At 36.1% G+C, this 72,089-nt stretch overlaps 1 non-coding gene across 1 annotated transcript; it reads right to left on the minus strand.

Annotated features, from left to right (window-relative positions):
• Positions 1-20,457: 20,457 nt before the first annotated feature.
• Positions 20,458-20,564, minus strand: LOC141710213 (small nucleolar RNA R71). Its single transcript, XR_012570745.1, has one exon. It is a non-coding gene; the product is annotated as a small nucleolar RNA R71 (small nucleolar RNA).
• Positions 20,565-72,089: the final 51,525 nt, after the last annotated feature.

The following is a 72,089-nucleotide window of genomic DNA, read 5'->3' on the forward strand; positions in this document are numbered from 1 at the left end:
TTATGCTTGCACCGCAACCTTCCTCATATAGTAATATGACTCTATTTTCATAAGAGGGAATAAATATTCAATAGGTAGATACTCTACTTAATTAGTCTATCAATGATAACTTATACACTACCACGACCCGATTAGTAGTACTCAATCTCAACATCCATTCCAATACAACTCTCATGGTTGTAATCAGCTCATTACTCGCAGAATCATTGCTGCATTACTATGGTCCACCACTGACCTACTGTCGTCATTCACTTTCCATGAAATCTTAATATCTAACCATACGGAGTCCATACATGTCGTATAGAATTCTTCTAAGGAGTTAACATAATCACCATTCATAATTCATGAAGAACACTCCAAATTCTGACGTACTTTCATGACATGAAGCAGATAAAATTGCAGAAGAGTTTCAATCAAAGCAACGATAGCAGGTTAATACCATTCTTAATCATATGCCTTAAATAGAAGACTTAACTCAAAGGTTCGTCTAGTCCTTTTTGAAACATGGTCCTGGCTTATCTCAAGATAGTACCTTCTGAGATAGATAGCCCGCTCATGGCGATTACACGAATTAAACCTTTACCAACTACTATTACGGTTGGGTATTGCACCGTCATCAGAAGGAATGCCAATCTTCTAAACCATAATACAACCTTCACAGCTTTAACCATCATCACTGTATTCCTTTGGCACAAGCGCCTATAATTATTCTCTTACCTTTAAAGTGTCGGCCACCTCTTTGGCCTTTCCTGATAGTAAAATTTCCTTATAGTCAATGTCATTTTAACCACCTCCAAATAAATTTTCTACCTCATTTCAATCACTGCTTATGTGAAGATGTTTTCCTTAAAATTTGATGAGTAAAAAAATATCACCATTTTTCCATAAGTTATTGCCTCAGTCTTTAGAGGTTAATCACTCTCACGATTGACTCTCAATCATACTTAGAACATCTTTTATCTTAGGTCCTAATTGCCCTGAACAATTTCGACCTTTGCTGGTTCGATCCATACTTTCTCGTGGTTTAACACGTGCCCCACTTGGCATCATTATAATTACGTCATATTTCCTTTATCAACATTTCTATTCTTGAGAATTTTGAATATTACCTTTCTCCTTGTAAAACCTCTAAAGTTATCCTTGAATCGTTCCTCCTGTATTCCCTTGATAAAGGGCATATCAAGATACCATTTATTAATACCAGAATCATTGTCTATATACTTCTGAAAAATTTCTCCACTGATTCTTAAAGGTTGTTATTACCTTAATCCTTTCCAATTCATACTGTCAAAACTCATACTATCCCTATTAAGGGTGAAATGCCAACCTTTATGCATTCCCCTAGGATTCATTTTAAGTTACCGATGTTCTATCCTTAATTCCACCTTTAAAAAGGTACATGCATCCTTCCATGGATAAATCAAGTCATATATCCCTGATAAGGGTGTCTTATTCAATCATTCCCACCTCGATAGTATATGCCTAATTTCACAATAACATCTGTATTCAAAATGAGGTCAATCAATATGGCCTCCAAAAGATAACAATGGTTATCCGCTTTTCTTGCCTAAGTTGGTAACGATAACAAGGATGTTCTGGAAGATATTGGTCGTGTTCAACGTGAACTTCTTCTTAATAATTCATTATTTACTTTTGTTGTTTATCTCAACAGTCATCTCAATGTTGGGATATCTTTCATACCTGGCGTCTCCCTTTCTGGGTATCAAGCCACCGGTCTTACACTTCACATTCTTGAAGGTCACTTGCTTCATCCAATTTTTCCTAATTTCTTACTTCCTTGTCTCCTCAGTCTATCCGCGTCTCATTATTTATCCTTCGAACTATCTCAAGGTTTCCTGAAATCCTCCCAACTTATAGGGGATAAAATATATGTATCTCTTATTCCTTCAATCCATCAGCTTTAACTCATGGTGAATCACTCTTATCCTGATGATTACATACTTTTCTACTTCTGTTGCTACGAGTCTTTAGGGTTTCCTCATACCCAACTCCCATATTATTCCTCGAACTCTATTGCCTTTATAATCCTTTCTATTACAATCATTTCATGAACCCACTAATCATTGACTTCAAACATCACATCGTTCTGGGATTCTAGTCCTCAGAACAAATCTTGACAACTTTTACAACTTAGCTTCATAATTCATCATACCCGTCCACCTTTGCTCTGGCTCTAAAGCTTTTACACTATCTCCATAATCTTGGGAATTACTTTCTCGAAAACAATTGAATGAAATTTAATCAGTTTATCATAACCTCTGGCTCTGTGCCTTCCTTGGCCTTTTACCAGCGGGTGGCCTCTCTCTTAGGAGGGTAAGTGGCAAAAAAGACTTTTGTGATTCGTCCATCATTTAGAATCTCAAATGATTCCTATATTTCCTTTAGCCAGGCTCTCTCCTCTACTGGGTTTGCTTGTTCCTTGGAACTCTGAGAGCTTAGTGACTTAAAGGTCCTGAAAGAATTTCCCACCGCACTATCTCCTCAGGGTGGTGGTTGGGGATAATAGTCTAAGTTCTTTTTAGACAGGTCCATGAATTGCCGTATAGGAGTACCGTCTCGGGTCTCCTTTCCTTACTCGACTTCCGTTTCCTTAGTCTGAACATTCCCTCCTTCTCCCCATAATCGGGGTCATCCTACATGTTTTAAATCCTCATTTTTCACTCCATTATGTTATGGGTTCCTTCTATCTTGATGGCGACCTCCCTGACTATCACGTTCAGGGTTTGCTCTAAATCTTATTCCTCAAACTAGCTTTCATCTAAGATCTCATCTTTAAGCTCTTGAACATTTGGAACCCAAATTCTGTAGGAATACCTCATTTTCCCTTATCATCTTTCTCGGTATTAATCTCTTATCTATTTGTTGGCTCTCTGCCTTCATTCATCACTTTTTCTGGCATAATATGTTCTTTTCCAATAATTCGGGTTGTATTACAATCTCAACAGTTTTTCGGTACCGGCTCCGGTTACCTTCACTTCTATTTCCATTTTCTCAAAATCTCTTATCAACTCTCCCAATGACAGTTTCATCTTGAGTCTCTCTTTTATACTAAGGGCATTAGCCACCATTTTGGCTTTCCCTGGATGATAAAGAATCTCATAATCGTTATCCTCGATTAGCTCTATCCACCTCCTCTGGCGCATGTTGAGCTCTTTCTGCGTAAAAATGCACTAGAGCACTTATGGCTTGTGTAAATCTCGCACTTCTCTCCATACAAGTAGTGCCTCCAATCTTTAGGGCAAAACTATTGCCTCGAGCCCAAGCTCATGGGTGGGGACATCGAATTTTATATTCCCTTAATTGTCTTGACGCGTACGCGATTATCTTGCTGTGCTGTATAAGAAGCACCCTAATTCTTTATGCGAAGCGTCATTACACATCACAAAATCTTCTTTTCCATCCGGCAACGCCAACATAGTAGCCGTCACCAACCTTTGCTTTAGTTCTTAAAAGTTGTTCTCGCATTTCTCTGTCCATTCGAACTTTTGAGTCTTAAGAGTAAGTCATGTTAAAGGGGCTACTATCTTTACAAACTTTAACGAACCTCCGGTAGTGACCAGCCAATCCTACCTCTGGTAATTCCCCTAACCATGGTCATCAATTCCTCAGTAGTCCTTTTATTCATTCTTGTCAGGATCCTCCACGGGATTCTTCTCAGCAACAATCCCTTCTAGGATAACATCCTCAACCGCTACATCCTCAATATGAACATCATCCGGTCCCGCGTTAGGACGCTCTATCGGATCCATAATCTGATCTCCAATAAGTAATAAAACATCATCGCGTTGTTGCTCCTCAACCTCAGGGTTCGGAGTCCCGCTACCATATACGATAACGAACTACGCTTCTATCACGATATTTATAAGGGTTCCCATAAGGGTTTTAACTGTCAGTACTACGTTAGGTAGTCCGACTATGAACTTGGCAAGAGTTCTTATTATCTTAGTGAACTTATTATTTTAACGTCATATCATCTCTGAGGTTTATAACGCTTAGCTCTGATACCATTTCTGTAACACCCCCAAATCCGGGATCGGGGATCCGGGTTGTCACGAGTTCCATTTCCCTTAATAACACCCAATCTTAATAAACAATCAACTACTCCGTACTGTGACCCCACAATAAACACACACACCACAAGTTATAGTCTCAGAGATGAATATCCAAAAATAACACGAGTCATTTTATTCCACAATTATATGCCATTACACCTTAAAAGGGTTTCTAAATAAATTTACATTTCTTTGCCATTATTACAATTCATAAAGATACATAAGTTTGGTACATCAAAAGTTGAAAGCCTAGCCTATTGGTAGTTCCTACCTCAGCTACAGCGACATCAACCCCTATAGGAAACTGCGGAACATTTCCTATCCACTCGCGAATTGGGAGCTTGGTCCTGTTCATCTTGTCTATCTGATGTTGTGTGATGAAAGAAGAAAGCAAGGGTGAGCAACAAGCCCACCGAAATAGTATGTATAATAATTTACAATATATGAGCATTCTCATAGTACTCAAGAAAGTCTTGGTTAAGAAGAAATGAACCAAATTGATATTTTAACGCGATCAAGTCGCAAAATATTCAGTACATACATACTTATATACTTTTCACAATCTTTGAAATCCTCTGACATGTAAAATATACACAGAGTTCCAGTTTATAACTGTATAAAAATATCGTTGCAAGGTGATCTCATATATCTAACCTTGTCTCAACGTTTTTTTGAAAATCTTTGACATGCACAAGATAATCATTTACTAGATATAAGTTTAAAAGATGAAGTTACAAGATACTCCAATATACTTATATCTTTTCCGAATACTACTTGAACTACCACCGTTCAAGTTATAATTAGTTTCAAAAGTTCATCACACAGATGAGACTACAAGATAAGACTTGAATAGATTCAATCTTTGAAATATTATTGAATGAAATGAAGTTACGAGATACTTCATTAAGTCCCGATATATATATATATTCTTATATATCTCCCATACATTTCCTGAAAACCTCTGTCATGTAAAGTATGAACAGAGTTGCAATATCCAATGAATTTGGAAAGAAAAGAATTGTGGCATAAACCCGATATCTTGCTGATCAGGCAAAGATACCAATAAGTAACCTTTTCTACTGTAGATGGATGAATTCCTCGTCGGTCATCACCCTGGCCGCATTCAGACCTCATGCTAGACCGTTACCCGGCCACTCACGCGTGGATGGACTGTCACCCAGCCTCTTACAGCTTCATAGACCGTACCCCGGCCCGTCGCTTATGCCGACTCAATCAGATGGGCAAGTAATCAAATTGTTGTCTCAAAACAGCAACCACATTGCGAATATAAAATACACCACAGAGCCGGATCCCTCAGGTTTTGAGCGAGTATTTAAATCCCTTTGAAAGGAAGATCTTAAATATAAAAATGAGTTTTGGGATCCGCTCTAACTTTTAAAAATCATTTTGAAGACTCGAAAATATTTTTAAGAATGTTTAGAGTAATGCTGATTTAATAAAATAAATCAGTCCCAATATATTAGATAATATATGAATATTATTATTTAAATAATATTCACATAAGGATAATCTTTATAAAAATAATTGAAGTAAAAGTTTTAAAACTCATACATGAAATGGATATTAAATAACCAAAGATATACTTATACGAAAGTATGATCTTTATTTGAATAATCGAAAATAAGTTTGATTATCGAAACATTATTCTTTAATAAAATAAAGAATATTAATTAGTAAATAAACGGAGTCATAAGTCGTCGAATAAATATTCAACTAATATTCATTAAATAAAATAAGCGGAGTCATAAGTCCTCGAATGAATATTCAAAATAATATTCATTAAATAAAATAAGCGGAGTCATAAGTCCTCGAATGAATATTCAAAATAATATTCATTAAGTGAAATAAAGTTATCGAATAAACCTTATTCGAATAATAGTTTTGAAAACTATTTATATATATATATATATTTAATATACTCGGGAACATCGTCTCCCGGTTTAGAAAATATGTTCACCTTTGGGTCCCCTATACTAAGGGTATACGCAACTACTGCTTATCTCTAGCATAGGTATTATGCAACTTATAACCAATTGAATCAACATATATATATCAAGATTACGAAACAGACATGCATATATACCATATCACATGCTCCAATATATCGCAAGATTTGCTAATTAACCAGCATGCAACTATCACAAGATAATGCATATACATATGTATACATCACAACAACAGTATAGCGGATAGAAAACTTGCCTGAGTGCTCCCGGATAGACTTAAGCTTAGAGTGGGTCCGATAACCTATCAACAACAACATAAGTCGGAATTAAACCCCGATCGCTTAAGAAACTAGACTTTAACCAATTGAACCCTAACGTTTGCTTTAGCGCTTAATGATTCACTTAAGTCGCCCGTGTACCCTCGACTCCACCATTTTTAATAAATTAACCATTAAGAGTTTTAAGATTTGTGTGGCTTGAAATCAACCAACAATACCTTCTCATTTGGTCATGCTTATATCATCCACTTATGTCATCTTCCCACACTTATCTTCTTCTTGTTGGTGTGATGATATCATCATCATTAACCTCTTTGATTAACTCCTAATTACTTGGCTAATGATCTCTGATCTGTTATACGGTTCGCTTAACTTTCGTTCTCGTTTATCGTTTGAGGGATCATACCTGGGATCTTATTACTTGGGTTCCCTTAACCTTTCTCAATACATTATATTCCTTTTTATGATCCCCTCTTATAATCCTTGAATTTAAATCCCTTTTATCCTGTTACCTTATACTCAATTCTTTCAGTATCTGGTGGATTTTCGGTAAAAATCAAAGTTTTCGAATTTGGATTCTGACGATCTTTACATACACTTATATCCCATATAAAGTACTAATAAGATCTCAGAATAACAATAGAAGAACCCCTACATAGTGTGGCATGAAAGTTTTCTTATTCAGGATAATCAGCAAAATCACAATTCATAAGGGATTCAAAAAATTTCCAAAAATTGGGGTTATTACATATTGTATTTTAAAATAATTAATCCCTTACTTGATTAGATCAATTATTTAGAAATTATTATCACTTACTTGATTAGATCGATTATTTAGAAATAACCATTCAATACAACTAACTGATACGCTATTTATCGAATAAATAATTATTATTCGCATCATAATCTAACTCAACGGTCAACTACTCGTATAAATATGAGCTACTCGCATTCCTCGTATAATTATCGAACTATTATTACTATTATTATTATAACTTATACGATTAATTAATCATTTATAATTAATTATTTGTTACGAATAATTATTACGACATTCTTTGAATAAATAAATTATCGCTCGAATACTAATTCTAACTGATCGAAATATTACTCGTATTATTCGACTAATTATCGAATTATTAATCATATTATTTGATCTTATTATTTAATCTTAATTATTACTTAATTACTTAACTATTAAATAATAGATAATTAAACATATAATTAAATAATTAAATAAATAATCAATTTCGAATTTCTAAATTAATAAAATAATTTAGAAATTAATTATAATATAATTCAGATTTTAAATCTGATTTTTAATTGATTTTTAGAATTTTTAAAAACTAATTCTAATTTATACAAATAAAACAATTAATTAAAAAATTACAGAAACAACTTTTAGACACTGGAATTGGGATTTGAAGGATCAAAATCGGGTCTTAAAATCAGAAAATCGGGTCGGAATTCGGTTTAACGGGTCCTGAAGAACAGCCCCACCGGCAACGACGCCGGTGGGTTTTCCGACGAGGCAATTTGGCCAAAACACGGCGATTCCAGGACGCTGCAGAATCATTCCAATCCCTCTCCACAGTACAGCCGTCGAATCCCATGCAATCACTGACGTCCCCATCATCTTCTCCGGTGAAAACTGCCACGAACGCGGTCACTCCTCCAGTTTCCGATGAAGTCGGTTTCAGGCCGATTCGTGCATCGTTTGAACAGATTTTTACATAGTTTCGATTGCAAACATCGTCTTACACATAACCCAATCATCAATTACCTCTCCTCATCCGTACGACTAAAAATCCGATCAAACCAAGAACTATTTTGGCAAAACTCCGTTTTGCTTCATTCGTACACCAAAAATTACGATTTATAGCTTAGAATAAAGCTTAAAGCATACATAATCAAACCCCTAATAACAAACTAACCTCAGATTCTTGCGACTTCAAAAACGAATAAATAAAATTACATAAACTTGAAACTAAGAACTAACACTTAGAACCTTACTTTGATGAATTAAATAGCATAAATCAATTATAAACAAGTATATGAAACTATACCAAGCATCAATTCAACGCAGAACCCCACAATAAAAAATACCCAAATTCAGTTCATGAACCCTAAAATACGAATTGAAAATTAAATCAGCAACACATAAAATTGATGATATGAATAGAAAGTAGATATCAAGAGCTTTGTTTTGGTTACTCACATGATCAAATCGGTTAACAGAATCACTTCCAAATCTGGAGTTTAATTCTCTGCCTGTTCTTCACCAACACTAATTATTTCTTGATTTTCTGAATTTTTAATAATAATAACTAATTAATTAATAATAAAACAGCTATTTATAGTATGAAAAATAATACCCCTAAATAAAATTAAGGGGCTAATTACACTTCTAATAAAAATATTTGGCCCCAATTTTTATAATTTTGGGTATCAATAATAAATTTTTAAATATCCAATAAATACAAAATAAATGCTAAAAATTCCCAAAAATTTTGAATATTACAAAAATGCAAAGAAAAATGATGGATAATAATTTCATGATCATATAAAAATAAAAATGTGATTTTTATGGGGTTTTGGTACCCGAAGGGGTCCGAAAAAGTCATTTTTCGCGAAAAAGGTAAATTTGTAAAACGTCTAGGGGTTCATAATAACGATATGGTATGGGTCATTTTTGGTAAAATAGGTCCATTATTTTTGTTTGAAATACGGGCTTTTAAAACATTATTTGAGTTGTACGGGTTTTGATATAAAATATATAACTTACGATAAAATACTCAATAAATATCCAAATCACATTCGGATCGAAACAGACAACACGTAGTACATAACAATTAGGGTTTAACGACTCGACACATTTAATCACATAATAATACACATAATTTATCTTTATTATGATATAATACATATGTAATTTCTCGGTCGTTACATCAACTACCTAGCTGCCTGGTCTACACGGGTTTCAAAGAAAAAGGAATGCATGTAGTTGTTTGTTTATTAATTATGTAAACTAAGCCAAAGAAACCAGAGTTGGTAAACAAAGAAAATTGTAGGTACAAATTAGTTGATTCATTCGTGTATGCAAGTGACCGCGCGTGATATGCACAACGAGTGGACTGAACTCTCATGTTTCCTTTGGTTAATCAGCTGTGCGTGTATCACTCCAATAGAGCCGCCTTCATTTCCTGTAAATCCATCAAGTAAAGTTGCAAGTAAGCTCGTGACTTAAAAGAAAAAAAATAAAGGAGGAATGCAAGTGCAGTACTACTACCTTTCCAAGTCGCAACTAAATTTCTTATACTATAGTCGCTAGTCACGAGAGATGAAAATGCTTTATTTGCTCATGCAACAAGGTGAGGTCGCAAGTAAGGAGTTAAACAAAACAACCCCTCTTCTTTTTTTTGTTCAGGTCGAAAGTAAAATTCTCCAAGTGAAAGCAAGTCGCAACTAACTTAATTTTCTAAGCCAATGTCCTAGAAGTTATTTGATCGCAAGTAAAAGGAGTTGGAAAAATATTTCTAAGTACTAAACATTCTCATGGTCGCAAGTCAGCAATAGAAGGTTCAAGGGTCGCAATTAATAAACTTCAGGGTCGCAAGTAAATTATGCAAGCTATATCAATCAAAATACTTGGTCATGTTTAAGCCACGTTATCTTCTTCTCTCTCCAAGCTACCACTCTTTATAATCAATCAGCAGCAAATGGAATTAGAATCTCTCTATGTTTACAAAAGTGTGAAGCTCTTGCAAAATCGTTTTAGCATTTCTTAAAAGCTTGATTTGACAAGGAGAGGTCATGTCCAATTTATTACACCATTTAAAGTGTTACAAACTTGAAACACACATTATTTGAAACTCCTAAGAACACTAGATTTATAGCTTGTTGCTTTGGTTCTTTTTATATTTGTAGCTTCGAATCTTTGTATTTTGAGTTGTAAGAGAACCCTCCGGGTATTTATACTTTTGAATAAAAAAAATATTTACCCATAATCTTTTTGTTTGTTTATTTCATTTTAGTTTTGATTCCGCTACATTGATTTGATAAAAAAGAAAAACATACATTCACCCCCTTCTGTATGTACCTTTTGGACTCTAACAATTGGTATCAGAGCTTTTTGATCGATATACAAATCTGAACCTTACATTAACAATTTTTGTTATTAATTTTGGTTGTACGGAGTCTAGGAGTGATTCGGGTGTGTAGATCTGGTTTTGGGTTTGTTGGTTTTGACTTGACTGGTTTGGTATTATTGACTGACTGGGTTATCATATTTGGAGACTATATATTACGAATCTTTCTTAGATCTGAAAAGATGAGTTCTCATAAGATTAGTAGTATTAAGGTTCCACAGTTCGATAAATCGAGATACAATCTATGGAATAATAAAATGCTTTTATATATTCATGCGTCAAATCCATAGTATATGAAGGTATTTAGAGAAGGAAGATATGTGCCGATGAAGGATCATCCAGAATTGCCCTATATAAGGATGTCATGTCCTGAAGTAGAATGGAGTGCTCGTGACAAAGAACTGATAGCTCTGGATGAAGGCCTGCAGCTTATTTTGGGGGATTTGATGGATGATGATATGAGTCACCAAATTATGGTCTGTGAGAGTGCCAGGCATATGTGGGAGACCATAGAACTGCTTATAGAAGGAACTTAAGATGTCAGGAAGAATTGAATAGATATCTTGACTTCACAATATGAGGCATTTAAGTCCTTTCCTGGAGAAAATATATCTTAGGTCTTTGAAAGAATGAACAAATTGTTAAATGAACTAAGTTATCATGGAAAGACCTATCCTCAGAGAGAAGTCAGCAGGAAGTTGATGCTAGTCCTACATCACCACTTGGAGAATAAGGATTCGTCTGTTCGTGAACGAGTTGATTTTGAGACCATGACACTTGAGAAGTTGTATGGTAAATTGAAGACACATGAAATGGAGCAGGAACAAAGGAAGATCATCTATGGTGGTGGTACAGTTGATAGCAAGAATGCTGAACTACTCAAGACAACTGCTTTTGTAGCTAGTGGAATCAAAGAGCTTGACATTACTGCTGAAAAGCCTAAGTCTAAAGCTGAAACGCTCGTCGAAGCTGAGATGGATGATGGAAGCCTCCCTGGTAATCCTGGTGACTACTATACCATTGGGGAGTTGCAAGGTATGGAAGACCCTATTATGGACAACTTAGCTGGGATATTCATTAACATCGGGTTTAGAAAGAAGCAAGGCTTTATGGGTTCTGGAAGCAGCAATTATGGTGACAGGTCAAGTTCATCTTCTGGATCAAGTTACAAGACAGGGATGGTAGACAGAAGAAAGTTCAAATGCTATAATTGTGATGAGGTTGGACGCTTTGCCACTGAATGTAGGAAGTCCCAACAAGCAAGGGATAAAGGCAAAGCTTATCAGAAGAAGGACTCAGGCAGCTCAAGGGAGTATCCAGTGAAATCTTACATAGCTGAGGGGAAGAGCCGGGATGACACTGACGATGAAGAAGAACAATATGGAAATCTTGTATTGATGGCATAATCTTCATCTCAGGTAAAATTTCCAACTATTCGTGCTTTACCTCCAGATAACTTGTGTGAGAATGAACACTATATCAGCTTCAGGCAGACTATCCTAGTGTATGGAAATGTTGTTCCTCATCACTATCTTAAGGCACGATGTAATACAAAGGAATACATTGAACAACATGATGCCATAAAAGAAGTGTATTGAAATGTTAGTACTACACAAAGATGTACTCTGCTTGATATCGAAGACCTTAAAGTAGAACTAAAGAAAGTTAAAGATGAAAATGATAAGTTAGTTCTAGATAGGGTCAATATTGAGAATCTTAAGCAAACTAATAAATATTTAGAGCTTAAGATTACTAAGCACCTTGAGAAAGAGAAAGAGCTTAAGAACAAGAATACATAATTAGAAACTAAAATTGAATGCTTTTACTGATTCTGGAAATCTTGTTAAGATGCTCATAGCTGATTAAGTAGTAGGTGGAAAGGTTGGGATAGGCCTAGACTACTACGAATTTAGAATAGCTTCTAAGAAACGAGTAGTTGAAAATGAGCCTGTAGAGAAATTTGTTAATCCCCTATTACACCTCATGTTCTTAAGAAAGCTAACAAACCTCTATTTAAGAAAGCTACTGTTGAGCCCTTTGATGAAGATAATCTTTATAATCATCATGAGATGCTTGTTGAAGAGCTCGAGCTCTCTAGGAGACAAAAGGAAAAGAAACATATGTCTGTTGCTAGTGACTCTGACTTATCTTTTGTCGAACTAGGTTTTACTTCCAAGACTAAGAGAATTAGAAACAAGAATGGGAGGGCAGGAACTAATGGCCCTAGGAGGTTATGTAATAATTATAGTTCTGCTGGACATTTTACTCATGCTTGTAGAAAGGTTAAAGTTGACAATGTTAAGAAAGCTTATGTGTATAATATGCCTAACATGCTTAAAGTTTCTAAGTGTGACAAATCTATTTACATGCCTTGTGTCATATCTTTCATGAACACTTATTTTGATTCCACACACTCACATAATACATCTCATGATCATGATAAGCATACTAGTAAGAACACTGGTAGATAAGAGACTATAAGCCCTCATAAAGCTTGGAAAGTGGCACATGTCACAAGCCCAAGAGCAAGTCTGTTAGTGCTTTTAAAAGTGACAAGGAAACAGTCAATGATAAATCAAAACTATTAAGTATGTCAATTCTAAAGGAGACATGTCATATATTCAAACGCTTTTAAGTCTTCTAGACCCAACTTAGTTTAGGTACCAAAGAAAACTTAATCATCTTTATTTTCAGGGCATTAAGTAGAAGAAGGTTATAACACCCCCAAATCTGGGGTCGGGGATTCGGGTTGTCACGAGTTTCATTTCCCTTAAAAATACTTAATCTAAATAAACAACCAATTAATGCGTACTGTGACCCCACAATATACATACACACCACAAGTTGTAGTCTCAGAGATGAATACCAAAATAAAACAAGTAATTTTATTCCACAATTATAAGTCATTACACCTCAAAAGGGTTTCTGAATAAATTTACATATTCTTTGCCATTATTACAATTCATAAATATACATAAGTCTGGTACATCAAAAGTTGAAAGCCTAGCCTATTGGTAGTTTCTACCTCAGCTACAGCGGCATTAACGCCTACAGGAAACTGCGGAACATTTCCTATCCGCTCGCGAATTGGGAGCTTGGTCATGTTCATCTTGTCTAGCTGTTGTTGTGTGATGAAAGAAGAAAATAAGGGTGAGCAACAAGCCCACTAAAATAACATGTATAGTAATTAACAATATATGAGCATCCTCATAGTACTCATGAAAGTCTTGGTCAAGCAAACAAGAACCAAGTTTGATATCTTAACGCGACGAAGTCGTAAAATATTCAGTATATATATACTTTTCAAAATCTTTGCAATCCTCTGCCATGCATAATATACACAAAGTTCTAGTTTATAAATGTATAAAAATTTCGTTCCAAGGTGATCTCATATATCTAACCTTGTCTCAACATTTTTCTGTAAATCTTTGTCATGCATAAGATAATCATTTACTAGATATAAGTTGAAAATATGAAGTTACAAGATACTCCAATATACTTATATCTTTTTCGAATACTGCTTAAACTACCACCGCTCAAGGTAAAATCAGTTTCAAAAGTTCATCATATATCGATGAAGTTATAAGGTAAGACTTGTATATAACTCATTTTTGCAAATACTCTTGAGGGCTTTTATCCGCTCAAGGAAACTCAAATCTTTGATCATTGATAAAATATGAAGTTACGAGATACTTCAATTGATGGAAACATCATTTTGAAAACTCAACCTTGCCAACACTCAACAATCGCCCAGCCGTAGCCTTTCGATCGAAGTGCTCTGGGTAGTGTTGCAGAAATATGCAAAATGGATGATGAACTCATTACGGGAGTTTGCCGCGCCAGGAAGACCACTCACGCTGATCAGTTGCAGGGTATACGCAAGTACTGCTTATCTCTAGCATAGGTATTATGCAGTTTATAATCAATTGAATCAACAATGAGATATCAAGATTATGAAATAGGCATGCATATATATATATATATCAACATGCTCCAATATATCGCAAGACTTTGCTAATAATAACCATGCACTTATCTAAAGATAATGCATCAATATATTACATCACAACGACAGTATAACGGGTAGAAAACTTGCCTGAGTGTTCCGGGGTAGACTTAAGCTTAGAGCGGGTCCGGTAACCTATGAACAACAACATAAGCTGGAATTAAACCATGGTCGCTTAAGAAACTAGACTTTATCCACTTAGACCCTAACGTTCGCTTTTGCGCTTAACGATTTACATAAGTCGCTCGAGTACCCTCGGCTCCACCATTTTTATAAATAAACGTTTTTAGGCGACTCTTTCGCGAGTACTTTAACAACTTCCTAATACACCTTACATAATTGTTTCATGTTTCGATTAATCATCTAAGGGTCTCAATTATGGTCTCAAAGTTACTCGAGGTTTCGGGGCTCGCTCGCGAAACGTCGTAACTTAAAACGGTCGTTTCTCATCGCTCGTAACTTGGATTTAGGCGAACGACATATCAAAATGAGGCTCATAACATGAACTATCTAAAAATGGAAAAGGTTATAGATTGGACAGTGAGTTCTCTATTCTGAGAGTCATGCACAAACGACGGCTATGTTTACGAGTTTTCCAAGTTTCTCGCTACACCAAAACCTTACCAAACAACCCACAATCCTCAACATATCAAAACCTCAACTAAATAATACTATACCAGTCCTTATTCTCCATATTTCCACTTATCCAAACGTAATCAAGATCCATTAACCATAATCAAAGATTCATCAATCATAACCACTACAAAGCAACCAAAACTAACTAACATACATGGATCTTACTATATATACATGGATCTTAACATACAAATACTATCCATCCATAAAATCATCAAAACTCAAAGTTCAAACTATAATTAAAGGTGAGAGTTATTTATACCTCCTTGAAGCTTCCTAACACAACCCATGAGCTTTGAATGCCTAAAAGTACCTTGATCCTTGCTTGTATAACCTTATACTTCGATAAAAATCAAGAAAAATAAAGTTATTTCTTGAAAGATACTATTCATCATCACTTTTGATGATTTATACAAAAAAGATTGGCTTGGAATTAGAAGCTTAAACTTATAGGAAGTATGTAACTATCCATGGGGAAGCTTAGATAAATACCTTGAAAAATAGTAAGTGGTGGAGCTTGGATCTTTAATTTTGATAAAAGAAGCCGAGAGTTTGAAGTATAGAAATGAAAGATGAAATGATTTTTCTTGCCTTGGTGAATTTTTGTGGTGTTTTGATAGTTTGGTTAACAATTAACCTTGGTTTGACTATGGTTTAAAAAGCTTGGCTAGGATTTATTCTTGAAAAATATCTCTTTAACCTTGCTTACATCATTATCCCTATGTCACTTCCATGCCACATGTCTTTATCTTGTGGTTTGATGATGTCATAATCCCTGGATTCTTGTACAAGCTTGTCTCTTGGTCGCTTATTTATTTTACGGTTCGCTTATCTCTCATTTTCGTTAATCATTTAAGGGATCATATCCGGGATCTCATTACTTGGGCTTTCCTAACCCTTTCCTAATATTTTATATTCCTTTAATGATCCTCTCTTAAAATCCTTGAATTGAAATATTTTTCATCATGTTACCTTATAAATAATCCTGTCGGTATCTGGTGGATTTTCAAGAAAAAATCAAAGTGTCCGAATTCGAATTCTAACGACCTTTACGTATACTCATTTACTTTATGGAATACTAATACGATCTTAGAATTTCCATAACAGTACTCCTATATAGCGTGGTCTGATAATTTTCCTTAATCAGCATAGTCAGCAAAAGTTACTATTGATCAGGGTTTCAAAAATTTCCAAAAATTGGGGTTATTACGGTCTACCCTCCTTAAAAGGATTTCGTCCCGGAATCAGATAGAAAACAGGTGGGGGATACTTTCTTAGCATTGCAGTTTCTAACTCTCAAGTCAATTTTCCCGCATTGTGGTTCTACCACCAAACTCTAACTAGTTTGATAACCATGTTCCTAAGCACTTGTTCCTTTTTAATTCATAACCCTCACTGGTTGCTCCAAATAGGTTAAGTCTGGTCGCAGGTTTACGTGTTCATATCCCCCTATGTGTCTCGCCTCTGGATCATACTTTCTTAACATTGATACTTGGAACTCATTGCGAACTTATTACAGGTTCGGGGGTAGGGTTAGTTCATTTGATAACTTCCCCATACATCTTAATATATCCAAGGGTACAACAAATCGTGGACTTAGCTTTCCTTTCTTTCCGAACCTCATCAATCCTTTCCAAGGGAATACATTTAACAACACTAGGTCCCCTATTTCATACTCTTTGTCCTTTGGAGTCAAATCAGCATACCTCTTCTGTCCATCCTGGGGTTGCTACCATCCGTCCTCTGATTAGATCCACCATGTCTTTGGTCCTTTGGACCACTTCAGGTCCGAGCATCTTGCGCTCTCCAACTTCATTCCGCTACAAGGGAGATCGACATATTTTTCTGTACAGGGCCTCATAAGGCGACATTCCGACACTGTCATATCATCCATCGTCGTAAGAAAACTCAATATGTGCTAAGTGATCATTCCAAATTTCTTTCAACTCTATCGCACAGACTTTCATTATATCTTCTAGCTCTAAAGCTTTCACTTCTGAATACTCATTCTTTTCTAGTTCGTAAGCGTTACTATCTTCTGTACATAATACAATTCTGGATATACTTTTACTCGCTAGCATTCTATAACCTTTTAATAATTGCGTCAACCTTAGTATCACGAACGTGTTTTGATTTCGGAGACAAACGCACTTACAGTACTCCTTTTCTAGTTGCTTCTATCTTTGGAAGCTTGATCAATCATATAGAAGAAAATAATTTATTGAGAGATCACTATGATCATGAACACTTATTCTATTGCATAGTTAGTAGAGAAGGTGGTCAGCCTTTAGTACTTGACAAGCAATTAAACAACATGTGGTATCCTACTAGGCTTCTATCACACAGATAGATAGTCATTCGGCTATACCTCCCCTTTTGGAAGGGTTGTTCTTCTCAGTTTACATGAAAATGAAAAGAAGAGAAAAGAAAGAATTTAAGAGAATTATATAAAAATATTGCCACAAAACATTTGGCTTGGAGTCTACCTATGAACTATAGAGGTTTATCACAGGAGAACAAAACATATATATGTATATATCTCAAAATCAAATAGCATCACAAATCATGTTCCTGAATCTTTTACTATTCCGTCCATCATTCTATGAACCCATGCTCTTGCTAGAGCTTACAAACAATCACCATTGAAACTCCCTCGACAACAAAAATTGAATCTGGGATTTCATTCGAGACATCATCGTTACTAGAATTCTATGCTTACATTGCAACCTTCCTCGTATAGTAATACGACTCTCTATTGATAAGAAGGAATAAATATACAATAGGTAGATAATCGACTTAATTAGTCTATCAGTGATAACTTGTACATCACCACTACCCGATTAGTGGTACTCAATCTTAACATCCATTACAATACAACTCTCACGGTTGTTATCGTTTTTTATTCAAAGAATCATTGATGCATTACTATAGTCCACCACGGACCTATGGTAGTCATTTGTTTTCCTTGGAATCTTAATAGCTAACCATACGGAGTCCATACCTATCGTATCAAATTCTTCTAAGGATGTAACCTAATCACTATCCTTGAAGAGCATTTCTTGAACTTGACGTAGATACGACATAAAGCAGATAAAATTGTAGAAGAGTTGCAATCAAGAAACGATAGCAGGTTAATACCATTATTAATCATATGCCTTCAATAGTAGACCTGAAACTCAAGGGTTCATTTAGTCCTTTTTAGAGCATCGTCCTGGCTTATCTCAAGGTAGGACATTCTAAGATAGGTAGCCCGTTCGAAGCGATAACCTGAATTAAATCATTACCAAACTACTATTACGGTTGGGTATTTCTTAGTTGATAAGTGGATTTTATATCCACTTGGAACGCTTCATTATAAGCTTAAATTGGTGTTTTGGACTCAAGTTGTTGGTATTTTGATTTGTTATTGTGTTATTGCATTTCAGGTATCAATTATATGAAGAAATGAGCTTTTAAAGGAAATAAGATAAAAAGTGATCAGATTTGGAAGCCAAGGCCATTGTCAAAATGTAGAGAATCTCGTTAGCTTCGCGTGGGCAGTTGAATCGCCTAATTCTGACGAGTAGAACTCAAGTTATGGCCAAAACAAGATTCATCAGAATTTTTCCAGACAGGCTCCAGGCGTCCGCCTGGGATGTGGGGCGGCCGCTTGGGAGCTGAGGCGCCCGCCTGGAGAGCTGAGGCGCCCTCTCGGAGAGCTGAGGGGGCCGCCTGAGGCGCGGATGGTCGCTGATTTCACTGAAAAAGCTTTTTTTTAGTGGAATTTGACGATTTTAAGGGTCCAGGTCCACTAGGGGCGTATATATACTTAAAAAAAATGGTTTTCATCATTTGGGAAGATTGGGATACCAAGGAGAAGACCTAGAAGCACAAAACAACTCCGAAAATGAATATCTTGTTTCAACTTGTGATTCTTTGAAATAATTATAACTTTGGATGTTCGTTTTCATTCTTGTTGAACCTAGATCTCGTTTATTCATACTTTAATTATTATTCTGTTTATTAAGACCTTGTTTTATACCATGCTTTCATTGGAACCCATGGTGACGATGAGTTCAATTATGAGCTAATCGTTATCATGGGATTCTAGTGGATTTACTTATGGATTTCAATAGTTAATTGTTTTGATATCTTGGTGTGTAGTGATTGATTGATATCCTAGTATTGGTTGTGGTTATTCGTCTTATGTGCGTAGCTAACATATAAGATAGCGTGTTAATCTCTATTAAAGCGACAATGAATATAGAGGTTTAGAACTTGCCATGCTAGCATAGGTTCATGTATTGTATGCATGATTAGTGAGTAACTCTAACCGTTTTACTTGCCCTATGTAATCAAGATAGATAACTTATGCTTAAACCGTTATGTTGTCAAATTCAATAGACATATAGGGTCTCAATATAATTGGTGCCTATTCAGCTTCTATCTCTTTTGTGGATGTCTGGTAGAATGGTACTCGTGCAATGAAAGTTGGCGTTTTTCAGTTTTGTGTTATCTGATTAGTGTCATCACCATCACATGTTAAGGTTAAGAACAATGCCTTTGAATGAAGTAGTAATGAAGTTAGAATCCCATGTTTGTCATATATAGTAATTCAACCTCAATTCTCTTAGTTAATGTTATTTAGTATAATCTCTTAGTTAAATTAAAATCCCAATTTGTTATTTGTCTTAGCATTGAGCGATAACCATATATTGTTGCATAGGTGCATAAATTGAACTTAACCTAAACCAGTCTCTGTGGGAACAAATCTGATTTATATCTTATACTACTTGCGAACGCGTATACTTGCATGAATATTAGCGCGTATTTTCGCCCTAACAAGTTTTTGGCGTCGCTGACGGGTACTCGGTGTTAATTTTTAATTTATGTGCTTGTCATCAATGGTCGTTAAAGTTCACCGACTCAGATTCTTTTACTTTCACGGTGTATTTGTTTGTGTTTTAGGTACTCATTACAATGGGAGATCCAGCAGCACGAACGAGAGCCTTGATGGAGTTCTCTCAACCCAAGATTAATGACATTCAATCTAGCATTGTCCGGCCAGCTATCACAGCTAATACCTTTGAGATTAAGCCTGGCATAATTCAATGGGTACAGACTTCAGTCCAGTTTGGGGGTTCTCCAACGGAAGATCCCAATACGCACATTATGGATTTCATTGAGATCTGCGACACCTTCAAGTTCAATGGTGTTTCTGAAGATACTGTGAAGCTGAGACTGTTCCCATTCTCTCTGAGGGACAAGGCTAAGAGATGGTTACACTCTCTACCAGCTAGTTCAATTACTACTTGGGAAGATCTTGCTCAGAAGTTTCTTACTAAATTCTTCCCTATGGCGAGGACAGCTGCACTCAGGAATGTTATTACTCAATTTGCACAGCAAACGGGAGAATCACTATGTGAAGCTTGGGAGCACTACAAGGAGATGCTTAGGAAGTGTCCTCATCATGGAATTCCTGATTGGATGATCATCACTTGTTTTTACAATGGGTTGGGAGCAATGTCCAGACCCATGCCTGATGCAGCATCAGGTGGAGCATTATGGGCAAAGAGCTATGAGGAAGCTTATGATCTAATTGAACTGATGGCTGCTAATGAATATCAGTATCCAGCCCAGAGATTGCCACAGGGCAAGGTAGCAGGAGTTCTTGAAGTGGATACAACTACGGCTATCACTGCTCAACTAAAGGCGTTGTCTATGAAGATTGATTCTCTGGCTAACTATGGTATTAAGCATATATTTAGTGTTTGTGAGCTGTGTGCAGGTCCGCATGTGATGGAGTAATGCGCTATATCTAGTGACTCAGCTCAGTTTGTGAGCAACTTTCAGAGATCGCAACAACCAGTTCCAGACACTTATCATCCTGACAACTAGAATCATCCTAACTTCAGCTGAAGCAACAATCAGAATGCGATGTAACAGCCATTCCAGCAGTTTGGAAATAAGCTATTCAACCCTCCTGGTTTTCAGCAACAAATTACACCAAAACAACAAACTCATGGTGCATGTCTATCTTCGAATGAAAAATCTGAATTGGAGGAGTTGCGGCTTATGTGCAAAAACCAGGCTCTTATATGCCAAAGCCAGGCAGTTTCTATCAAGACTCTGGAGAACCAAATAGGGAAAATTGCTAATGCCTTATTGAATTGACCACCAGGAACGCTTCCTAGTGATACAGAAACAAATCCAGGGAAGAGGAAAGTTGAAGAATAGGTGAATGCCATCACCTTGAGGTCTGGAAAGGTCGCAAGCCCCAAAATTCAGCAAGATGAAGAGCCTGAAAAATCTCAAGTTTTGGAAAATGCAGTTGTGGCTGAAGAAGAAGTGCAGAAGGAAGAAGAGGTGGAACCAAGGAAGACTACTGTGGAACACACTTCTCCTGAGGGTAATACAGGGGAGAAACAGATCTATCCTCTACCTCCTTTTCCAAAGAGGCTGTAGAAGAAAAAGCTGGATAAGCAGTTTGAGAAGTTTTTAAAGCTGTTCAAGAAACTTCATATCAACATATATTTCCCTGAAGCTCTTGAACAGATGTCTGGCTATGCAAGGTTTATGAAAGGTATTCTCTCTTGGAAAGTGAAGCTCGATGACTTAGAGACCGTTGCTCTAACAGAGGAATGCAGTACTGTGCTACAACAGAGGTTGCCTCTGAAGCTTAAAGATTCTGGAAGCTTCACTATTCCTTGCACCATTGGAAACTTGTCGTTCGACAAGTGTTTATGTGATTTAGGAGCTAGCATTAATCTGATGTCGTTATCTATCTTCAAGAAGCTTGGTCTGCCTGATCCGAAACCAACATACATGTCATTGCAACTAGTTGACCGTTCCATCACTTATCCACGAGGTATAGTGGAGGATGTCTTGGTCAAGGTGGATAAACTCATCTTTCCTGCTGACTTTTTAATTCTTGATTTTGAGGAAGATAAGAAGATTCCCATTATCTTGGGAAGACCATTCTTGGCTACAGGCCGAACTATGATTGATGTGCAAAAAGGAGAGCTTTCGATGAAGGTTTACGATCCAAAGGTCATTTTTAATGTGTTCAAGGAAATAAAGTTACCCACAGCTAAAGAGGAGTGTTTTAAAGTAGAGAAAATGCAGGTTTTGAATGCACCTCCGTGGAAGAGGAAGTTGGATTTGCCATTCTATTCTCTTGGGTTAGCAGAGCTGAAAATTTCTCAGGAGCGTCTCGAGCCATCTATTGAAGATGTTTCCACACTTGAACTTCACCCACTACCAGATCACTTGAGTTATGTATTCTTAGGTGCACCCCATGATAAGGGGTTGAGATATATTTTTGATGATGTAAAGAGTGGCTGGACGGATATTCCAATGCCTATAGAGTGTTTTTCTCTTGTGCAGCAGGTAGTTGATAGGACTGGTGTTGGTGATGAGCAGTACAGGCGAGTAATTAGGCGTATGGAGGCCATGCACGACATTCACTGTCATTTTGCTGTAGATTTGACACAGGATTTGGGCACTATTTTCCGAGCCACTGGTGTCGAGGTTGATTGGCCACCTGATCCTCCACCCGACGTGGGTGACTCTCCCGCTAATTAGATATGCCTGAAATCCTTATTATTACCTTCAATGAGGACATTGAAAATTTTAAGTTTGGGGGTGATAATGTAAGGATTAGTAGTGTGTGTGTCCATATAGATTCATATAGATTCATACTGCATATTTAGTTGTAGTTCATTCATATTTTTGCATGATTGTTCATATAGGACATATTTTGTTTGTTTTTATGTGATTTCATATAGTTGCATTTGCATGCATATTTAGCATGATCCCTTAAGATGAACTATGATATTTGATAAGTTGATGTTGATTTGAGTATGGTGATGACGAATAGAGGGATTTTTAAGTCCTAATGAATTGATTTGCATGCCAGAAATAAATATTTTTACAAAGTCTTATAGGGTTGCTTTTGATCTAGATCATGATCATACTTGTTTGTTGTTGAGATTTAATCACTTGGTTATATTTAGAATTTTTGATATTCTCGTAATGACGTAAAAATACTATTTTTTTATCTGGACAAAAACTTGGATTTCATTGCTAGTTGTTGTAAGGCTAGGCGTCAAATGGCTAGTAGCCGACTCATATTTTAATGAGTAGTCTAGGGTTGAATGAGATGGAGCGAAACACACTCATTCAGAAAAGAAAAAAAAAGATAAAAGATAAAAGATAAAAGATAAAAGAAAGAAAAAAAGTATGTGTTTATGCATAATTGATCAAGAGTGAGCTCTTTAATACTCGAGTTATTAAGTTCTAGGGGACTTTGTGCCTAGTGACCTAAGGCTTTTATAGTCTGGGATCCGCTAACCTAACCGCTCGCTACATGGGTATTATTGCATAAGTCTTTTGGGACCTCATTCATTGCACAGTCAAATAAGCATCTTTGTTATGTATTCAATAATAGTGTGAATCCTTGTATAACTCTAGTAGAAAGGAGGTGTTGTGAGTCATAATGTGTTTATTGTCTATTTTGTTTATAAACTTTTGATTGTTTTGATGATAGATAAGTTATGGTTATTGATCTAGTATCGAGAGATATCTGTTAAGCATTCCACACACACACATTTCTGGTTTGTGGGATTTATTCGAACTCCGTTTTAAGTCATTGCATTCTTAGAAGCATTGTCTTATTCATTTCGTTATGGTTATTCTGAGGGGATCGATTGTATTATCATTTTGTTGCATTCACGTAGTTGCATTTATGCATTAGGTTTGTTTTGTAATTTTGAGTCTGTTTATGCTTGAGAAAAAACATCGATTCAAGTTTGGGGTGTGATAAGTGGATTTTATATCCACTTGAAACGCTTCATTACAAGCTTAAATTGGTGTTTTGGACTCATGTTGTTGGTATTTTAATGTGTTTTTGTGTTATTGCATTTCAGGTATCAATTATATGAAGAAATGAGCTTTTAAAGGAAATATGATAAAACTTTATCAGATTTGGAAGCCAAGGCCATTGTCAAGTTGTAGAGAATCTCGTTAGCTTCACGTGGGCAGTTGAATTACGTAATTCTGACGAGTAGAACTCAAGTTATGGCCAAAACAAGATTCATTAGAATTTTTCTAGACAGGCTCCAGGCGCCCGCCTTGGATGTGGGGCGGCCGCTTGGGAGCTGAGGTGCCCGCCCGAAGAGCTGAGGCGCCCGCCTGAGGCGCGGCTGGTCGCTGATTTGACTGAAAAAGCTTTTTTTGAGTGGAATTTGACGATTTTAAGGGTCCAGGTCCACTAGGGGCGTATATATACTTAAAAAAGGGTTTTCATCATCCGGGAAGATTGGGATACCAAGGAGAAGACCAAGAAGCACAAAACAACTTCGAAAAGAAGATCTTGTTTCCAACTTGTGATTCTTTGAAATAGTTGTAACTTTGGATGCTCGTTTTCGTTCTTGTTGAACCTAGGTCTCGTTTATTCGTACTTTAATTATTATTCAGTTTATTAAGACCTTGTTTTATACCATGCTTTCATTAAAACCCATGTGCCGATGAGTTCGATTATGAGCTAATCGTTATCATGGGATTCTAGCGGATTTACTTATGGATTTTAATAGTTAATTGTTTTCATATCTTGGTGTGTGGTGATTGATTGATATCCTAGTTTTGGTTGTGCTTATTCGTCTTATGTGCGTAGCTAATATATAAGATAGCGTGTTAATCTCTATTGAAGCGACAATGAATATAGAGGTTTAGAACTTGCCATGCTAGCATAGGTTCATGTATTGTATGCATGATTGGTGGGTAACTCTAACCATTTTACTTGCCCTATATAATCAAGATAGATAACTTATGCTTAAACCGTTATGTTGTCAAATTCTATAGACATATAGGTTCTCAATATAATTGGTGCCTATTCAGCTTCTATCTCTTTTGTGGATGTCTGGTAGAATGGTACTCGTGCAACGAAAGTTGGCATTTATCAGTTTTGTGTTATCTGATTAGTGTCATCACCATCACATGCTAAGGTTAAGAACAATGCCTTTGAATGAAGTAGTATTGATGTTAGAATCCCATGTTTGTCATATATAGTAATTCAACCTCAATTCTCTTAGTTAATGTTATTTAGTATAATCTCTTAATTTAATTAAAAACCCAATTTGTTATTTGTCTTAGCATTGAGTGATAACCATACATTGTTGCATAGGTGCATAAATTGAACTTAACCTAAACCAGTCTCTATGGGAACAAATATGATTTATATCTTATACTACTTGCGAACACGTATACTTGCGTGAATATTAGCGTGTGTTTTCGCCCTAACATCAGTCATCATAAGGAATTTGAATATTCCATACCACAATATAACCTTTATGGTTTCACCCAGTCATTACTATATTCCTTTGGCAGGAGTGCCTACAATTATTCTCTTACACTTAAAGTGTCGGCCACCTCATTGGCCTTTCTTGATAGTAATATTTCCTTACAATCAATGTCTTTTGAACCACCTTCAACTAAATTTTCTACCTCATTTCCAGTCACTACTTATGTGAAAATGCTCTTCTTAAGTTCTTGTGAGTAAAAAAAACACCATTTTTCCATAAGTCACTGCCTTAGTTTTTAAATGTGAACATTATCAAGGCTGACTCTCGATCATACTTAGGGTTAAGGGAAGGCACCAATTGGGAGAAAAAAACCCACAACCCCTTGGGGTTATCCTGCACTTGGAGAAGAAGTAGAAAAAGGAATAAATATAGTGATAATTTGATTCTTCGTCGCCGTAGTAAATAGGAGAGAAAATATAATTTATTTCTTCTTCTTTATAAAAAAAATAGGAGTAAGCTGTGACACGTTCACTAAAAAAAATCCTTTTGTAGCAAATCGTTTATTAAGAAAAATTGATAAGCTTAACACAAAAGCAGAAAAAGTACGTCTTTTATCTTGGGTCCTTCATGCTTTAACAATTCTGACCTCCATTGGTTCAATATATACTTCTCATGGTTTAACACGTGCCCCACGTGGTATCATTATTATTATATCATATTTCCTTTACCAAAACTTTCTCATTTAGAAAACTTAAATATTACCTCTCTTCTTGTAAAACCTCTAAGGTTATCCTTAAATACTTCATCATGTACACCCTAGGTACAGGGCATAAAGGTACCATTTAATAATACTAGAACCATTGTCTATGCAGTTCTAAAAACTTTCTCCACTAATCTTTAAAGGTTGTTGTTGCCTTAGTCCTTCATTCCGTACTATCCAAACTCATAATGTCCCTATTAAGGGTGAAATGCCAACCTTTATGCATTCCCCATGGTTCATCTCAAGTTATCGAGGTTTTATCCTTAATTCTACCCTTAAAAGGTACTTGCATCCTTCCATGGATAAATCAAGTCATATATCCCTAATAAGGGTATCTTATTCAATCATTCCCACCTCGATAGTCTATACCTAATTTCACAATAGCATCCTTATTCAAACTGAGGTCAATTCAAATGGCCTCCAAAAGAAAACAACGGTTATCCGCTTTTCTTGCCTGATTTAGTAATGATAACATGGATGTTCTGGAAGATATTGATCATGTTCAACGTGAACTTTTTAGTTCTAACTACTCATGTACCTCTTTTATTTATCTCAACAGTCATCTCAATGTTGGGATATCTTTTATACCCGGCGTCCCCCTTTTTGGGTATCAATTCGCATGCGTTACTTACACTTCACATTCTTGAAGGTCACTTCCTTCATCTAATTTCCTAATTTCTTACTTTCTTGTCTCCTCAGTCTATCCGCGTCTCATTATTTATCCTTCGAACTATCTCAAGGTTTCCTCAAATCCTCCCAACTTAAAGGAAATAAAATATATGAATCACTTATGCCTTCAAACATCAACCTTAATTCATGGTGAATCACCTTCATCCTGATGATTACAGACATTTTTAATCTATATTGCTACGAGTATTTAGGGTTTCCTCATACCCAACTCCCTTATCATTCCTCAAACTCTATTTCCTTTATATTCCTTTATACTCTTTCCCCTTTCAGTCTTTTATTTTCGTTTCTACTACAACTATTTTATGAACCAACACAACATAAGCATTGATTTCAAATATCCTGTCATTCTGGATTCGTGTCCTTCAGATGAACCTTGACGACTTTCACAACTTAGATTCATGATTCATCATAATTATATGCCTCTGGTCTGGTATCAAAACTTCTACACTACTTCTCTATCTTCCTTAGCCTTCCACCAACGGGTGGCCTCTCTCTTATGAAGGTAAGTGGCAAAATAGTCTTTTGCACTTCATCAATCATTTAGAATCTCAAATGATTCCTCTATTTCCTTTAGCTAGGCTCTTGCCTCGACTGGGTCAGCTTGTTCCTTGAAACTTTGAGAGCTTAGCGAATTAAAGGTCCTGAAAAAATTTCCCACCACATTGTTTCCTCATGATGGTGGTTGGGGACAAAAGTATAAGTTTTGTTTAAGCAGGTCCATGAATTACCCCATAGGAGTACCATCCTGGTTCTCCCTATCTTGCTCGACTTCTGTTTTCTCGGTATGAAATGTTTCATCCTTCTCCCATAATCAGGGTTATCTTATACGCTAAAATCGTTATTTTCCACTTCATTATGTTATGGGTTCCTTCTTTCTTGATGGAGACCTCCCTGACTATCAAATTCAGAGTTTGCCCTAAATCTTATTCCTCGAACTATGGCTTTCATCTATGATCCCGTCCTTAAGCTCTTGAACGTTTGGAACCCAAATTCTGTAGGAACACCTCATTATTCCCTTATCATCTTTCTCGATATTAATCTCTTCTCCAATCATTGGCTCTCTGCCTTCATTCATCACTTTTTCTTGGCGCAATATGATCTTTTTCAATAATTTGGGCTGCATTGCAATCTCAAACAACTTTTTGGTACCGGCTCCGTTTACCTTCACTTCTATTTCCATTTTCTCGAAATCTCTTATCAACTCTTCCGAAGACATTATCATCTTGAGTATCTCCTTTCTACTAAGGGCGTCAGCCATCATATTGGATTTCCCTGGATGTAAAGAATTTCATAATCGTAATCCTTGATTAGCTCTAACCACCTTCTCTGGTGCATGTTGAGCTCTTTCTGCGTGAAAATATACTTGAGTTCTTATGGTTTGTGTAAATCTCGCACTTCTCTCCATACAAGTAGTGCTTCCAATCTTTAGGGCAAAACTATTTCCGTGAGCCCAATATTATGGGCGGGATATCGAATTTCATATTCTCTTAATTATCTTGACACATACGCGATTACCTTGCCGTACTGTATAATAACGCCCCCTAATTCCTTGTGTGAAGCATCACTACAAATTACAAAATCTCTTTTTCCATCCGGTAACACCAACATAGGGGCCATCACCAATCTTTTCTTCAGTTCTTGGAAGCTGTTCTCGCATTTCTCTGTCCATTCGAACTTCTCAGTCTTACGAGTAAGCTGCGTTAAAGTGGCTGCGATCTTGCAAACTTGAACGAGCCTACGGTAGTAACCGGCCAATCCTATCTCTGGGAGTCACCCTTACTACGGTCATTAATTCCTTAGCGATCATCTCTTCACCCTTGTTAGGATCCTTTACGGGATCCTTCTCAGCAACAATCCCTTCTGGGATAACATCCTTAATCGCTACATCCTTAATATGAACATCATCTGGTCCCTTGTTAGGGTGATCCATTGGATCCATAATTCGATCCCCAATATTTAATAAAACATCATTGTATTATTGCTCTTGAACTTCAGGGTTCGGAGTCCCGCTACCATATACGATAACGAACTACGCTTCTATCATAATATTCATAAGTTTTCCCATAGGGTTTTAACTGTCAGTACTACATTAGGTAGTCCGACTATGAACTTGGCAAGAGTTCTTATTATCTTAGTGAACTTATTATTTTAACGTCACAATCATCTCTGAGGTTTATAACGCTTAGTTTTTATACCATTTCTGTAACACCCCCAAATCCGGGGTCGGGGATTTGGGTTGTCACGAGTTCCATTTCCCTTAACAACACTTAATCTAAATAAACAACCAATTACTGCGTACTGTGACCCCACAATATACATACACACCACAAGTTATAGTCTCAGAGATGAATACCAAAATAACACAAGTCATTTTATTCCACAATTATAAGTCATAACACCTCAAAAGGGTTTCTGAATAAATTTACATATTTTTTGCCATTATTACAATTCATAAATATACATAAGTCTGGTACATCAAAAGTTGAAAGCCTAACCTATTGGTAGTTTCTACCTCAGCTACAACGGCATCAACGCCTATAGGAAATTGCGGAACATTTCCTATCCGCTCGCGAATTGGGAGCTTGGTCATGTTCATCTTTTCTAGCTGTTGTTGTGTGATGAAAGAAAAAAGTAAGGGTAAGCCCACCAAAATAATATGTATAGTAATTAACAATATATGAGCATCCTCATAGTACTCATGAAAGTCTTGGTCAAGCAAACAAGAACCAAGTTTGATATCTTAACGCGACGAAGTCACAAAATATTCAGTATATATATATACTTTTCAAAATCTTTGAAATCCTCTGCCATGCATAATATACACAGAGTTCCAGTTTATAACTGTATAAAAATTTCATTGCAAGGTGATCTCATATATCTAACCTTGTCTCAACATTTTTCTGAAAATCTTGTCATGCATAAGATAATCATTTACTAGATATAAGTTGAAAAGATGAAGTTACAAGATACTTCAATATAGTTATATCTTTTCCGAATACTTCTTGAACTACCACCGTTCAAGGTTAAATCAGTTTCAAAAGTTCATCATATATCGATGAAGTTACAAGGTAAGACTTGTATATAAGTCATTTTCGCAAATACTCTTGAGGGCTTTTATCCGCTCAAGGAAACTCAAATCTTTGATCATTGATAAAATATTAAGTTATGAGATACTTCAATTGATGGAAACATCATTTTGAAAATTCGACCCTACCAACACTCAATAGTCGCCCAGTCGTAGCCTTTCGATCGAAGTGCTCTGGGTAGTGCTGCAGAATATCCAAAATGGATGATGAACTCATTACGGGAGTTTGCCGTGCCAGGAAAACCATCACAATGATCAGTCGCAGTAGTGCAACCCCACAATTTTCTACATGTAGAGGAGAACAGTCGGATTTACTTGTCAGCCGAACGCTGGACTCCTAAGGATTGGACCGTCTTAGCGGAACTTCCGGGCCATTTGGGCCAATAAATAAAGCTGGCCCGGCGCCACTCGACCATTTACGCCATTCCTAGTTCAGATGAAATCCATGACTCTGAAACGTAAAGCTCGTCTCCCCTTTCCCCAAGTAGAAACTTGTTGATACGACTCCACCAAGAAGTCACATCTAGTTGGAAAGAAAAACTCATTGATATTTCCCAGGCGATGCCTGTTAATGGATCAAACTCATTCCAAGAATTTTACTTCCCGAGTGTTGGGTAAGTAATTAAAAAACTCTTTTATTCAAAACAGCAACTTCATTGCGAATATAAAGGTACATCATGGAGCCGGATCCCTCAGATTTTTGAGCGAGTATTTAAATCCCCTTCAAAAGGAAGATCTTAAATTTGAAAACAAGTTTTAGGATCCGCTCTAACTTTTAAAAATAGGTAAAGTAAGAATGATTTGATAGTATCAATCATTTCCCAAATACTTGGCGAATATTGAAACATTATTCTTTAAGAAAATAAGGAATATTATTTAATAAAATAAGCGGAGTCATAAATCCTCGAATGAATATTTAACTAATATTCATTAAATAAAATAAGCGGAGTCATAAGTCCTCGAATGAATATTTAAACTAATATTCATTAAATAATATAAGCGGAGTCATAAGTCCTCGAATAAATATTCAAACTAATATTCATTTATAAAATAAAAATATCGAATAAACATTATTCGATTAATAGTTTTGAAAACTATTTATATATATATAATATACTTGGGAACATCGCCTAGCATATGTATTATGCAGTTTATAATCAATTGAATCAATAATGAGATATCAAGATTATGAAACAGGCATGCATATATATATATATATATCATATCAACATGCTCCAATATATCGGAAGACTTTGCTAATAATAACCATGCACTTATCTCAAGATAATGCATTAATATATTACATCACAACAACAGTATAACGGGTAGAAAACTTGCCTGAGTGTTCCGGGGTAGACTTAAGCTTAGAGTGGGTCCGATAACCTATGAACAACAACATAAGCCAGAATTAAACCACGTTCGCTTAAGAAACTTGACTTTATCCACTTAGACCCTAAAGTTCGATTTTACGCTTAACAATTTACATAAGTCGCTCGTGTACCCTCGGCTCCACCATTTTTATAAAATTAACCATTAAATGTTTTAAGGCGACTCTTTCGTGAGTACTTTACCAACTGCCTAATCCACCTTATATAATTGTTTCATGTTTCGATTAATCATTTAAGGGTCTCAATTATGGTCTCAAAGTTACTCGAGGTTTCGGGGTTCGCACGCGAAACGCTGTAACTTAAAACCGTCATTTCTCATTGTTCGTAACTCGGATTTAGGCTAACGACATATCAAAATGAAGCTCATAACATGAACTATATAAAAATGGCAAAGGTTATAGATTGGACAATGAGTTCTCTGGTCCGAGAGTCATGCACAAACAGTCTATGGAAAACGGGCATTATGACGGCTATGTTTACGAGTTTTCCGAGTTTCTCGTTACACCAAAACCTCACCAAACAACCCACAATCCTCAACACATCAAAACCTCAATAATAATAATACTATAGCAGTCCTTATTCTCCAGATTTCCACTTACCCAACCATAATCAATGTCACACCCCCAACTTAACAAACACAATATATAACTATTACAATATTTAAAAGAAAGTAAATATAACCGAATCCAAGATCTTACAGTTTAGTGTTTGGAACAGCCCAACACTACCATCTATTACAACTGATTTTAATATCGAATCCTCACACAAAACTATCTCTTATTCTACCTGAGCTCGGACATACGCATCGGCATCACAAGTCTTACGTGCTATCTGCTTGAATCTAACCATAGCTGCTAGCTGTAATATCAGGGTTAAAGCAAGGAGTGAGCCAAATGCTCAACAAGTGCTAAATAGTATGATACGAAACATAAATCGAGATATATATTAAAGAATGGCAATGCGAAGATATAACTAATAATAACAAGAGATGAAATTTTGGGTAATGGCATCATTTGCTTGAATCAAAACATTTTCAAAATCATAACTTAATCAAAATCATTTTATGACGCTACGGATTACAGCCGGTGATCAGCCGTGAAGTAATCCCGAACCTCGCTGGGTTCTAAAACATTAATGGGATCCCTAGGCAACTTTTAAGCCTACAATATAAGTGTGGAAAGGACTCTCGTCTCAGTCCAGATCCACTATTCAAAGAAAATATTTATCCCCCTTTGGGACTGAAAATCCACATTTTAATCATTTCAAAAACTGATGCCGATTTATAATATAATTTCTTAAGTAGTAAACATTTTTAGCAAGGGATTATAGATCAACTTTGAAACACTGGAAATATGTCACCAAATTTAAGGGCCATGATCCACTAGACTTTACTATATTAGGGTAATTGAAAGGTTTCCATATACAAGAACTTTGACAAGGAGATTTAGCAAGGCTATTGGATAATATGAAAGAGTAATGCCAAACTAGGCTTAAAGCAATGGTTTTCTACAAGGTACAAGTAGTAGAACATCAGTAAGGTAAGCTTCATGAATACTAGGGGTGTTAAGGTATGAAGAAAATGATCTTTAGCTCAAGGTATATCAAGATTGTTGAACTTTAGGGTAAGAAAAAGGGTTATCAATCAATTAAGAACAACTTTAAAGAATATCTGGCTTTTAGGTATCAAGGTAAAGTTTCTATTGGGGTTCAAGCATGAGGGTGAGATGTCAATATTTTAGGAATCAATAGCATGATAATTAGGAGGATCAATCAAGTATTATATCAAATCTTTATTTTATCATGGCATTCCAATTACTTTGATATACTAGCGTGATATGACTTTTGATCTACTTACAATATGTACTTGAGGGTTCATGGCATTTCTATATAATACAAAGATAGATTTAAGAATCGCTTGGTTCAAGTATATCAAGATAACTCAGGATACTCGCATCAATATATATGAACTAATTATCACACATTTGCAGTGTAAACGAAATACAGGTTGGACCACTTGCCTTGAGAAAGGCTGGACTGGTCTGTCTGGTAGGAGCAACTGGAAGCTTTACTCGACCTTTATGGCAAGTTTACCCTCGTCTCGAGATCCTACACAATTAATAATAACCTCATTATAATATACTCTCACCAACGCAATCTATATGCAACCCGAAATTAAACATAAATGGCACTTAGGCCTATATGCACGCAATTTATAATCACCTTATAAATACAATAGTACACATAGCCACATATACTCACATATAATATTTTAATACCAAATAATATCACATACACCATAATGCAACACTAGGCTTGGATGATCTCGATCCCCAACTAAGTCACTTGATCGCTAAACTAGACAAAGTCTCCAAATTTGGGCCTCCTAACTCGATGTGCCTTTACTAAACTATCCAAAACCTATTGACCCTTACTTGGGCCTTTTACTCTAATGGCTTTATAATATCTTGAAACCATAGTGGTCAACCTAGGTCTCACTCATAAGTGCTCTAAAACTATATGATAAGTGAAAGTGCTCACTAAGGAAAATTTCAGAATGACATCTATGGTTTCTTGAGTGCATTAGACACTCTTAAACTACAAGTTTACCTCCAAAACTTCTACAATAGACTCTTCTGAACATAAGGCATCTCCCAAACTCGATGTGGCTCAAGGGCCTAGCTTGGGGCTCCTTGGGCCTAAGCTTAAAGTCCATGGTTCCCCTGTTTTTCTGGGCAGAAAACGCCCTGACTTGAACTAACTTGTGACACATGGTTCTAACTCAAATCTTATGAACTATGGCTGGAAAAACACCTCTGATACTCCCTCTAACTAAGGCCCAACAGGGCCTAATGAGGGCCTACTCATGACATGGTCAAAACTTCCTACTTCTAAGTTGCAACAAAACTGTCCCCTGCTGGACAGATTTTGTGATTCCACTCGTGCACCTAACCAAACAACTTATAAACCTCCAACTAACACCTAAAACCTTTTATATACTCCTAGTGATATCTTATGGTGGCTTGGGCTTTAAATTGCACAACAAATGCTCATTCAAAACTTCCCCATAAACTAGTGCATCAAATCTGGAAAAAATTCAAACACTAACTAATCTCCTTCCACCTTGACTCCCGCTTAATAACCAAGCATCCAACCCTTACCAAAGCAAACCTAGTGCATTAATGTCCTAAATAGTGCCTCCATAGGAGGGGAGATCATCCATGCCCAAGAACAACAACATGCAACTCATGGAAACACTTAACAAGATTTCGGCTAAAGCATAAAGTTTAAATGCTTGCAAATTCGACTTGTACCTATTACTCATCCTTAATATTCATGAAATATATCTTCTCTTAATTATTAATAAGAAATTTATCATGAAAACAATCTATTTTAAGCACACATATTTCGAATTTATAGATTTTTAGACATATCAACATGATTTCGAAAAGAGTAGCATGCAAAACATGGTTGATCATCATTTTAATATCTTAAAACTAGCATGCATGGCTAAACATGAATATATAATGAAATTTCAGTAGCATGCAAAGGATTTTAAAGTATGGTTTCTCTATAAAACACTTAGTTAACACATATATAAAATGTATCTCATAGAGAGCTCTTGAATTCACAAGAATCAAGAGTTTCTCTTTGGAGATCACACAAGAACTACACATGCAACCATGAAACTTCATCTCCCAAGTCACAAAACTCTTGGGAAGTATATAAAATGAATGTAGGTAGAAGATTTACACTAGGAAAGATGAGAAATGGAATGAAAAATGGAAGGGAGTGGGGGATGGGGGGCTTCGGCCGAGAGCAACAAGGGAGGGAGGGGATGAGAGAAAAATGAGGTGTGTTGGAGTGTGGAGTGAGTGAAAATGACTTCTCCCACTTGGTTTTTGGTTTTATGCTTTTGGGTTGACAAAATAATGAGTGGAAGTGAGAATGTACAAAAATGACCTCTAGCTAAAGTTAGGCCATTTTGCATGCAAGGTTAGTGTGGTAATTTGGTAATCAACAAATGAGTTAGTGGGGTTGGAAAGGTCTTCTTTGCCCTTTGAGAGAATAGAAGGGTGATTTGCATGCAAGGGCTTCTATGTAATTTGCTAATTATAACAAATAAAATTTGTAAAGATTTATTTTTATAAAATAAAATACAAGTTCAAAAATTATAAAATTTATACCATAAAATAACTTGGATTTTTAGAAATTTTATAAAATCACTTTTGAAATTTGTGAACAAAATAACTTTTAAAAGAAAATTTTCCAAGATTTAGAATATTCCTTATAAATAAAAAATAAGGGAAATAAATAAACTCTTGCTTTGAAAAATCATATACTACATAAAACAAATTTAAAATGCAGAAATTTTCATTCACACAACGTACAACCATTAAGTATATTTACATTCGGCTCTAATATTATACCAAGTCCAAAATTAATATTACACAAAATGCTGGTCGTAACAATCAAGATCCATTAACCATAATCAAAGATTCATCAATCATAACCACTGCAAAGCAACCAAAACTAACTAACATACATGGATCTTACTATACATACATGGATCTTAATATACATATACTAATCCATCCATAAAATCATCAAAACTCAAAGTTCAAACTATAGTTAAAGGTGAGAGTTGTTTATACCTCCTTGAAGCTTCCTAACACAACCCAAGAGCTTTGAATGCCTAAAAGAACCTTGATCCTTTCTTGTATAACCTTATACTTCCATAAAATCAAGAAAACTAAAGTTATTTCTTGAAAGATACTATTCATCATCACTTTTGATGATTTATACAAAAAATATTGGCTTGGAATTAGAAGCTTAAACTTATAGGAAGTATGTAACTATCCATGAGGTAGCTTAGATAAATACCTTGCCAAATAGTAAGTGGTGGAGCTTGGATCTTCAATTTTGATAAAAGAGGCCGAGAGTTTGAAGTATAGAAATGAAAGATGAAATGCTTTTTCTTGCCTGGGTGAATTTGTGTGGTAATTTGGTAGTTTGGTTAACAATTAACCTTGGTTTGACTATGGTTTAAAATTTTTGGCTAGGATTCATTCTTGAAAAATATTTCTTTAACCTTGCTTACCTCATCATCCCTATGTCACTTCCATGCCATATGTCTTTATCTTGTGGTTTGATGATGTCATAACCCCTGGATTCTTGTATAAGCTTGTCTCTTGGTCGCTTATTTATTTTACGGTTCGCTTATCTCTCGTTTTCGTTAATCATTTGAGGGATCATATCCAGGATCTCATTAGTTGGGCTTTCCTAACCCTTTCCTAATATTTTATATTCCTTTAATGATCCTCTCTTAAAATCCTTGAATTGAAATCTTTTTCATCATGTTACCTTAAACTTTATCCTATAGGTATCTGGTGGATTTTCAGGGGAAAAATCAAAGTGTCCGAATTCGAATTCTAACAACCTCTACACACACTCATTTACTTTATGGAATACTAATACGATCTTAGAATTTCCATAACAGTACTACTATATAGCGTGGTCTGATAATTTTCCTTAATCAACATAGTCAGCAAAAGTTACTATTCATCAGGGTTTTAAAAATTTCCGAAAATTGGGGTTATTACAAAGGTCATGTGGATTCTGGACAGTGGATGTTCAAGGCATATGACTAGAGATAGAGCCCTGATATCAAAGGTGGTTGAGAAAGCTGGCCCAGTGGTTACTTTTGGAGATGACAGCAAAGGTTACACTACGGGATATGGCTGTTTGGAAATTAGCAATGTCATCATTCAAGAAATCTCTCTGGTTGAAGGTCTTATGCATAATCTCCTGAGTATCAGTCAATTTTGTTACAAAGGATGTGAAGTTTTGTTCAAGAAGGAGAAGTGTTTGATCTCTGATCAGAAAAATGAGAAGCTGACTCTCAATGGAGTTAGAAAGGGTGATTTGTTTGTAGCTGACTAGAATTCTGCATATGGTAAAGTAATGTGTTTCAACTGTAAAGCTTCTCCTGATGAAAGTTGGTTATGGCATAGGAAGCTCTCCCACTTGAACTTAAAGACCATGAATTCTTTGGTTCAAAGGGAATTGGTGAGAGGATTTCCCGAGATGGAATTCAGTCCTGATGGACTTTGTGAAGAATGTGAGAAGGGAAAGTCAAAGAGGGCATCACACAAGAAGAAGACAATTACTGACATCACTGAACCACTACAACTCCTTCATATGGATTTGTTTGGCCCTGTCAATGTCATGTCTATGTCAAGAAAGAAATATGGCTTAGTGATTACTGATGACTATTCCAGATACACGTGGGTTTTATTCATATATTCAAAGGATGAAGTAGCTGATATGATAATTGATCACATTAACAAGATTGAGTTAGAAGATGGAGTGCCTGTATGAACAATCAGATCAGATAATGGAATAGAATCAGAAATGCAAAGTTGAATGATTTCTGTACCGAGAAGGGCATCTCAAGACATTTTTCAGCATCGAGGACACCATAAAAAATGGAGTGGTTAAGAGGAAGAATCAAACATTGGTTGAAGCTGCAAGGACTATGCTTAATGAAGCCAATCTTCCTACCTACTTCTGGGCTGAAGCAAGTAATACTCCATGCTATACTCAAAATAAAACCCTAATCAACAAAATTTATGGAAAGACCCCTGATAAAAAATAGAAAATACATCATAAAGACACATTAAAGATCGCATTAATTACACTTGGGCTTCTTGTATAAAGTCCAAAACAGACCTGTCTGGTCCAAGCTCGTAACAGTGCAAGACGGTCCATGTAGTTAAGGCCCACCAGCAGAGGTCATCAAGGTCCACTAACATGATCTGTTCACGGACTAGGCCCAATACGGATGGAAGAGTAGAGACATGTGTCCTAAACGGACTCAAAGTCCTACACAAAAGGTTCAGGAGTTCTTTCCCTTGTGGGAACCCTAATTCTCATCTAAGTTAGAGACTTGTCCACCGAGTCTCCTAACACAAGTCTAACCCTAGACTCATTGCTATATAAAGGGCCCTATCCCTCAACCTAGGAATTCATTTTTGGATTGATTCTCTACTACATAGAGATACGTAGGCATCTTGCAAGGACCGATAGTCCCGAACGCAAGAGAAGCCATTAAAGCTCGAAGCTCAAAAACCCTATCATTAAATACTAACGCACTCTAGTTTTTATTCCATAACAACCCCTTATGAGTTAAAGGCCAACAAGAAACCATAAGTGAAATAATTTCACGTGTTTAGAGGAAAGTGCTTTGTGCTTAAGAACGATAAGCATCTTGGCAAATTGATGCTAAAGCTGAAGAAGGTATCTTTCTGGGCTATTATCTCGAGTCAAAGGATTACATGGTATATATGAAAGTGATCAAAAGGTTGTGGAAAGCCTTAATGTAACATTTGATGATGCCAATCTCTCAAGTATTCAGAAGGAAGATGATGGTGATAATCTTGATGTTGAAGATGATGGAGAAGCTGAACCTGAAGCTATTCCAGACAATAACAATGGCAATGGTAATGATCCTGATGATCATAATTCTAATTCTGATGGGAATGGTCTTGGAATAAGTAATGATAGTCACACTATCTCTGGGACTAGTCCTCAAGCTTCAGATTCTAGAGATCAAGATGGCAACAACTCAAGGGGAGCAGAACAAGGAGAAGAACAAGGATCCAGTAGTCACACTCAACATAATGATGTTCAGTACTCGAGAACCAAACATATTGATATAAGGTATCATTTCATAAGAGAGCATATAATGAATGGTATTATGGAACTTCATTATGTTCCCACAATGGATCAAATTGCAGATATTTTCACGAAGCCACTTGATGAAGTTACCTTCAATAAGTTGGTTAGTGAACTTGGCATGTTGAGTTTTTCCAATTAATTGGAAATCAACAAATGTAATTTGGCGCGGGTAAACTTTACTACCCCAATGATGATGCTTTGAGGGGAAAGTAAGTTGAATATCTATTTATTATATATATCCATGTTTGTAAACTTGTATTGAAGCTATCTAATTACCATGCGTTACATGTTATATGCTAGTGGTAAGTAAGTTAAATTTTGATGCAATATATGAGTTATTTGAATGTTTACATGCTATATGTTTACGGTGATGTAAACACTCGTGATATTGATATTTATTTTAGCACACACACATCTCAATTTTATTGGCACTCTGATCTAAGATCTTGTAATCTAATTTGTGATCCCGTCATAACTCTGATTTATAGGTTTAGATCTTGTGCAAGTAGCATGAGTACTCTGATTAAATTCTGTGTGATTATATCATGTTTTCTGAGTAATTCTGTCTGAGTTTTTAGCTTTAGACACTAGATAACTCTGACAACAGATTCCTTGGTCACTCTGGTTCTCTGTTTATTATAGAATAACTCTGTTTATCTTGTGCTAGAAAAAATATGCAGCATGGTGAATGATAGTTGTGATATATTTATATTAGGAGTAGTTGTTAATTAGTTCAGTCTTGTGTTGACTAATCAATTGGTGCATACTTATTGAATGTACTCTTGGCATAAATGATTAAATTTTATGACTTATATGTTGATCCTATGTGTTACTCTTATGATCTTGCTATGCTTATACTATGTTCTGGATAGTAGATCCTGATATATTTCTTATTCTCTGATTACCTTATGCAAGTCTTATAAGTTTGAAAAAGAGTTCACTCCTTTCCTCAATGTTAATCTGTATTGGACTACCTTGAACTATTTTGAGCTAATGAGATTTGATCGAGTAGCATTGTCAAAAGAATCAGAAAGCATGGTCATCTTAGACATCCTTCATGAATCCATATTGTGGTAAGTAAAGGTAAAAGATCTATGGACCTAAAATCACTCTATTCTTGATCATTAAATTCTCTGATATTGTAATTCGAATGTTTGTGATCTTCAACACCCTCAGTGGTTTTAGGTATTGACTAAGAGTCTATCAAACCTCATAGGTTCTAACCCAAGTCATTAGAACCAAACACTTCCCAAACATCATCCTTACCTGGCTATGATATATTTACCATTTTATACTATCTTTTTTCTATGATACATCAAAAGTAACCATTGGTATCAGACATAAGTAATAGTTGGTACCAATACCACTTGGTATTGAAGTTGAGTTGAGAATGAGGGAGATAGTGCCAAGAGGCACCATATACGGAAGGAAAGGTCAATCCTACAACTCTGTCTCTCACCAAGAAGTGGAATATCTATAACTTGAGATATCTGTAACCTCATCTGTATTCTCTCAAAAGGATATTGAGATGAAAAAGGCATATAAACAGTTACTTGGTGCATTCTCCCAACAGAATGTTATCTATTGAAAATTCGCCTGTCAGCAAGGGTATCTGGATAAGAGTGACTAACCCTTGGTTAAAATATTTCCAATGCACATGTGAGATTCACACATACAAGGAAGGTATTGACGTATCAATCATTGTAATACCATATCAAGGTCATTAACAATGGTTGAATACTGGACCATACCTAGGCTCATTATCTCTGATTTTGAATTTAGGTTGAGATCCTAAGTTTTGAGGTACATTTATCCATGTTCTAATATTGAATCTGGGCTTATGATCCTAGATTAGAGACTCTGGTAAGTCTTCACATACTTTTAAAATAAATCTTGATCCTTAATGGCATATCATTGATCATTGGTTATCTTCCCAGAATTTAAATCTGGAAATGATTTTGACTTAGACAAAATAGCAACTTGTAAATGGGGACTCAGATATCAACTGAAGAGTTTATGAGGTATACTTCTTCATGGAAGTTGAGGGATATCAGGAATTCTACCACTTAAAAGAATCCTAATTTCCCCTCTCAGAAGGAACATGTGACGGCCTCAACACCGGGGTCAGGAGTTGACGTCATCAACAAACAGTAATAACAATTATAAATCAATCTAAAACATAACTACGACCCCTTTACCAAGACCTTTTCCAGGTTTAAGTATGACTCAGGTTACTCAACTAACACAACTCAAACTTACAACAATCATCTCGACGCAGCTAACTTAACACAACAACTCAACAGACCACCCTTGGTCTAGCACAACCATCTCAGAGGAGTCCGACACAAAAGGATCTGGAACTCTGCTCGACTATCACCGAAGAATCTCGTAGGCATATACAATATATATATAAAACATTTTGCAAGGGTGAGCAATCAATTACTCAGCAGTACCACTATATGAATAGTAATCAGAAACATTTTTATGATAAACAATTATAGGAACAGATATTATAACTTGCTAGAAAACAAGTAAAACATGTGTGAACTGGATATCAAAACTAGCATGCTCTGTAAAACCAAAATCAACAGTCGTGTGCTGTGTATAAATACCAGAGTTAAATTTTAGCATGCTATTTTCATTTTCAAACCTTCTGTTCCATTATAGGAACCATAAAACCACTTGTCCCGTTACGGGAACCATAAAACTTGTCCCATCACAGGACCTATAAAAACTTGTTCCTCTCCGGGAACCTCAAAACCACTTGTTCCATTACTGGAACCACAAATTCATCTGTTCCGTTACAGGAACCACTAAATCAAAATTAGATATATATTGGATTTTATCTAGGGATGGCTGATCAGGCCTCCGCACGAATTATCTAGGATAGTTGGTCGTGCTATCACACAAAATGTCTAGGAAAGCTGATCGGGCTTTCACACAAAATCACCGGATCCGCAGAGACTAGCTAGGTCTCTGATTAACTATGCTGGACTAATCGGTTATGTAATGCGCGCAACCGAATTAGCCACTTACGCAACGTTATCCAATATCTGATTCGTTTTATCCAGTTTCAAAATCACTTTTACCTATCCCTTGTTAAAATCAATTTTGTCACAGCACACTACTCAAAACCTCTTTTCCATTTTTAATCACACTTTAGAGATAGGTATTTTCAGAAGTTACTTTTCCCCAAAGACACATATTTAACAACATTTTCAAACAAAGGGGATACGTAACTTAAAACGTTTCTGTTCCATTACGAGAATAAAACAACAGCTATTCATATATACTGAACCATAAAAGAATGGTCAGGGGTACTTGCCTTGCAGAGCTTTACAAATATTATTGATTGACCTTGAGCTGACACGGACGCTCAGACTTTAACGTCTAACCACTAGATTACCCTGGATTCGACTCCAACACTCAGGTCCTTTGATTGGAACATTACTGAACTTGTCGATTGTCCACTAGGCTATCCAACGCCAACTCTGGGGCTTTCCGTCTAGAACCTACAAAGTTGAAACACCCTAACTTAGCCCTTCGATTATGCTTGACATATCCTCGCTAACCATATACCCAACGTTAACAAAATCCGACTCGTAATACTTCACATAATAATACACGTATCAATTAGGGTTCACGTCTTCAAAAGTCGGTTCGTTTTCAGAAAATAGATATATTTATCCTGTTATGAAAATAGGGTTATCGATTTTCGTAAAGTATTTCATCACAACACATAATCAGATTTCGTATAAGGTACGTACATTTAACCGATCGACGTCCCGATAGTCATTAGGTACGGCCCCGAATTTTTGTAATTAAATTTTCTCAGAAATCGGGCAGCACCTCCTTTGATTATCGGCTAACTCGTCGAACATCCCGACGTCCAAACAAACACAACTACAATCAATCACAATCCAGACCAAACCACCGATTTCAGCCATCAATATCAGTCCAAAATTCTCAATTACCAATTAAATACAAATATTAATTATTAGTCCCGTTTTATAATTTTAATCACATTTTATAGTTTTATTTTCAATTCGCATTTTAAATCGTATTTTGTATTTTAAATTGTAGGACTCAGAACAACGTCATCACCGTCCACCGTCGACTCGTTTTATAAACTCATCGTCGACGACGGTAAAATTTATCGGCACCCATATAATACGGGTTTCCAAATAAATTCTACCGATTAATAATTTCCGCAACTAAAAGCTTTTATTTCACGAATAATACTCAAATAATTTTCCTGCATATATAGTAAATAAAATGCATAACAGAAAATGTAAAGTCGAAGCCACAGATCACATAACCAACTGCACAGTAATACACAACCAACCTCAGCCAAACAACCCCAAAACATACACACACATTCACACACGCTAAAAACACACATATACACACACGGCTGCACAAAGTTAAGCACAAAACACACGAACAGGGCAAGGGAAAGGGAAGAAACGAAACAGGGAGAAAAAGAATGGAAAACAGAGGGGAAAACCAAGAGGTAGGTGGAGGATTTACTGGTGGCCGTAGGAATCGGCGACGGTGGGACGACGGCGAAAAACAGAGGAAGGAAAGGGGTGAGGAGAGGGAGAAGGAAACGCGGAGAGATGGGAGAAAAAAGAGACGGGGAGAGAGAGAAGAACAGGAGAGATTTGAGAGCGAGAGAGGAAGAGAGCGGAGGGAAAGATTAAACGAGAGAGATGAACAGGGAGGAGAATGATAAATTAGGGATTGAACTAATACCGGGAGAAGAAAACGGGTTGAACCCATTAAATCTGCCCCCCCCTTCGTTATTATTTAACAAATCACTGCGTAAACCCGAGACTAATGTACGTCTAACCCGCATTTTAGTTTTAATGAGCAAGTCACGGGTAATTAAAACCCGAACATTGACAAAATATTTTATAAAATATCACAAAAATTAAAAGTTAATAAAAATAGAATTTTCAAAATTTTAAAATAAATTTTTGAAACAAGAATGATACCCGTTTTTGACGAATAACTGAAATAACACGCAGATGATATTTATCCCGAAAATTACCAAAATAATTTTAAAATTCTCGGAATATTCCAAACTTAAATAAATACGAGTTTTATAATTTTTGAGGAATTTGGAATTAAATACGGATTTAACCATAATTGCAAATCAGAAAATCATATATGGCTAAATAATCAATAAAATATTGATTTCTCAATTTTATAAACTCCTAAAAATAATAAATAAAATGGTAAAGCAATCAAGATAATTTTAAATACAATCCAAATATTTATGAAAATAAATTTTGAGTAACATCACCTTTAACTATAAAACAATCAACACAGCGTCATAACTAAATAAACAAATGATTCTCGAACACCAATAATCGCACATAATTAATTAAAATATTAACAAAAATAATATCCAGCTGACTGAACCCATACACATACTTTATTTATGTAATTATTTATTAATTACACATTTAAACAGTATAAAAATATACGAGTCGTTATAATCTTCCCCCCTTAAAAAGATTATGTCCTCAGAATCTGAATTTTAACCAAACAAGTGAGGATATTTGTCAAGCATATCTGACTCTAACTCCCAAGTAGACACTCCTACTCGAGGATTCATTCAAAGCACATTCCCTAAGGATATATTCTCATTCCAAAGGAGTCACTCATAACGATCTAGGTTATGGGTCGATCATTCCACGCAGAACAATTTGGACAAGAGCCCATTGGCTCCTACTCAACGATTCGGTTCGAATCAAGAATATATCGCTTTAACAATTACATGCAGAACACATTATAAATGTCTGCAACTGTAATGACAATGCTAACTCATGAGCACTTCATATATCTTCCTCGATACCTCCAACAGGTACATATATTTAGGGCTCAACTTGCCCCTTCTAACTAAACCTAACCAATTTCATTCAAAGTGAACTGTTATCAATACCCACGATCCTGTTTTTACATCCATACTCTTTCGATGCAAACCCGTCTTTCTAATCTTCATAGGAAAGTCCTTAAGCGCTCTATACCGACTTTCTCATTCTTTAGATAGCTGAGGATGTTACCAATAAATACAATTTGCTTGTCCAACCACTCCTCATACACTATGTTCTTTAAATTCTTGGAGACGACTCATACATAGGTTACTTCACATAATATCATCAAATTTGCAACACTCATAACTCGTTTACACCGCATTATTTGACATGTTCTCAGGCTGGATCTCGAATAAATTTCCGCGAAATTACATATTCCTTAAACTGAGTTACATAAGTAATCAATTCCTGACAGAAGTTATTTATTCTTATTCATCGCTTTGAGAAACTTCCGATAATCGGTACACAATCTTGTAATTCCGTCCCTTTTCTTTTTTTCCAACACTATCCCTAACTTATTTCTTCTTTTCTCGCATGATTGCAAGAACTTCGTATATTGCTTCTATACACTTACAATTCGCTTCCTCTAAAAACCACTCATTACCTTACCATAGGACAACCAGTCCAATCCTAAAATCACATCAAACTTTACTAGCTTGAAGGGTATTAAATCAGGTGCAACTACATCCGAATTCTAAATGCTCGATCTTTTAGTCCTTTTAAAATTTCTGCCTCTAGCTATGCTGGATATTGGCCCTTGAAATATAGTATCTTGAGTAACCGTTCTACAACTCCTTGCAATATGCCCCACTTTTCCATAATTATAACACGCAACTCCTGGATTTTCTGGATTACATTCCGATGTATAATGACCCTTATGTCCACACTTGAAACATTGTACATTCTTTTTACATGAACCACTATGTCTCCTATCGCGGGACTTACAATCCACTGCTGACTTGACTGATGGAGCTGGAGTGGAAGCAATTGAAGTAGCATTTGACCTAGCCTGAAATAAACTCTGTCTCCGGAATCCCTTACTCTTGTTTCGGCCAAACCGATTCTCAAACTCCTGACTGGATCCTCCTTGGTCTGCCTTATTCATAACACCTTCCGACTTCCTTTTCTTATCACTTTCTTCCTTAACAACCAGCTTCTGATCACTTTCCACTACCAGGGTGGCCTGAACCATAGAGGAGTATGTCTTAAGTTGCAATGCCACGACTCCTCTGCGAATCTCAGGCTTCAACCCTTGATGAAACCTCCTTGCTTTCTGAATCTCCGTACTTACATACTCAGGTACTAATCGGGCCAATTCTGTAAACTTGGCCTCGTACTCCAACACACTTCTTTCACCTAGTTTCAGTTCCAGAAACTCAACTTCCAACTGATTCCTTAAACCATCGGGAAAATACTTCTCCAAGAATAATTCTGTAAATCTTGTCCAAGAAACAGGGCCTTCTCCTTCCAACGCTCGAGTTGACTCCCACCAATAATTTGCTTCATTCTTGAGAAAGTAACTCGCATAATCAGTCTTAAGATCATCATTTACTTGCAGGAGGGTAAATGCCATTTCCATTTCCTTTAGCCAATTCCTGGCAACAACAAGATTTACTTCACCCTTGAATTCTGGGGGTTTAACAGACTGAAAGGATTTGAAACGGGTAATTTGGTTTAGCTCTCCTTGTTGATGTTGTTGCTGCTGAACCTGTTGGATTAACTGCAACTATTGTTGCTGTTACTGGCGCAACAAATCTAGAATTTCATTTATAACTGGACCCTCCGCCAAACAACTACTATCTTCTTTAGACTGGGTAGCTTTCTTGGGTGACATTTTCCTGAAATATAACAGGGAATTTATTCAAAATCATAACAAGATTGTATATCAAAATGTCACCGTTCAAACGGTGCACTTATGTCAGGAAAATGCTGCCCAATCAAAGCACCCATGTTTTTATTCTTAGGATCCATTTGTAAAAGATATCTAGATTAACAACACTAGCAATATTAGCAATGATAACAGTAGCAAAATCAACAACAGCGCAGAAAACTGGAATATAAAGGTACTAAACATTATGATATGCCCTCTCAATACAACCACCCAGCACCCTTCTAGCACTAATAAGTTACAACACTAACAGGTTTCTTATACCGCAAGGCTAGACGGGTTATACTAGGCATAACCCCATAAAAGGGTAAACTGATAACTCAAATTAATCTTAAGAATCACAGGCTTGGCTATCGCACTAGTTTGAGCTTCAATCAATCATCCTTCCCAAGGCGATTTCTTATCTCTTACAATTGATCCATCTTCCACGGAATCAGCTTTTCTAAAGCTGCAACCTTTAATAACGAAGCACGAATCCTCTCTTTTAATTGATTAATTAGAGTATCAATAGAAACATCAGTAACACATCATAGTATATGTTGTATTTTTAAAAGTAGGGTACTTTCAAAAAATTTGGACGGTATTTCCGCTACATTATTGACTACCATTCGGACTCAAGCCGACAACAACAATCAACCAACAACCCTATCAACCCATCCATACCAACCACACCACTAACAAATACACCAACCATCTAATAAAATGGGGTTGGCTATTTCAGCTACAATTACCAACATGCAACCTCAAAAACTAGGTCAACTTAAGAACCTTTGCGAGGCCTACTAGTCCAAGTTTCAGCCAACCACTCTTCTAAAGGTAGTTCCCTATCATTTTCCATGGGCTCGACAATCACTGAATTAACTTTTCTAATACAACAATCCTTTCCAATGGATCACAAATCCTTACTGTTGCCATCATTCCAAAATAGCAACTGGATACAAACTCTTTGTTTACTTCCCACAACTAGGATGATCTAATCACAGTGGTTACCGAAGGAAATTTATTGTCATAAAATACCAAATAAAATTTCGAGATCAGGATAATTCATTCTAAAAGAAACCTGAAGGAAATCCGGATATGACTGGGAGCAACCATACAAGTACGTAAGATGGCCAATCTTAGTACCATACAGTTTACAACACATAATTCAGTGGCGTCCCACCAGACCCTTTGTCACAGAGATAAATAGTCACATCATATGTATTGTATACCCCAATCAACTAATAGAACCTCCGAGGAAATAAATATAAGGGCTCAAGGTATAAACCTCAGTACTAATCCATATTCACTATAAGAATCGGCTGTCATGGCAGCCGTTGACTATTACCCTTCTACAAGAACTTTCACGATCAGATTCACTCACTCAAGAAAAAAAACTAGAAACCTCAACTAGACATTGCCAATGATACCTATATATAAGGGAGACTTACTAAAATCTAGGGCAGTTTCAGCCAATCCTCAACAGACATCAGGATTACGCCTTCAAATCCTTGACTAAACTCACAGACTCGCTCATTTGGTTGAGTTGCTAACTCATATCTATATAGAATAAACCTTCTTACACTCTTCTGACTCTATTCCTAACCTAAATCAGGGACTCAAACCTGTAGCTCTGATACCAACAGTGACGGCCTCAACCCTGGGGTCAGGAGTTGACGTCATCAACAAACAGTAATAACAATTATAAATCAATCTAAAACATAACTACGACCCCTTTACCAAGACCTTTTCCAGGTTTAAGCATGACTCAGGTTACTCAACTAACACAACTCAAACTTACAATAATCATCTCGACGCAGCTAACTTAACACAGCAACTCAACAGACCACCCTTGGTATAACACAACCATCTCAGAGGAGTCCGACACGAAAGGATCTGGAACTCTGCTCGACTATCACCGAAGAATCTCCTAGGCATCTGTAATATATATATATATATAAAACATTTTGCAAGGGTGAGCAATCAATTGCTCAGCAGTACCACTATATGAATAGTAATCAGAAATAGTTTATGATAAACAATTATAGGAACAGAAATTATAACTTGCTAGAAAACAAGTAAAACATGTGTGAACTGGATATCAAAACTAGCATACTTTGTAAAACCAAAATCAACAGTCGTGTGCTGTGTATAAATACCAGAGTTAAATTTTAGCATGCTATTTTCATTTTCAAACCTTTTGTTCCATTATAGGAACCATAAAACCACTTGTCCCGTTACGGGGACCCAAAACCATTTGTTCCGTTATGGGAACCATAAAACTTATCCCATCACAGGACCTATAAAAAATTGTTCCTCTCCGGGAACCTCAAAACCACTTGTTCCATTACTGGAACCACAAATTCATCTGTTCAATTACGGGAACCACTAAATCAAAATCAGATATATATTGGATGTTATCTAGGGATGGCTGATCAGTCCTCCGCACGAATTATCTAGGATAGTTGGTCGGGCTATCACACAAAATGTCTAGGAAAGCTGATCGGGCTTTCACACAAAATCACCAGATCCGCAGAGACTAGTTAGGTCTCTGATTAACTGCGCGCAACCGAATTAGCCACTTACGCAATGTTATCCAATATCTGATTCGTTTTATCCAGTTTCAAAATCACTTTTACCTATCCCTTGTTAAAATCAATTTTGTCACAACACACTACTCAAAACCTCTTTTCCATTTTTAATCACACTTTAGAGATAGGTATTTTCGGAAGTTACTTTTCCCCAAAGACACATATTTAACAACATTTTCAAACAAAGGGGATACGTAACTTAAAACATTTATGTTCCATTAGGAGAATAAAACAACAACTATTCATATATATACTGAACCATAAAAGAATGGTCAGGGGTACTTGCCTTGTAGAGCTTTACAAATATTATTGATTGACCTTGAGCCGACACGGATGCTCAGACTTTAACGTCTAACCACTAGATTACCCTGGATTCGACTCCAACACTCAGGTCCTTTGATTGGAACATTACTGAACTTGTCGATTGTCCATTAGGCTATCAAACGCCAACTCTTGGGCTTTCCGTCTAGCACCTACGAAGTCGAAACACCCTAACTTAGACCTTCGATTATGCTTGACATATCCTCGCTAACCATATACCCAACGTTAACAAAATCCGACTCGTAATACTTCACATAATAATACACGTAACAATTAGGGTTCACGTCTTCGAAAGTCGGTTCGTTTTCAGAAAATAGATATATTTATCCTGTTATGAAAATAGGGTTATCGATTTTCGTAAAGTATTTCATCACAACACATAATCAGATTTCGTATAAGGTACGTACATATAACCGATCGACGTCCTGATAGTCATTGGGTACGACCCCGTATTTTCGTAATTAAATTTTCTCGGAAATCGGGTAGCACCTCCTTTGATTATCGGCTAACCCGTCGAACATCCCGATGTCCAAACAAACACAACTACAATTAATCACAATCCAAACCAAACCACAGATTTCAGCCATCAATATCAGTCCAAAATTCTCAATTACCAATTAAATACAATTATTAATTATTAGTCCCCTTTATAATTTTAATCACATTGTATAGTTTTATTTGCAATTCGCATTTTAAATCGTATTTTGTATTTTAAATTGTAGGACTCAGAACAACGTCATCACCGTCCACCGTCGACTCATTTTATAAACTCATCGTCGACGGCGGCAAAATTTATCGGTACCCTTATAATACGGGTTTCCAAATAAATTCTACCGATTAATAATTTCCGCAACTAAAACCTTTTATTTCACGAATAATACTCAAATAATTTTCCTGCATACATAGTAAAAAAAATGCATAACAGAAAATGTAAAGTCGAAGCCACAGATCACATAACCAACTGCCCAACCAACTGCACAGTAATACACAACCAACCTCAGCCAAACAACCCCAAAACACACACACACATTCACACACCCTAAAAACACACATATACACACACGACTGCACAAAGTTAAGCACAAAACACACGAACAGGGCAAGGGAAAGGGAAGAAACGAAACAGGGAGAAAAAGAATGGAAAATAGAGGGGAAAACCAAGAGGTAGGTGGAGGATTTACTGGTGGCGGTAGGAATCGGTGACGGTGGGAGGGCGGCGAAAAATAGAGGAAGGAAAGGGGTGAGGAGAGGGAGAAGGAAACACGGAGAGATGGGAGGAAAAAGAGACGGGGAGAGAGAGAAGAACAGGAGAGATTTGAGAGCGAGAGAGGAAGAGAGCGGAGGGAGAGATTAAATGAGAGAGATGAACAGGGAGGAGAATGATAAATTAGGGATTGAACTAATACCGGGAGAAGAAAATGGGTTGAATGAAAGGAATATGTCCTAAGTCCAATCATGTATTAGGATTTAGGAATAACTTTTATGTAATATGTTTTGATTTCATTGATATTAATAAAGACTTGTTTTGTTTTTATTACGGGCTTTATCTATTTAAGTTGTTTAAATAAGATATACCATAGTTTAGAGTAAAGCTTTTTATGGATTATGATGAGATCATAATAGTGAGACCTAAAAAGATGATAACTCTAAACTTAAATAGTTCCTGGTCATAGGATTAATAACTGGTAATTAATAATCCGCAAAGATCGGTACGTACTATGCTTGCTTCATTATGAAGGATGTCTGTTCTTATAGACATTTGTGTGGTGACACTATAGCTAGTATGTAGGTGCTTATTATAGAATAACTTCACTGAACATGACTCGCCTAGCTGAACAACTGATGGAGTTCACTCACGTGTCAGCAGTTATTCACTTAGTGATAGTTGTACAAGTATCCTTGGACTTGAGGTCATCATAGTCATCTTGTGTACACTGAACTATGCTTTGGTTTAGTTCTTAGTCTCTAGGGACAATTATTAGGGCTCTTCTGGGTATAGGAATTTGTACACGAAGATAGTGTATGATCAATAAAGGATCTACCCCTTCCAGTGAAGGAAGCGAATGTTCAAGGCTGATCCACTTATGCTAGTTCAGGAATCTCTGGCCAGAGTGAATAAAATTAGAAAGGAGTTTCTAATTTGCATAGAACTACGCATAGTAAATGGTAAGCAAGTGATTGAATTAGATAGGCTTGACACGAGATCCATGCCTTGTATTTAATCAGGACATTGTAGGGTAGAAGGAGTTTATTGTACGGTAACTATTCACTGACAGGTTCTTGGTATTCTAAGCAGTGAATTCATATTATCCGGATAGTCGCGATATGTTGAGAAGCATCACTCACGATGTAGAATAAATGTGATTAATTAATTAATCATATTTAATAAATTAGAGAATTTATATAAATAATGATAAAATAGTTTTATTATTATTTATTTCTACTACCGGCTTAATATTGAACCTACAGGGTCACACCATAAAAAGAGAATGATTTATTGGTGAAAGAATTTATTTGTGAAATAAATAATTATTTGGAAAATTTAATAATTGATTAAATGAGATTTAATTGATTATAAATTAATTAAGAAAAGTTCTTAATATTATTAATTAAGGATTTAATTTTTGGAAATTAAATCAAGAGAGAGAATTATTTCTAAAGTGTTTAGAAAAAGGATTAATGATTAAAAGGTGTTTTAATTATTAATGAGAATAATAAATGGGATAATAATAATAATAATATTTATGGGAAAATTTCAGCTGAAAATTTTGCCTATAAATACACTATTATAGACCCTAATTTTATTCTAACATCGAAACCCGAAAACCCAGAAAGTTTGGAAAACCCAATTCTCTCCACCTCCTTCCTCCTCCTTAACATCGTTTTCTTGGTGGATACCGGTGGAGTGCTTCACACTTGAGGAGCAACTGCTAAGGATCTCTGATCGTTGTCTCCGAATTATTTTAAAAGGTTAGATTCGATCCCTTGAATTTTTATTCACGATTTATATGCTTTTATTTGGATTTTATATGTGTAAAAGTGTTTTGCCATTCCCCCGCTGCATTTAAAAATCCAACATTGGTATCAGAGCATAGGTTGTATGCATATAGAACTGTGGTAAAAATTTCAGAATTTTATGTGCTTGTATGAATTAATTATGATTTTTACAAGTTATATTATGGTTTAATTTTGTCTGATGAGAAATCGTTTCTCAGAATAATTTTGAATGTTGAGCTGGGTTCTACAAGTGTTGTAGATCGTCTGGGTATTTTTTTTCATAATTTTATGATGTATAGATTTTTTATTATGAATTTTTGAACTTCTTATAATTAAAATTCAAAATTAAATAAGTAAATATATGTATATAAAGTATATATATATATATGTTTATATCTGTACTGCTATATATCTATTGCATCTGTTGAATGCTGTCTGTGTTGGCACGGAAAGAACGAGAAGTCAGGTACGACTGCGCGTTGTTCGAGAAGAAAAGAAAAGGCGGCTGCTGAGAAAAAAAAATAAAAAATAAGGAGGTGTAACGCATTCCGGGAATGCGTTACACACCTGTGGCGCATTCACGGAATGCGTTACACCCTTTAATGGCTTAAAAGGGGTGTAACGCATCACCAGAATGCGTTACAGGGCTTGTAACGCGTTCTTGTAATGCGTTACAGCCCGTCTGTTGATATTAAAATTGATTTTCTGGGAGTTTCGTAACTCCGTTTTGGGCGTGCATTATACCGTTGGATTCGTTTTTTCGAGACGGATCTAATGGTGTGATCAATTTTAGTTTATATAAAAGTTTTGAACTGTTTATATTCCATGAAGTGTTTTAAAGCTGTTTTTGATCGTTTAAATTGATTTTAAATGCTTCATGTGATACATAGAGATGTATAATGCTTAGACTAATATGCTAGATGATGTAACATGCCTACCTTGATGTTTATTCATGTTGATATATGCTTAGTTTATCATGCGATGATAGATTTAGGTGAACTTAAATGAACATAACGCGTTTGTTAGACAACCTAGTATAGTGAAATTGTTTCATAACCTTAAGAACAATATTATGTATACAATCATGAGATTCTTGTGTTTGTGAAACACGTAATTGAATATGAATTTTCGATATGAGAGAAAGGATGATTCTGTCAACAACAGATTTCTATCTGTAAGAAAGGGTTATTAAGTGATGCCTCTTGACAATGCTCCACCCGATCTGGGAATCATCTGATTATTGATTATTGATTTGAAATATTTAATTTAAAAGGAAGAATCTCTTTATAATATGATTATGATTGTAACGTAATATAATCCCTCTAAAATTAAATAATATCAAGTAGTAATTGGCCAATGACACAACGGGCTTGTGTCGGTCATAGCCTTCCAACATGATAGAAAAGTAGTTCTTATTTTTGAATCATTGTCGGTTCGTGCTACAGCCGAGGGCTTTGATTTCGAAATAAGAAATACTTGTCTATTACATAGAGATGTGTACATTGAATAAGAATCTAAAGGTCGGTACGTGCTACAGCCGTGGGCCTTTGGGGACTGATTCAACTGTACGGAATGTTGGGTTAGACTTGACTTAGAATATTGAGTTTGTCATGCTACAGCCGAGACTCAATTATTCAAGAGGCTAAAGTTTGATTAGGGAATAATATGAGATGTAATTGACAAGAGTTGTCTGCCTATTGAACATTACATGGCGGTTCGTGCTACAGCCGGGATCGTGTAATAGAATGTAGGATCCGTATTCCCACTAGCATTATGAATGCTTAATTTTTCACGTAGGGGGTTGAATAAATTAGATAAACTAGTGGGAGCCACTTATGAATAAAGACCCGATTCATATAGTGTTTTGAAATGAAATCGAATATTTGCTAAGTGTTGTTATGTGGTTATCATTTACAGATTTACTTTGTACGTTATGTCTTCTGCACTATCACTCAGGAGCATACTGGATGCTCACAAATTGACTGGTCCTAATTATGCTGACTGGCTTCGAAACTTGAGAATTGTTCTCAGGATTGAGAAGCTGGAATACGTGATTGACTCACCTAGGCCTACTGAACCTGCTAGTGATGCACATAATGATGAACATGTTGTGTATCGTAGGTGGATAGATGATGCAAATGTTGTTCAATGCATCATGCTAGCTTCCATGAACATTGAGCTACAGAAGCAACATGAGCATATGGATGCTCACACTATCCTCATGCATTTACAAGAGTTGTATGATGTGGCAGGGAGGACAGCTCGATATGAGATATCGAAGGAGTTGTTCGGTTGTAGGATGTCTGAGGGATCATCTGTGAATGACCATGTACTTAAGATGATCAATTTGATTGAACGTCTTGGATAACTTGGTTTTGCCATGGATGGGGAGCTGAGCCAAGACTTGGTCTTGCAATCGATTCCGAGTTCGTTCTCGCAGTTTTTTGTGAACTTTCACATGAATAAGTTGGATGTCAGCCTACCTGAACTCCACAACATGTTGAAGACTGCGGAATCGAATTTTTCCCCTAAGAAGAGTTCTATTCTTCTAATTGGTGAAGGTTCCAATCCTAAGAAAAGGAAGAGGAACTCTTCCAAGAAGAAAAAAGTAGGTGAGAAAATGCCGGTTCCACCAAAAGCTGAAGACCCCAAGAGCAAAGTTATTTGCTTTCATTGTAACAAGGTGGGGCACTGGAAGAGGAACTGCAAGGTTTACCTTGCAGAATTGAAGAAGAAGGGTAGCGAGACTACCGCTTCTGATTCAGGTATGTTCATGATAGAAGTGAATATGTCATTTCTACTTGGGTATTAGATACCGCCTGTGGTTCTAATATCTGCAATTTATTGCAGGGACCAAGGAGAAGTAGGACTCTTGAGGAAGAGGAGGTGATTCTACTGATGGAAATGGAGCAAGAGTTGCTGGTGAAGATGTAGAATCATTTTATTTACATATGCCTACGGGCAAGACTATTGTTTGAAATAATTGTTATTTTGTTCCCTCGATTGTGAGGAATATTATTCCCATGTTAGACTTGGCTGGATTTTCATTTATTATTGAGAATAATGAATGTTCTATTCTTAGAGATAATATTCTTTATGGACGTGGTGCTTTAAATAATGGTCTGTATGTATGTGACATAATTTATTTCAGATTGAACAAACTAATAAAAGAAAAGGGATGATGAAAATCTCACTTTATAGTGGCATTGCAGTCTCCATTTAGTAGACATGGAGAGAGGGCTGCAAATTTGCTAGGAATGGTACACACAGATGTATATGGACCAACGTCTACGCAAGCCATGGGTGGATTTTCATACTTCATTACTTTCATAGATGATAGATCTGGATTCGGATATGTGTTTGATGAAACACAAGTCTGAGGCCTTTGAAAAGTTCAAAGAGTATAAGTATGAAGTGGAGAAACAACCAAACATAGTATTATAACTCTTCGATCAGATCGAGGTGGTGAATACTTTAATGGAGTGTTTCTAGATTATCTCAAAGTAAATGGTATAGTCTCCCAGTGGACTCCTCCAGATTAGTATCTGAAAAGAGAAATCGAACTTTGTTAGACATAGTTCGGTCCATGATGAGCTATGCAAATCTTCCAGTATTCCTATGGGGTTATGCATTGGAAACCTCAGTATATTTACTGAATAAGGTGATTTCCAAAATCTGTTCCTCAAACTTCGTATGAGATATGAAAAGAAAGGAAACCGAGTCTTAAACACGTTAAGATTTGGGGATGTCCAGCTTATGTCAAGAAAGTTGACCCAGATAAGATGGAATATCGATCCGTAAAATGTGGTGTTGTGGGATATCCTAAAGAGACTTTAGGGTATTACTTTTACACCGATCATCGGGTGTTTGTATCCAGACATGCTACCTTCTTGGAAAAGGAGTTTATCCTTGAAGGAAACAGTGGGAGCAAAATTAAACTTGATGAAGTTCAAGAAGCACAAACTACTACAGATCGAGTGGAAACACCTGTTCTGACTGAACAACCTTTTGTGGAACAGCCCATTCATAGGTCAGGGAGAGTGTCTCGCCAACCTAAGAGGAAATATGGCCTTGTCATTGAGAATGACAATGAGTTGTCGATCATTGATGATGACGACCCTGTGACCTATAATGAGGCTATGAGTAGTGTTGACTCAGAGAAATGGCATAGTGCCATGAAATCCGGAATGGAATCTATGTATATGGTATACGTAAGAATGATTAGAGCAGATGGCCAGGTGGAGACCTTTAAGGCCAGGCTTGTGGCAAAAGAATTCAAACAAAGGCAATGGATTGATTTTGATGAAACCTTTTACCTATAGCCCTGTTAAAATTAGTTCGGATTTTGCTTGCGAATGCTGCTTATTACGACTATGAGATCTGGCAATTAGCCAGATGGTTTTCTTTCCAAGAGAAATGAAAACCTAGTGTGTAAGTTGCTGCAAACCATATGTGGTTTAAAGCAGGCTTCTCGAAAGATGGAACATTCATTTTGATGAGACAATCAAAGAGTTTGATTTTATCAAAAACGAAGATGAACCATGCGTCTACAAAAGGGTTAGTGGGAGCGCGGTAACATTTCTTGTATTGTATTGAATTAGAGTTGACACACATAACAACATAGCAGACCCACTCACAAAGCTACTTTATGAAAGTCACTTTGATCATCATAAAGACAAGATGGGTATTAGATACCAGAGTGATTGGATTCAGTACAAGTGGGAGATTGAAAGGAATATGTCCTAAGTCCAATCATGTATTAGGATTTAGGAATAACTTTTATGTAATCTGTTTTGATTTCATTCATATTAATAAAGACTTGTTTTGTTTTTATTACGGGCTTTATCTATTTAAGTGTTTAAATAAGATATACCATAGTTTAGAGTAAAGCTTTTTATGGATTATGATGAGATCATAATAGTGAGACCTAAAAAGATGATAACTCTAAACTTAAATAGTTCCTGATCATAGGATTACTAATTGGAAATTAATAATCCGCAAAGATCGGTACATACTATGCTTGCTTCATTATGAAGGATGTCTGTTCTCATAGACATTTGTGTGGTGACACTATAGCTAGTATGTAGGTGCTTATTATAGAATAAGTTCACTGAACATGACTCGCCTAGCTGAACAACTGATGGAGTTCACTCACGTGTCAGCAGTTGTTCGCTTAGTGATAGTTGTACAAGTATTCTTGGACTTGAGGTCATCATAGTCATCTTGTGTACACTGAACTATGCTTTGGTTTAGTTCTTAGTCTCCAGGGACAATTATTAGGGCTCTTCTGGGTATAGGAATTTGTACACGAAGATAGTGTATGATCAATAAAGGATCTACCCCTTCCAGTGAAGGAAGCGAATGTTCAAGGCTGATCCACTTATGCTAGTTCAGGAATCTCTGACCAGAGTGAATGAAATTAGAAAGGAGTTTCTAATTTGCATAGAACTACGTATAGTAAATGGTAAGCAGGTGATTGAATTAGATAGGCTTGACACGAGATCCATGCCTTGTATTTAATCAGGACATTGTAGGGTAGAAGGAGTTTATTGTACGGTAACTATTCACTGATAGGTTCTTGGTATTCTAAGCAGTGAATTCATATTATCCGGATAGTCGCGATATGTTGAGAAGCATCACTCACGATGTAGAATAAATGTGATTAATTAATTATTCATATTTAATAAATTAGAGAATTTATATAAATAATGATAAAATAGTTTTATTATTATTTATTTCTACTACCGGCTTAATATTGAACCTACAGGGTCACACCATAAAAAGAGAATGATTTATTGGTGGAGGAATTAATTAATAATGGCTAATAATTATTTATTTGTAAAATAAATAATTATTTGGCAAATTTAATATTTGATTAAATGAGATTTAATTGATTATAAATTAATTAAGAAAAGTTCTTAATATTATTAATTAAGGATTTAATTTTAGGAAATTAAATCAAGAGAGAGAATTATTTCTAAAGTGTTTAGAAAAAGGATTAATGATTAAAAGGATTATTAATGAGAATAATAAATGGGATAATAATAATAATATTTATGGGAAAATTTCAACTGAAAATTTTGCCTATAAATACACTATTATAGACCCTAATTTTATTCTAACATCGAAACCCGAAAACCCAAAAAGTTTGGAAAACCCAATTCTCTCCACCTCCTTCCTCCTCCTTAATATCGTTTTCTTGGTGGATACCGGTGGAGTGCTTCACACTTGAGGAGCAACTGCTAAAGATCTCTGATCGTTGTCTCCGAATTATTTTAAAAGGTTAGATTCGATCCCTCGAATTTTTATTCACGATTTATATGCTTTTATTTGGATTTTATATGTGTAAAAGTATTTTTCCATGCCCCCGCTGCGTTTAAAAATCCAACATTGAACCCATTAAATCTGCCCCCCCTTTCGCTTATTATTTAACAAATCACTACGTAAACCCGAGACTAATGTACGTCTAACCCGCATTTTAGTTTTAATGAGCAAGTCACGGGTAATTAAAACCCGAACATTGACAAAATATTTTATAAAATATCACAAAAATTAAAAGTTAAAAAAAATAGAATTTTCAAAATTTTAAAATAAATTTTTGAAACACGAATGATACCCGTTTTTGACGAATAACCGAAATAACACGCAGATGATATTTATCCCGAAAATTACCAAAATAATTTTAAAATTCTCAGAATATTCCAAACTTAAATAAATACGAGTTTCATAATTTTTGAGGAACTTTGGAATTAAATACGGATTTAACCATAATTGCAAATTAGAAAATCATATATGGCTAAATAATCAATAAAATATTGATTTCTCAATTTTATAAACTCATAAAAATAATAAATAAAATGGTAAAGCGATCAAGATAATTTTAAAGATAATCCAAATATTTATGAAAATAAATTTTGAGTAACATCACCTTTAACTATAAAACAATCAACACAGCATCATAACTAAATAAACAAATGATTCGCGAACACCAATAATCGCACATAATTAATTAAAATATTAACAAAAATAATATCCAGCTGACTGAACCCATACACATACTTTATTTATGTAATTATTTAATAATTACACATTTAAACAATATAAAAATATACGAGTCGTTATAGAACATTTATGAATCTCTTGACTGGGAGTTTCCATCCATGAAGTTATGGCAACTTTTCTATGAAAAGTATTTTCTCGTAAGTACACTTGGATGTAAGGATCTTTGAGTAAATAACACACTGTGAGACTGAGTCACAAACACTTGAGTGTAGAGTGGAGTGAAACACAATGTGAGATCACTAAACAGAAATCACACACTTGCACTGTGAGGAAATGGTTACAACATATAACCTCTTCACTTGGTTGTTTGATCATATGATTTCAACCTAATATAATTTGAAAGATTACTCAACTAAGGGGGAGAGATTATATAAAAATCAGTAGTTTTTCTGAAACTAAGAAGGGGACTTTCCAACTTTATTGTACTGGGGGGATTCTTCATCTTAGGAGGATAGATTATTGGGTTTTGATTTTCTGAGTTCCAAAATGTTTTCTATGTTCTTTATGGGAAAATATGAAGATTATTGAAGACGGTATTTGGAAGACGTATCTATCTGCAACTTTACATAAGGGATCTGCTGAAGCTGAATGTATATAGAAGACGTGGTAGATATAAAATAGTATTATTTCCAAGTCCAGGAATGGAAGTTGAAAGCTGATTGGAGATTTTTGGTTATAATTAATTGATTTAGCCTCTAAACTGTTGCTTCTCCATTAATATTTGACCGTCAGGTGTAACAGTCAAATATGGGGAGATTCTTGAGTAAGATTGAAGCTGTATATATAACTCAACAATATTGGTTTGGATAACTCAACATAGAACAAGGACTTTGAAATAATCTATATTCCACTAGAATCAGTACAGATTGTTTATTGGGCATATACACAAAGGTTTTGGTAGCTACAGTGAAGAAGATGTCAACAATGATCCGTATGAAGTTAATTAATATGTTCAGGCATCGGAGGAATAAGGTTGGAGCCATTCGAAGCAGTTATCAAGATTAGTGTGAAGACCTCAAGGATTCTATGTGAAGATTGGTTATATTCGGTAGAAGACTTAACAGTGGTTTGTACAGGTATAATACGAAGGCCTGAGAGCGAAACTAGACGTCTGTAAACCAGACCCTTGCACTAGACGTCAGTGATCCGTGAAAGGAAACAAAGTAATATTTTTAGAAATACTGTTAAATGGTTTTTGTACTCAAGAGAATTGAAAATATTTTTGAAGTACAAAAACCCGGAGATTAAAAGATTAGAAGGCTTGAAGATACAAAGGAATACAACCCGAGAATTTACGGGATATATTTAATCTATGGCTGATTTTTATTAATGAATAAATGGAAATCAATTCATTTATTTATTTAATTTTACATCAATAATTGATAAATAAATTAACGTTTCATGTTTTATTAAATGAATAAATGAAATCCAATTCATTTATTTATTTTATTTAACATCAATTATTTTTTGCTCTCTAGCCAGAACTTGCATGCATGCATTCGGTTGTTAATTTATTAAAAGAAAGCAAAGGAACCGAGTTTGTATATTCAGAAAATGGCAGGTCCAAAATTCGGTTTTTCTCCTTGATTGTACACTCGCGCGTGGACTGCTTCACTGCCTAGCTGCCTGGTCTATACGGGTTTAAAAGAAAAAGGATTGCATGTAGAACCGCACATTCGGGACCGACTCGTACGGAAACCGTAAAATATTCGGCCCGATTCGGGCCGGTTCAAACCCGCACAACCCGCCGAAAGAAGCGAACCGAATACGAATTTAATTTTAAAAAACCGGAACCGGCACTAACCCGCACGACCCGCACAGGCGAAGCCCGCGTGAGCCGCACGAACTGTGCAACCCGCACAGCCCGCACAGCCCGCACGGCCCGCGGGTCAGTGATGGTCGTAATTCTGGGATTCAGGGAAGAAATAAAGGTGTTCCTTTTAAGCAAGTTCAGTACTCTAACCGGGGTGTGGTTATCCGGGAGAATAGGGAGAATATTGGAAGTGTTAAGGAGAGAAGTCAGGTTGTTGGGCCATCCGGAGTTAATAAAATTAGTTTTGATTTGCAGAAGGGTGGTTTGGGGAGCTCGGGTTTTTCTAAGGTGGTTGGTAGTGATGTGAAAGCTGGGGGTTTAAAGGAGAACAAGAGTATAGGTCGTCCTCCTGTGATTATTCAGAATAGGTTTGATGTGTTGAATGCTGAGGAATTTGTACAAAGACTCTGTTCAACCCGCACAACCGCCAACCCGCGTGCCAGCCCGCGTACCTGCAACCCGCAAACCCGTGAACCGCCTGGCACGCACACGAGTTCAGTGCCGAATCCGGGTTACTTTCTGTAAGCTCAAACACAGCCCGGCCCGATTCGCTCGCTTCCAGTGCCGGTTCAGTGTTCAGGTTTTCCGGTTCCAACCCGCTTCCAACCTGGCCCGGCCCGCACGACCCGCACGGGCGGCCACCTCTAATTGCATGTTGTTGTTTATTTATTAATTAAATAAAAGAAGCCGAAGAAACCAGAGTTGGTAAACAAAGAAAATGGCAGGTACAAATTAGTTGATTCATCCGTGTATGCAAGTGACCGCGCGTGACATGCACAGCGCGTGGACTGAACTCTCCTGTTTCCTTTGGTTAATCAGCCACGTGTGTATCACTCCGGTAGAGTCGCCTTCATTTCCTGTAAAGGCATCAAGTAAAGTCGCAAGTACTTGCGACTTAAAAGAAAAAAAAAGGAGGAATGCAAGTGCAGTACTACTACCTTACCAAGTCGCGACTAAATTTCTTATACTGTAGTTTCCAGTCACGAGATAGGCAAATGCTTTATTTGCTCATGCAACAAGGTGAGATCACATGTAAGGAAGCAAAACAACCCTGTTGTGCAAGACATACTTGTGCTATAACAAGATTAAGTCAAATTGACAGCCCTAAGTAAGTTGTATAATAATCTAAGTTTGCACTGTGTATTGTGTTACTTGAGTCTGTAAAAGTGTCAATAGATTAAGCTGGAGTATTTTTCTGTAAATAGTCTTAATCCTAAGAATAAACTCTGGAAGATGATCATGAAGATCATGCCTCAGAGACAGTATGAAGAAGCTTGGAGTTGAATAAAATATATTTTGAGAAAAATATTCTAAGTCAAGAAATCTATAAGTCACAGATCAAGTGATATAGAGAAGTCATTCGAGAACTCCATAATGTCATATCGAGAAGTCAAGAACATATTATCGAGAAGTCTCAGAGATGTCGACAAGCCAAATGAGGATATGAAGATTGGAGATATCGAGAAGTCATTCCTGCATTCGAGAACTCAGAGATATCGACAAGCCAAAGTAAAGATATGAAGATTGGAGATATCGAAAATTCAATTCTAAATGCAGAGATTTGGAGACCTCAACAAGTCAAGTTCACACTCGAGAACTTAGAGACCTCGATAAGTCAAGCTCACATCCGAGAACTAAGAGAACTCGATAAGTCATTATACTTATCGAGATGTCAGTTAGATATAATTCAAACTGGAGATCTCGATATGAAACTCAAAGTACAAAATGCAGATCAGTTAAATATCCAAGATTGTCAAACAACAAACAAATCAATCAATTATTTGAAAAGTCTACAAAAGCAGCTTGAAGAGTACAAGATCAAAGGCCAATATTAACTGAAAAAGTAAAGTCACAGACATGCACAATTTGCAAAGATACAATAAGCCACAAATAGAAAGTTTTAGTTAACTTAAAGTAGTGTTTAGTTTACTGTTCTATAAAGTAAACACTGGATGTTTTATTTTAGATGTAACAAATAGATCTAGAAAATCTTGTAACTCTCTCAAGAAAGAAGCCGAGTTCTTTATCAACAAAGAACCTATAAATTTGTAGCAAGACATACTTGATTTTAATATAAAATTAAGTGAGTTTTGAAGATAGTGTGTTCATGTGCATGTTTTATTATTTTTGTTAAAATATATTATCTCTACAAGTTAGACTACTTTGTTCACCATATCCATAATAGTTCAAAAAGCTTAAATATAATCCAAAACACATTCACCCCCTATGTTGTATTCATTACCTAACAAGTGATATCAGAGCAAAATCTGAAAGAAAACAGATTAAAGATCTTGGAAGAATAAATACACAGAAGCTGAACAGTATCAAGATCTCTACCTTTGACAGATCTAACTATACATTATGGAAAAAGAAAATGATGATGTTCATAAGAATGGCCAACCCATTGTATATTCAGATCCTCAAAAATGGGCCTTTCACCCCATGGTAAGAGTTGAGGAATCTACAGATGGAGACATGGTTATTCCAGCACATTATGCTTCTAAAGATCCTTCAGAATATACTGAACCTGAAAAAGAAAAAATCTCTTTGGATAGTGGCTTGCAGCTAATTTTAATAGAGTCACTTGACAATGTAATGTACAATAACATTGTCAAATGTGACACAACCAAACAGATCTGGGAGAAAATAGAGGTCCTGTGTGAAAGAACAGAGGAAGTTAGGTCAAACCAAAGGAAGATTCTGGTTTCTCAGTATGAGGGGTTTATGGCTAAACCAAAAGAAAGAATTATTGAAGTTTCTGAAAGGTTCAATAAATTGATAAATGACTTGCAGCTACATGATAAATATTATGAAGCTGAGGAGGTTAATCTAAAGTTCCTTCTAGCTCTTCCTGACCATATTGAATAGAAAATATCATCCATAAGAGTAGGAAGAGATCAAAGCAGAATGACTTTGGAAGTTCTATATGGAATCTTGAAAACTTAAGAACTTTAGATGCTCCCAAGAAAGTCATTAAAAGCACATCACGGACATGTTGTTGATGGTTCTAGTGCTTTCATTGTAAATGACATAGAAGAAAGTGAAGATGAGCAAGAGAATCAAGTACCAGTTATTCAAGCTGTAGAATAAAAGAACAAAGGACCTCAGAAGAAAGTTGCGTTGGAGTTGCAGTAAGATGAATGTTATACCCTGGATGAGCTAGATGAAATGGATCAATCCATGGCTTACTTGGCTAGGAAATTTTCCAATATAAGAGTCAAGAAGCCAAGGTTTTTCAAAAGCAAGGGACAATCGTCCAACAACAACAATTGGAAACCAAAAGCTCAGTACAATTTAGCTAGCAAAGGTGGCTACAAAACAGGACCTGTGGACATATCAAAGATAAGGTGCTTGAACTGTCATGAGTTGGGTCACTTTGCTACTGAATGCAGAAAGCCCAAAAAGGTGAAGAAGGATAAAGCTTACTTGGAACTAGAAGCAAATTATGAGGCTCTCTTGAGGAAACAGTCTGTAAAAGCCTATATTGCAGAAGGAAAGAGTTGGGATGATATTGATAATGATGATGAGGATGAAGAAGTTGCAAACTATGCACCAATGGCTTTTGAGCATGGAGAAGCATCCACATCAAAATCAGTGGTACCAACTCTAACCACTATTGATTTAAATTCTAGTCAATATAAGGAGATGGGGAAAAGATGAGTGTAGAGATATTTCATATACACACTAGGATGGTAGCAGCTACTGAAAAAGTCGGTAGGCTTACCAAAGCTAATGATAAGCTTGAGATGTGAGAAGCAAAAGCTGGATCTGCTGCTTGTAGAGCTTGAGTCAGTCAAATAAGAAAATGATTATCCGAAAAACAAGTTGAAGTGTGCTGCTAAAATTGAGGCTGTGTTGAGGGAGGAGCTGTAAAAGAATGAAGTAAAGTTAAAGTCTTTCAGGAATGTATCTGAGTTGGTTGGTCAGTACCATAAGAAAAATAAGCCATGTGCAAACATAACTATTGGTCTTGATTATGATGCTTTGAACATCAACAAGAAAGCTGTAGGTGGCAAAGGAAATGCTACTGAAAATGAAGATGTCCTAGCTATGCTGAGACATGTTGGTTCACCTATGTTCAAATCATGTGAAGTAGACTTCAGCGAAGAAGAGTTGTTCATAAAGCAAGAAATTGCTGATGAAGACAATGAATAGAAAAATGCAGAAACAACTCCAACTTCCGAAATTGAAAAGAAGCCCATGATCAACCAAGATTCCAAGACACATGTTAAGGAAGCAAAAACTGAAGATGCAAAAAAGAAAAAGAAGAATAGAAATGGAAAAATTAGGATAAAAAAGCAACAACTTTGTATTTGTTGCAGATGCTCCAAGAAAACAATGTAAAAAATCTAACTCACCTTTGTAAAAAGGTTGTTAGCAAGCTAGTAGAAGGAGCATGCAAGTAGAATGAAGCAAATGTAAATGATCCCTACTCATTTTGTGACAAGTTTGACTGCATCCCTTGAAACTTGAAAGTGATGAAGAGTTGTCATAAGCTGAGAGTAGACCTCAAAGTAGTGAATGTTGGGTCTGCATCAAAAAGGGAGAATGTACAACAGTCCCTGAACACTATACTATTTGAATCCACTCATTCTAATTCTGCACATTCTGTAAATAAGAAGAAAGTACCGACATTGCATGGGTTATTAAACACACTAAATCCACATTATGTGTAGGGAAAATGGAAGAAAGTCAAATGGATCATAGATAGTGGATGCTCAAGACATATGACAGGTGATATGGCCCTGATATCACAGTTTGAGGAAAAGGCTGGCCCATTAGTGACTTTTGGAGACAATAACAAAGGTTTTGGAATGGGATATGGAAATTTAATTTTTGGAAATGTTGTCACAGAAGATGGAGCACTGGTAGCTGGTCTTGAAGTGAATCTTTTAAGTATCAGTAAATTTGCAGACAAAGGATTCAAGGTTTCATTTGACAAAGAAGAATGCACTTTTATCAGCAAAAAGACTGCTGATGTTGCTCTGAAAGGAGCAAGGAAGGGAAGCTTTTTTGTTACAGACTTGGACTCAGCAAATGAGGATGGAATTTGTTGCTTCTATACCAAGGCATTTGTAGAGAAAAGCAAGCTATGTCATAAGAAACTGTCTCACTTGAATTTCAAGGCAATCACCACTCTAGTCACAAAGGAGTTAGTGAGATACATGCCTTCTCCGGAATTTGCTCATAATGAAGTTTGTGAAGCTTGTCAAAAAGGAAAAATGAAGAAATCAAGTCACAAGAGTAAAATTGTAAATTCTATAAGTGCACTTTTGCAACTTATTCACACGGACTTATTTGGACTAGTTAATGTCTTGTCAATTTCAAGAAAGAAGTATGCACTTGTGATGGTGGATGACTACTCAAGATACACTTGGGTAGAATTTATGCACTTTAAAGATAAAACTCCACACATCATAATTGAACACATCAAAAAGATTGAGAAGCAGGCTGAAGATCAGGAATGTGTGAAAAAGATTCAGGAGTGACAATAGCACAGAATTCAGGAATGCAACCTTAACAGAATTCTGCAAAGATAAGGGCATTGTTCAAGAATTCTCTGCAGCTAGGACACCTCAAAAAATGGTGTTGTTGAGAGGAAAAATAGAATATTAGTGGAGGCTTCTAGAACAATACTGCAAGATGCCAAGTTGCCAACTAGTTTTTGGGAAAAAGCTGTGAACACTGCATGCTATACTCAAAATAGATATCTCATTAACAAGAATCTTGGCAAATCACCCTACTCAATCTTGGATAAGAGAAAGCCTACTGTGAAGCATCTTCATGTGTTTGGAAGCAAGTGCTATTTTTTGAAGGACAACTCTGAATATGTGGGAAAATTTGACTCTAAAGTTTTTGAGGCAATTTTTCTGGGATATTCATTAAAAATAACTGCCTCCAAGGTCTATGTGCTTGAACAAAAAAATTATGGAAAACACATATGTTAATTTTAATGATGATAAGTGTGACGACCTCAACCCCGGGTCAGGAGTTGACGTCACTAACAACATGAAACTACAATTATAATACGGCTAACTTACTTTATTTCAATATAAACAACTCTTCCACAAGATCTTTTCCAGGTTCAAGTCTAATTTAGGTTACACACTTATTACAAACCATCTTATTAAAAACAACCTGCCATGACTATTAATCTACAGCAACTCACAGACCACACTTCGTCAGACACAACCTATTCAGAGGAGCTCGACATAGGCGGAATTGGAAACTGGCCCTTAGCAAGAAAACAACATCTCCTAGGCATTTGTCATGCAAAAATATACAAACACATTTGCAAGAGTGAGCGATCAACCGCTCAGCAGCACCACTATATGAATACTAACTAAAACAGTTTATAATAAACAATTATAGGAACAGAAATTACAACATGTTAGTAGAAAACAAGTAAAACAAGTGTAAACAGATAAAAACTGATAAACTGTTGAAACTGGATCTTTAATAGCTAGCATGCTCTCTAAACATTTTATTAATAGTGCTGTGTAAATAGTAGGGTTAAATTTTAGCATGCTACTTCCATTTTCAAATCATTTGTCCCATCGCAGGACCTATAAAACTAATTGTTCCATTACGGGAACCATAAAACTTGTCCCATCACAGGACCTATAAAACTTGTTCCTCTCCGGGAACCTCAAAATCGCTTGCTCAGATATAAAAGCATTGGATGATCCCTGGCGAGACAGCTGATCAGGCTATCCCATGAAACCTGTTCCGGAACTCAGAGACTAGCTAGGTCTCTGTCACGCTGGCCTGGTGGTTATAACAGGGTGCGCAACCACTTCGCCTCTTACGCTAACTTCCAGGCCTTTACGGGCCTTCTGCGCACACTCATTCAATTATCTGATCATTTTATCCAGTTTTCCAAATCACTTACCTATCTCTTGTCAAAACAATTATAACACAACACGTTTTCCAAAACATTTTCGTTTTATTCAAAACTTAGAGATAGGTATTTTCAGAAGTTACTTTTCCCCCAAAACACAAGTTAGTAAAACAATTTGAAACCCAGGGGATACGTAACTTAAATCATTATGTTCCACTATGAGAATAAAACAACATTATATTCGTATATGCTGAACCATAAAGATATGGTCAGGGGTACTTGCCTTAATATGCTTTAACACTAATTTCTGACTGGCTTTGCACCGACCGGGATGCTAAGGATTTCAACTGGAACCTACAGGAACCAAAATACCCTAAATTAGATGGCCGAGTATGCTTGACTATCCTCGCTAACAATCTACCCGAACGTTAAGAAAACCCGACTCGTAATATATCCGATATTATAATACACGAATCAATTAGGGCTCACGTCTTCAAAAGTCGGTTCGTTTTCAGAAAATTGGTATATTTATCCTTTTATAAAATTGGGGTTATCGATTTTCGTAAAGTATTTCATCACAACACATAATCAGATTTTCTATAGAGTACGTTAATATAACTGATCGACGTTCCGATAGTCATTGAGTACGGCCTCGTATTCCCGTAATATAGTTTTTCCGGAAATTGGGCAGCACCTCCTTTGATTATCGGCTAACCCGTCGAACGTTCCGACGTCAAATCAATCACAACCAATTCAAACCAAACACAATACAATTCCCAACCACTGATTCCAATCAACACTGTCAATTCTCAAATTCACAAACACCAATCATTCATTAGTATCTGCATTTTATGTCTTAACTCGCATTTTATAACTTTATTCAAAATTTGCATTTTAAATCGTATTTTGTATTTTTAAATCGTAGGACTCAGAAATATTCATCATAGTCCACCGTCGGCTCGCCGAAGCTCATCGCCGATGGCGATAAAATTTATGGGTTTCCGATTATATCGGACATCCTACGTAAATCTCACCGATTTATTAATAATTATTCCCGCACGATAAATTTTATTTCATGAAAATTAATCAGATTGGCATCCTGCAGAAAATAAAAGAATTAACTTAATACAATTTTTTTTTCCAAAATCAAAAAATTAACTCGAATTACTTCGAATTAAGCAATCGAAGCCAGACAATCAACACCACACAGATACACACGCGCCTACGCGCTGCTAAGCAAGAAGGGGAGGGGAAGGGGTTGCATCGCCGGAAAATACAGCCGGCAAGGAGACCAGGAAACCATCGATAACACCCAACACGTAGCCACGACGATAACATAAACACACACACACCATACACACACCAATACCAATTGTTCTATGAAGAAATAGAGTAATCAACGGAGAAAAAAAAGGCGGGAGCGGCGATTTTGCCGGAAATAAGAGAGTCACCAGACTTACCAACACAGGGCAGGAACCGAGCAGAAAAGGACGGAAAACAGAGGAAATATGGAGACGGGAAAGATGAAGGATGCAGATGAGTGAATCGAGAGAAGAGGAGGAGGGATAATGAATTGAGAAACAAAGAAACGGGTTAAACCCAATTAGGTTGTCCCCCTTTTTATCTTTTATCTTTTACTTTTATTAACTAAATAAACCCCGTAATAACATTTATCTGACCCGCATTTTTGTTATAACGAGCAATTCACAGATAATTAAAACTCGAGAAATAATTAAATATTTAATAAAATATCAGCAATAATTAAAAATTAATAAAAATATAATTTTCAAAATTTAAAAATAATTTTTGAAACACAATAGATACTCGTTTTGAACGAATAAACGGAACAACACGCAGATGATATTTATCCCAAAAATTACCAAAATAATTTTAAAATTCTCGGAATATTCCAAACTTAATAAAATATGAGTTTCGTAATTTTTGAAGAATTCTAGAATTAAATACTGATTTTACAATTAAATACAATCAGAAAATCATTTAAGGGTAAATAATCAATTAAATATTTATTTCTCAATTTTAAAAATTCCTAAAAATAATAAATAAAATTATGAAGCCATAAAAATGATTTTAGAGATAACCCATGTATTTATGGAAATAAATCCTGAATAAAATCACCTTTAAATATAAAAGTGAAACAACACAGCTTCACAACGAATTACACAATTGATACTCGAACACCAACGATCACACATAATTAACAACAAAATAATATCCAACTGACATCACCCATACACATATTTTAAATATTTACTTATTCAATAATTGTACATTTAAATAATGAAAATATATGAGTCGTTATATCATTTCCCCCTTAAAAATATTCTGTCCTCAGAATCTGATCTAATAAAATAAATGAGGATACTTGTCGAGGATATTTGTCAAGCATATCTGACTCTAACTCCCAAGTGGACTCTTCCACTCGAGGATTCCGCCATAGTACTTTAACTATGGGAATAGACTTATTTCTAAGAACTCGCTCTTTACGATCTAGGATCTGGATCGGCCGTTCCACATAGGACAAGTCTGGCTGAAGCTCGATCGGTTCATATTCAATAACTTGGTTTGAATCGGGGATATAACGCTTCAGCATGGATACGTGGAATATATTATGGATATGTTGTAATTGCGGTGGCAATGCCAATTCATAGGCAACTTTACCAACTTTCCTCAATATTTCAAAAGGTCCGATATATCTAGGAATTAACTTGCCTTTCTGTCCAAATCTAACCAATCCTTTCCAGGGCGACACTTTTAGTAACACCAACGATCCTATTTCCATATCCACGTCTTTTCGATGAAGATCCGCATTCTTTTTCTGTCTATCTTGAGCTGCTTCTAACTTTTTTCGAATCAATTTAATTGCGTCCTTAGTCTGTTGAACCAATTCAGGGCCTAATAATTTCTTTTCTCCTACTTCATCCCAATAGAGGGGGGACCTACACTGTAACACCCCCAAATCCGGGGTCGGGGATCCGGGTTGTCACGAGTTCCATTTCCCTTAATAACACCCAATCTTAATAAAGAATCAACTATTCTGTACTGTGACCCCACCATAAACACACACACCACAAGTTATAGTCTCAGAGATGAATATCCAAAAATAATCACAAGTCGTTTTATTCCACAATTATATGCCAATACACCTTAAAAGGGTTTCTGAATAAATTTACATTTATTTGCCATTATTACAATTCATAAATATACATAAATCTGGTTCATCAATAGTTGAAAACCTAGCCTATTAGTAGCTCCTACCTCAGCTACGGCGGCATCAACGCTTCCAAAAAACGGTGGAACATTTTCTAACCGCTTGCGAATTGGAAGCTTGGTCCTGTTCATCTTGTCTATCTGATATTGTGTGATAAAAGAAGAAAGCAAGGGTGAGCAACAAGCCCACCAAAATAATATGTATAATGATTTACAATATATGAGCATTCTCATAGTACTCATGAAAGTCTTGATCAAGAAGAAATGAACCAAGCTGATATCTTAACGCGACCAAGTCGCAAAATATTCAGTATATGTACACATATACTTTTCACAATCTTTGAAATCCTCTGACATGTATAATATACACAGAGTTCCAGTTTATAACTGTATAAAAATATCGTTGTAAGGTGATCTCATATATCCAACCTTGTCTCAA

Source organism: Apium graveolens, chromosome 2 (assembly GCF_009905375.1).
Source record: "Apium graveolens cultivar Ventura chromosome 2, ASM990537v1, whole genome shotgun sequence".
In the NCBI taxonomy this organism is placed as follows: Eukaryota; Viridiplantae; Streptophyta; class Magnoliopsida; order Apiales; family Apiaceae; genus Apium; species Apium graveolens.